Source organism: Leiobunum rupestre, chromosome 4, assembly GCF_980474605.1.
Source record: "Leiobunum rupestre chromosome 4, qqLeiRupe1.1.hap1, whole genome shotgun sequence".
NCBI classification, from domain to species: Eukaryota; Metazoa; Arthropoda; class Arachnida; order Opiliones; family Sclerosomatidae; genus Leiobunum; species Leiobunum rupestre.
In genome coordinates this window covers 25636310-25708398 of record NC_143387.1, presented here as the reverse complement: position 1 = coordinate 25708398, position 72089 = coordinate 25636310, and the positions used below count along the sequence as shown (strand labels likewise).

The following is a 72089-nucleotide window of genomic DNA, read 5'->3' as shown; positions in this document are numbered from 1 at the left end:
TGTTTGCCCAAAGAGGAGCACCTAAGGGCAAAGTGGTTGAGAAATATTCATCGTGATACTAAATATTGTAAAATAACGAAATCTTCGAAAGTTTGTTCACGACATTTTAAGCCTTCCGATTTCCTATCGTTAGAGTCTGACAGATCACGATTGAAAGCAAGTGCTATACCGACAGTTTTTGATTGGGATAGTTCGATTAATGTTTCGCATTTCAGTTTAGTGGCTAGTTTAGATTCCCAAGCCTCAGGTAGTAACTTGGTATCAGATTTTGAATCTGTTACCCACGTAAATTCTAAAACCTCAAATGATAGCGGAAATAATAATGATAACGAAACAGTGATATAATTTTTGATGAAGATAAAATTAATCCAAGTTTAAATACAACTTGTTGTGAAAGTGATACTAGCTTCAAATTAACCTCAACACCTATTACGTCGTTAAAGTGCAAATCTAGGGTTAACGGAAATAAGTTAAATTCCAGTGAGCGTAATCCCTCTGGTGAACGTAACCCCTCCGTTGATATCTCTACAACTGAAAAAGCCAACCCAGATACTGTAAAATGTGGTAAATGCCAATCACTCGAAGATAAAGTAAAGGCTCTTTCACTAGAAAACACTCTACTTAAAAAAGAAGTTAATTTAAAACAAGAGGAGATCAACGCTTTTATTAAAACAATTGAAAATGAAAAAGCCAAAAATCTACATCTCTCTGTGGAGTTGAACCATAAAGTTTTGAATGTAACTTCTATAAAAGACAGTGACAAGGATATCTATTTCTATACTGGTTTACCAAACTGGTCGATTTCAAAGCTTGTTAACATTCCTAAATCCTGGAGACGATGGAGAAAACATAAAGTTGTGGTATGCGAATAAGAGGAATAAACAAACTGAAAGTGGCTGCGGAAGACCGCGAAAATTATCCGCTGAAAATCAATTATTTTTAGTCCTGATGCGGTTAAGGCTCGGACTATTCACAAGAGATCTTGCTCATCGATTTGGCATTTCTGCCAACACTGTGTCCAGAATAACTATTACATGGGTTAGTTACATGTACCTACAGTTGGGCCAGTTATCTATTTGGACTCCTAGAGAAGTTATTCAACGTAATATGCCCTGTGATTTCAAAATCCATTATCCAAATACAAGGGTAATTCTAGACGCATCTGAAATCAAGTGTGAAGCATCAAAATCTTTGTACCTACAATCAGGGACCTATTCAAATTACAAGTCAACCACTACTTTCAAAGGGTTAATCGGAATCAGTCCCGATGGTTTGGTAACTTTTGTATCCGCACTATATACAGGTTGCATATCAGATAGGGAATTAACAGTGAGAAGTGGGCTGCTCAAGTTACCGTTCGACCCCACAGATGCCATAATGGCTGATAAAGGTAATGTAGTTTCAACTTAGATATTATTAAGTTAATTAATTCTTTAATTATTTTTTCAGGATTCACTATAAACGACATGTTGAAAGAAAAGGGAATATCTCTTATCATCCCAGCGTTCCTCCGCAATAAAGATCAGCTAGAAGAAAACGAAGTTGAAGAAACACAGAAGATTGCCTCCTTGCGGATCCATGTTGAGAGAAGGATTAAACGAGTAAAAGGTTTCCATATTTTTGACAGGGCCATACCGCATACATTATCCCCAGTTATTAACGAAATTTGGACTGTGTGCGCGATATTAACTAATTTTCAAGACCCTTTAGTGAAAAGCAGTGATAATGGTAGCAGCGACAATGATTTAGAGGAAATAAGTGTGCCTATTGATATGCCTGTGAATTCCGATGAAATGTCGCAGTCTATGGATGAAACCATGAGTGATAGCAGCTTAGAAGAGTGCGATTTTCTTTAATTTAAAAAGACTAATGTATCTTCTATATGTCATCAATTTATTTTTTTACAATGAAAGGTAGCATTTCTTCGAAATAAAATCTATCTAATTTAATTTTCATTTGTTTCCAATCTAATTCATTGAAACGGATCCTCTCTACTATTAAACCATTTGGAATATATACAACGAAGTCACACCACTGCAAATTTGCTGCTGCCATCTGTCCAAGCACTTGACAATAATATATATGTTTCTTTTTTAACTAAGGTTTTCCGCTTATTTCTTCCATATAAAAATCTTTATCTGATAAAGCTTCTTCAACAGTTTGCCCTCGAAAGGAATATGAACACTTGATCTCCATTAATCCTACATTTGGTGTTTCAGCTGGGTCGTAAACGATTCGATCGGGTGAAGCTCCCAAGTGTGAAAATTTTGGATTTATAATAAACCCACATGTTTCTACTACCACTCCATGACCAATGTTTCGCATGCATGTCACGTATTTCTCCGCAGCTATGGGCTCATTTGTCACTCCATATCGCACGCTAGCTATCCTACTTAGATCTTTAGAGACAACAATATTCACCACACTTTTGTCAGACCACGCTTGGATTCTCTTGAAAACTACTCCGAATCTTGAAGCGCTAAGCCTGTTACTTCTGTATTGGGACCATTGTGGACACGCACTTTGACTCCTGGTGTCTTTTTCAATAGTAACAGCTTTTAACCCATTAACTTCATTTGCCTGAAATTAAATCAAAGCTTTATGTCAGAAAGGTTACGTTCATTAACTAGGTTACTAGGTAAAGTCAACGCTGAGCATCAGCAACTTTGAACCCTCCAACGCTGACAATTGGCTCTGTTTCCTAGTTACGTGAACGTGCTCAAAATAAAAAATTATTTCAATTTACCATAATTATTTTGTACTGCTCTTCTGGGAGTGGAAAAAAATTACTTGTCAAATCCCAATCCGAGTTGTTGTTCTGACTAGGTATAGTGAAATGGATATTTGCCTTGTGAAAGTTATTCAGATTAATTTCCATTGAGTATTGAAACGCAAAGTCATATTCAACCAATGGCACTTGTAAATTTAACGTTGACGAGCTTGGAGCCCTACCAAACTGTGTTGAGTCCCATTGTATCGTAGTGTAATTTTGCTCTAAACTGCTAGCAAAAGAACTATTTCCACTAGCGCATAAATCAGCTTGGAGTTTTTTCACCGCATCGTTTAATTCAGATTCAGATCTCTCCCCATACCTGCGAGCTTCATAGAGTCTGCTAGTTACGTTGGGTGCCGAACCATGCTCTTTAGGAGCTACCCAGTTGATATCGTGTAATTTGAGTGGTTTTACGCTCTTTCCTCTCGGACGATTCCACTGCTGCGGTAACTCAGTACACGATAGCGCAGGTGGTGCAATGTTATACCCATTTTCTTTCAAATGAGACATCACCCTTAGCAAAGCTAAAACATGATTACACGTGCCCAGCTTTACACTCACAAGCTCCATCAGTTATGTTGAAAGGCTGAGTTTTTATTGCAACCATTGGAGTGTATGGCTCGAGTCGTTTCCTTTGGCTACGGAAGCACTTCGCTTTTACGTAGACTACCTTTGTCACACTAAAATTAAAGTTCAGAAACTATAATAAATTTTAGAAAAGAATATACATACCTGTTGAATGAGGTTTCAATTGATCCACTGCTTATATAGCTTTCGGTGGCGAACTTGTAGCTTCTTTCAAACTGGCGTTTGGCTTTCGATTTTTTTTTGGTAAAAAGCTAAAATGTTATCTAAACTAAATTTTGGTACATTTTCTACAGATTTAGTGTAGCCCAAAATAGGGAAAATTAACCTGTTTTCTATAGAGCCAGGAACTTGTTCATTTAAAATGCTAGTTAAGCCTTGGGTAGCCCTCGACGTTAAGCTCGCGTTTTCGTTCCCCGCCATCATTCTTTGAAACACCGGATGTGAAGTTTGCCAGGCAAATTTTGAAAGACGGAAGTCGTTCAAAACTTTAAGATGGCGGTCATAAATTTCGAGCCCCATTTTCTCATTCGTGTATTGTTTTAGATTCCTAGTCACAAAAATGCTGTAATTTATATCCAAAAAGATGATTTTTTGGAAAATCCCGTAAAAACTTACATAGTCTTCAGTGATTTCTTCCTCATCCTTATTAAAAGAATTTTCTACTTTATTTATGACATACTATGTATTCCAAATAGAATACCCGAAATGTTTAAATAAAACTTTGGAATTTATCCAAAAAATTGTTCTCGAAATTGGTCCTGGCCGGAGCAAAGTGCCAATAACCATAAAAAATGTAGTAAACAGATTGCTTGTCTAAAATAAAAATGCATTTACAATTGAGTAACTTGTTTATTTATAGCATAGTTATTTCTTGTTATGGTATACTATTTTGGTATTATAAGTTACCCATTTAAGTAGGGTAAAGAAACTTCAGCAAATGGTAAGTAGCAATGGGAACTGTTCTTGGTATTATAAGGTACCCATTTAAGTACTGTAAAGTACCTTCACTAAATTTTAAGTACCAATGGAAAACATTCTTGGTATAATCTAACACCCATGTAGGTACTATCTGTACCTTCATAAAATTTTAAGTACAAATGGGAACCATTCTTGGTATAATATACCACCCGTTTAGGTACTATTAAGTACCTTCATAAAAATATAAGTACGAATGGGAACCATTCTTGGTATAATCTAACACCCGTTTAGGTACTATTAAGTACCTTCATAAAAATATAAGTACAAATGGGAACCATTCTTGGTATAATCTAACACCCGTTTAGGTACTATTAAGTACCTTCATAAAAATATAAGTACAAATGGGAACCATTCTTGGTATAATCTAACACCCGTTTAGGTACTATTAAGTACCTTCACAAAATTATAAGTACCAATGGAAAACATTCTTGGTATAATCTAACACCCATGTAGGTACTATCTGTACCTTCATAAAATTTTAAGTACAAATGGGAACCATTCTTGGTATAATATAACACCCGTTTAGGTACTATTAAGTACCTTCATAAAAATATAAGTACAAATGGGAACCATTCTTGGTATAATATAACACCCGTTTAGGTACTATTACGTACCTTCATAAAATTATAAGTACAAATGGGAACCATTCTTGGTATAATCTAACACCCGTTTAGGTACTATTAAGTACCTTCATAAAATTTTAAGTACAAATTGGAACCATTCTTGGTATAATATAACACCCGTTTAGGTACTATTACGTACCTCCATAAAATTATAAGTACTAATGGGAACCATTCTTGGTATAATCTAACACCCGTTTAGGTACTATTAAGTAGGGATGCAACGGTTCCACTTTTTTGGACTATCTCGGTTCCGGGTCCGGTTCCGGTTCCTAAATTTTCGCTTTTAATGGTTCCGGTTACGGTTACGGTTCTTCGATTTTTACTTTATCGGTTCCGGTTTCGGTTCCGGTTATCAAAATTTAGAACCGATCGGTTCCGGTTCCTAAACGGTTCTTATACGGTTCCAGTGTGTTTAGTATTAATTAAATAAAGTTCAATACATAAGCAATTCAAATGCAATTTAGAGAAATCAAATTCAACACATTTATTTATTTAGAATATAAAATTTGTTTCTGGTAAATTATTTAAAAAATAATAGCTTTTTTCAGTGGCGTAGCTAAGGGTTCGGGGCCTTCCCGCGAAACTGCTTTCGGGGCCCCTTATAATCATTGTGGTTTTTCAAGGAGGGGGGGGGGGGAGGACTTCCCTTCATTGGTATCGGGTGACGCATGCCGCGTAGCTACTCTTGCGAGTTGCGACTATCGCCAGGTACAATTATTATAACAAAAAAAGTACTTCGAACTGAAAAAAAAGGTTAGAGCTCGTTATAGCTGCAGCCCTAAAGGGACTATTTATTTTGTTAAGGTTTGGAATTTTTTGTAATTGTTGTACCATTAAACTTTTAATATTTTTTCATTTTAATTGTTGATTAATATGTAAATTTCATGGAAATAGTATTAAAAAATAATCCTGTGAACAACAGAATGACGTCATTCAGCCTTTCAAATCACAGTCCACTGCTCCTCCAATTTTTAACACCAAATCTTTGATCAAATTTTGCCCACAAAGGTATCCATATTTATATTTATTTTCTTCCCTACACATTTAACATTAAAATTTTAAAATTTGTAATATAATTTTATTTTTTTGTTGCAGATTACTGCAATAAATAAATAAATAAATAAATAAAATAATTTTTAATTTCGGGCAGCGTTGAAAAGTATCCTATACAATTCAGAGGGTTTTAAGGCGGAGGGAAATATACTCCGCGGCTTATTCGGGTCAGCCTTGGAAATAAGGTTTCTTTCTTAACTGGTCCTTATGACCAGTGACCCCTAGATGATTATTAAACTGGTCCTTGTGACCAGTGACCCCCTGGCTTATGAATTATGAAACTGCTCTGATATAAAATGTTCTAATGTCATTTTATGGCCTAAAAAAACATATACTATGTTTAGAAGTTAGATTATGTTGGTAACATTATTTTTTAACGAGATGGGAAAATCAAAACTTTTAGAAACCTTGAATTAATAAACTGGTCATCTATTTTTTGTTATTATTTCAAATTAATTAACTGGACACGGTGACCAGTGATCCCACAAATTTTTAATAATTAAACTGGTCTGAGCAATTAATAACCTGGCCTTGACCACCTGACAACCGTTATTTCCAAGGCTAGTTCTGGTAGAATTTGGAAGACTGGAGTTCAGACTCCCAAGCTCGTTCAGAATCAAGATCTCGATGACTCATTGTAAAAAAAATTGATTTTTACTATTCTCTCGTAACGAACTCACGTTAGCGCATTTAGCTATTTCGATTGTTCAGTAAAGTGGGGTAGAAATGAAATCTACTGTTTGAAAATTACAGGGTTTCACCGTTTCAAGATGAGGCGGGTGTAGAAGTTATGTACTTTCAAGTTTGGAAAGATAATACCTTCCCTCCCGGTCCTCATTTCATTGAAGAAAAGACAAAGGCGGAATTTTAGTTGAGTATATCGTTCGAAATGGATTCTACATTATTTCGTTAAATAAGGGTTCGTTAATGTAAAAGTTTCAATTTTAGATTTTCTAAACTAAAACTTCCCAGGCCAGCGATTAAAGTATGTAAACAAATTAACCTTACCTTACAAACTTGAAATTTAAACTTTTAACAGCAAAGACAACTTTGTTATTAATTTACCGCGTTTAACGAATAACGATCTGCTATAAAACACGTGTCTCGATTCTTTTCAAAATTCAGTAAAGTAGGACTCCCAACTCTATGTTGTTGGGATATTTATGCGATGGTTATTTCTGTTGTATTTATAAAGTTTGGGCTCACCTGTTGCTAGTACCCGGCCTTTCGGCTTAGAAATTTAAATAAATATTTGAAGCAAGCAAAGCATTAACTTGAGCTGATAAGAGGATAAACAACGCGCGTTTGAGCTGCACACAGCCCCATAGGCAATTTGCCCCCACCCACTGTGCGGTTTGTGGGGGTGTTATCTACGCCACTGGCTTTCCCGCCGTTTCTCCTTTCAGTTGGTTCCGAAAGGGGTCGTGAATTTTTTCTGCCCCACACGGATGGCATCATGGCACACTAGTAGCACTACATTTGGGAAATTATGCCGAGCTGCCGACTGAAGAAAATAAAACTAAAACTATCGCGGATTGCCATTTTACAAAGCAAACATTTTGTGGATGAGTCACTAGCCCCTTTTCAATTGAGAATGCGTAAGACGGTGTCATTGACACTTACGTAGAAACGCACATAGCGGATAAAGATGGGCTTATATGAAAAACAAATAATAGTAAATTAGTAAGTTTAAGTACTAAATTTCAACATGAGCTAAATGGTGGTAAAAAAGTTATAGAACCGTTTAAAAACCGTTAATAATAATAAAAAACTCGGTTCCGGTTCCGGTTTCGGTTATCATTTTTTTAGAAATATCGGTTCCGGTTCCGGATACGGTTATCAAATTTTATTATTATCGGTTCCGGTTTTGGTTCCGTTTCCTAGAATTTACCCGGTTCTTCTCGGTTCCGGTTCCGGTTCTCCGTTGCATCCCTACTATTAAGTTCCTTCACAAAATTATAAGTACAAATGGGAACCATTCTTGGTATAATCAAATACCCATTAAGGTACTATTAAATACTTTCTCAAAATCGTTGGTATCAATGGAAACTGTTCTTGGTATTATAAAATACCCATTTAAGTATGGTACAGTACCTTTGAGATTAAGTAGGTTTTAATAAATACCTCCATCAAGACGTACCTTATAGCACCTCCTTAAAGGGGCATTATTTGATACCTTTAAAGGTTCGTCTGGGGATGCAACATAAAATACCTTAGTCGGTACCACAATGCACCTTATTTTTTAACAGTGTAGGTGTTTCTTTTAAAGTCTGACCAGAGGTGGATTGGGCCGGTTGGCTGGTGAGCGTTATCTCACGGGGCCGCGACCAAAATAACCCTTTAGTTCGACTGGGGACCGCTTGAAAAGTGATTTTTGGGAGGGGGGCCGCAAGCCTATAGTACCCACTTTTCGAAAAAGGTGCCTGTCCGCCCCTGAGTCTGACTCTTGCGCTACAAACGTTAATAATGCTCAGTGTTTCTCTCAGAAACATTTCCTCAGGAGAAGGCTCAGGGTGGTTTTTACCAGACAAACGTGTGTGTTGTAACAATTAAATACTTGAAATTTATTAATGCCCCATTAATTCTTGATATATATTTTGTAAGGTCATTTTATATTTTGCTAAGTTGTTAGTACGCTATTGTTAAAAGCGGAAATTGGCTGGTTTCCCCGAAATACGCTAGTTCCCACAAATTTCCTGCGGTTCTCCCAAATACGCTGGTACGCGAAAACTTTCCAATGGTGTCGAAATGCCCACCTGGACGCTCGAAAACGTTTTCGTGGGTTTTTTCCAAGAAGAGCATGTTTCTCTGTTTCCCGCCAACGGACGATAATTTTTGTCCGCTCTTGAGGTTGAGGATATACCAGCTTCTGGACTCTGTCCGAGTAGTTTTCCTTTTCTCGTGCCCTTTGAGGCTCAGTTTTTTAAAAGATAGAGTTTGTAAGTCACGAGTACCCGAAAAACTGTACGCGAAGTGCCGCAACCAAAATGGAGGCTAACGCCTAGAACAACGACGTTCGGGATTGTGACCGTTCGAGATCCACCGTGGAAGTGATCCGCTCTACCCTAAAGATAACGCGCGTCGCCCGCATCAAGTTCGATGTCGCCGACTGAAAATAGTTTTCGCCAATTCATCTTGTACGGTACCGCGTAAAACTTTTAAGTATGCCACTTTTGGTAGCGAACCAGCCACCGCGAAATGTTTTATTGTAATTAGTTTTTAAGTTAGCTTATGAGTGTGTTAGGTTATTTTGTAATGATAAATTTGTTAGTGAATTTTAAATATTAAATATATTACTGCCAAGACCAACTCGTATTCATTTTTAATTATTTTAAATGAAGACACTAATCACTTAAATGAACTTTTATTTTCCCCTAGACAACTGATTTATTATTTTTTAACTATTACGCTTCCTTAATTAACTACTCTTGTATAAAAAGTGTCTCAGTGTGATGTCCATTGGCAAGCTCTTAACGCCTGGGAGGTAGACATTCCCCCCCGGAGAGATGCCTGAAAGACACCCAGTTAATGCTTATTCAAACAATAAATATAACTACGTTCGTTTTCACTCTTTGTACCTGGTATATCTTTTTATCGACGTATTAAAATATAACTACCTAAACAAGAAAGATACAGATAAGGAACGTCGCGGATAAAGCCCCTCAAAGAAAGATAGATACCAAAGGGCAATAATTTAGATACGTAAGATACATTCTTTGCAAATATATACGGAAAAAAAGGTATGTGTAAGAGTTCTTTATTTATCTGGTTTTGCCTGAAAATAGGTAGTATCTTTAACCCACAATTGTATATTGTACCTAAAAACAAGTTGGCAAGCCAAAATATACCTCTCCTCGGAAGAATTGTCCCTAGTGGTATTAATTTCTCGAGATAACCCTTAAAGATATATCTCCGCAATTTAGAGTTATTTGTTAAAAATATTAACCCATTTCTATCCCGCCCGGTATAAAATTTTAATTATAATTAAAATAATTGAGACGAAACGACCAATTTTAATTTATTCAGAATATCATAAGTTAAGTAGTTACAACAGTAAGTTAGACGTACTATAACAATGCACAATTGAATTAAACCCTTTTACAGAACAAGTTTATCAGTTAAATATAATACGAAGCAAATTTTAATGAAAGAAATATCTACAGAGGCTTTTTGGAATTACTCGCTTACGAAATACTTGCCGCATCTTTAACGCTCATTTTATTTCAACACTCGCCCTTGATGAAGATACCGTAGATATCTGGTAGTGGACGACTCGTTCACTTCCTGTTGACGTTGTGACGCATACCACATGAAAAAGACCAATGCCGTCCAATTTCCAATATCATATAATGACTCGCACACCCAAGAAATCATTGACTGCGTTAGAAATCGTAGATATCCAAATATCCACACCAAATGTATTTACAAGAAGCAAAAACCTTACCATCAACAAAGCACAGAGAGCCACTTGACTAACCGCCAGCTCTCAAAGCAATTAACGTTAAATTATCTCCTTTGAATTAACAGAACTATATATAGGTCGTTAAGAAAGTGGACCACCCACAGGGTCTACCCTTTAACCCTCTAATCTCGGCTGACTGCGCTAAAACAAGATTTAACCTTTAAAAAATATCAGATTAGGCCTTCATAAATTCATTAATAAAAAAAAGACTTTATTACCTATTATGCTTACGATGCCTGTCTTAATTTCAGTGAATCTAAGCAGCTATGGGTGGTTCTGTGGTAGAGCGCTCGACTGCCAAGCCGAATGGTCTGGGTTCGAAACCTGGGTGGCGCATTTGTTTTTAATCAATAGAGAAACGCTAAATTAGAATTTCTTCGATGCAATAATTTCAATTTCAATTCTATTTCAATTAAACCAAAATTTCCTACTCTATTAAATACGCTTCCGATAAAGCTGAAGGTCTAATTTTCAATAAGGCGTAACAAGTGTCGGTGGTACTGTGGTAGAACGTCCGCCTGTCAATCAGGAGGTCTCGGGTTCAAATCCCGCCCGATGCGATCGCAAATTGATACTAAGACGAATACCGTGTACAACTGGTGGAAACCCTGACATTGGACGTTGAGAGGTAGCATTACACTCAGCACTCGGTCCGTCCCAAAGTCATTTAGAAGAAGTTGGAGAGAAAACGCCCATATAAACACAACAGACTCAACATGCACAACCATCAGAACACAAACACAACAAATTCAACACTCACAACCTACGCATAAACATTACAAAAACGTAATACACCAAACCGTCACGACGGTGAGCGAAAAAACACCATCCTAACCAAACCGCAAATGCATCCGTTAACGCTCACCGTCACACGGTGGTTTTGCCAACCCTTTGAGAAACTGCGTACGCAGTGATTACACTTTGCACCGAAAATGCGAACGCGTTCGCAGTCCTGACAGACAGACAGACCCACCCACAGACCCACCCACAGACCCACCCACAGACCTACCCACAGACCCACAGACAGACACGGTCGTTGTATAACCCCTCCTAGGGGACTTTGTCCCCTCGGAGAGGTAAACAGTACCTAAAAACGTAGCTAGAACCGTATCTCGATATCGCTGAACACTACTCAAAGATACCATCTACAGGAATGGTCTGCGAGACGGTTACGCTAATTCTCTGAGTCGTTCCCCAATGGAACAATCAAAATTCATTTTTAATCGATTCCGCAGCAGGTTCGTCTCGCGCGTTAAATTAGCCGTCACGTGGGCTCGTAAACACGACCAAATGAAAAAATTCAAAGAAACCTGGCATGTTAATTTGGTTGAACTTGAGAAAAATATTTAGGGCCTAAATCTTTAGGTTTTCATTCTTATTTGTATTCTACCAATGTTATTTATATATCATTTAAATTATTCGACATTTATACGGATTATTATCGCTAACCATCCAAAACTTTTACATTTGTATACATATTCATTTATTCTGTATAATCATTAATTAATTTACTTATGTCAGAAGTTCATAATAAACTCCTTCGGGGGAAATTTTCCACTTCGGTGTTTTCATGATAGATCATTCCGCGGCACTCACGGGCTCTACTTAAACGTGGCGGAATACAAACGCGTCCTACTCGCGGATGGTGATAATCCTACACCAGACGCGCGTTCGCCGCCCGTCGTCTGCGGTAGGCATACGTAAAGATCTTTAAAATAACGCGTCTTGGATGACGTTTAACCTTGCTGATAAAATTATGAAAGGTATACTTTTTAATAAGTTAAATGATCTTAGTAAATTAAACATTTAAATAGGAAAGAGTGTGAATGGAAAATGTATTTAAAATATGGTGGAGAAATAATTTGGTTGTTTTTGTAAAAATTTCACCTCATCATGAAATACAATTTATAGGCATTCTACAAAGAATCGTAAGTAATTAAGTGAAAGAATTGACAAGGTAAATAATTCAAGATTTCGAATGTGAATACGTAACATCCAGCATTGAAAATGCAGGTGAGAAAATTATATTAATTATGAGGTGAATTATATATTTATTTAAAACTTGGATGTGTTTATTATCCTACTAGAACAACTGTGATAAAGAGATAAATTTATTGGTTTATTTATTTAATACTAGTTTTAATACCCGGCTTCGCCCGGGGTCTTAGTTTTAATGAATTAGATCTGATTTGTACGTAAGAAAGGTAAACGCTGTAGCAAAAACGCAACACACGTAACACGCGTAGCAAAAAGTCCTGAACTACTTAGAAATACCAACTAACCTCCCCTTCTACGAAGTCCCTTTCTTTCACACTTCAGCCCAGTTCACACTATACAATTAATTGAAACCAACTAATTGTAAGCAAGTAAAATTGAATAGTGTGAACAGAAAAATTGTAACCATTGTTCCAACTTTTTCTGTTCACACTGTACAATTTTCTTGCTTACAATTAGTTGGTTTCAATTAAGTGGCCCAATTAATTGTATAGTGTGAACTGGGCTTAACTCTCCTTCTACGAATTTCACACTAACCCGTTAAAAGGTTTAAAGGTCGGGACGGGCGCAAGGAAAATAGATAAGGGAAGCAAAGGGGTGGAAGTAGAGAAAAAATTGAAAGCCGAGACCAGCCGGAAAACAGATAAGGGAAGCAACGAGGCGAAAGTCCAAAGTCAGGTTTGGAATCCGCACTTAGCACAAGAAGTTAAATTACTGGATGATGTACAGGCTAGGGCTTCACGTATCCCCCATTCTCTTCGTTGTTTACCCCGCAACCAACGTATTGCCAAACTAAAATAGTCTCCTCTGACCTTGCGCCGTACTTACCTAGACCTTTGAAATTATTAGGAAAACGAGATGATTTACAAGTTGCAGCAACAGGGCTACTTTGGAATATTACTAGAAGTTTTAATTAATAAGCGATATGGAAGAAAAATAACATTTTTCGTTATAATTTAAAGATATTTTAACTTTTTTAGCCCGCGACCTTTGACTTTTCGATAAAAACGACGTTTTTAGAGTTTATAAAGAAGGATAAGACAATTTGAAGAAGAATAACAACTCGTATGTTGAGTTTGGGTAAATTGTTTTGGAATTATAGGCGGATTTAAAATGGCGGCCATTTTCCAAGATGGTGGCGAAAGTCGGCACCGCAGACTTTAGGACTTTGGGGAGGTTCTATAAGACCACAACCTCTTTCGATTGCGAAATTTTTAGGTATGGCATTTTTTTCCCACAAATATGTGCTAAATTCACATACTACCATTCTTGTCAAGAACGTGCTCAGAATTATTTTTGTAATTGACAGTATAGCTGTAAAAGTAATAATAACGAAGATATTGGCGAAAAACCATTTTTGCCTGTCATTTTCCCACCAAAAAAAGTTCCATACACCCCAATGATGGGGACTTTTGACACAACGTTTATAGAGACTAAATAAAGGTGTATGCAAAATTTCAGCTCGCTGGCATTTTTTCCGAAGTTTGGTCTTTTTTTCCCTAATACACGTTTTTGAGCGAGAGAGAGAGATGTGATGGACGATTTTACCCGAGGGGTAAGACACTCTGCGAACTCGGTGTACACTGCCGTACCTTTGACAGTGCTAAATGGAACTCGCGAACTCTTGAAAATATGCACCTTTAACAGTTAGTGTAGGCAAATTAGAATTTTGCTGGCCAATAAATATGCACAAGCTGGAAATAATTTTAATTGACGTTAGGTATCCCAAATAAGAGTTATATGAGTTTGCGACGGTTTCTGGCTTGTGCCAAATTTTTTAGAGCCAAAAAACAACGTAATTTTTGGACTTTTTTAGTTTTTTGCTTATAATGCGACAGCAATGCATCCTACAGATAATGTTTCTCTTACTATAATGACAGAGCATACAATTGCACGTCGAATACACTACTTAACAGTTAAATTGGGTACAGCCGTTTAGCTACAATCGATGGTCAAAGATCGGCAATCTTTACCAACTTGGAGGAAAATTGAATTATGCTCATGTTCCAACGCCTGTAACTCCAAATGAAAAATGTCACGCATGAAGGTTGTAGAGCATCAAATTCTACGTAAAAGAGCTCCTAAATTTTAAAATTAGCTTACTTTTATGTAGAGATACCAATGAAAACATCATCTGGCGTATCCCTTCATCCTCGTTCCCTCTCCATCTTCCCTCGTCCTGTCTAGCTCACACATTGAGCCCTTCTAAATCTTTTACCCAGTTTATTGCCAGCTTCTAATTTGAAGTTCTTCAGTTTTTACGGTAATTAATTTGTTAATTTAGTTAACTAAGTTGTTGTTATTAAGTTAATATCTTTTGCCGTTTTCGGTGTTCTACAACGACTTGTATGTGTTGTGCCATAAGTGATTGGTAGGCAAGTTGCCTTGATATGGCGGGCACGACTTGTTTCATATGTGGTGATGCTGTTAAAAATGATGAAGATCAAGGTACAATAAAGGAAAAGTAACTGAAAACATTTATCAATGGCAGCAAGAGGAGAAAGGATGGCTATCATACTTGGTTAGAGCGTCAAACATCTGTTATCGTTCATGAAAAGTGTGGAAAAGGTGTCTACACAAGGGAGTCAAGTATTCTCAAGGCTGAAAGAGAAGAAAAACATCCAGAACGTGTGACCAGAGGTAAAGTGAACACGTTCAACTTAGAGAAACTATGTATTTATTGTAAGAAGGATGCCTCTAAATCCTTTAAGGCCCAACAAAAAAAGTTAAATAAACACAGGCGAGATAGTGTGCAGGAGGTAATGAACTTGGAGACCATAGGAAGTATAAGAAAAGCTGCTGTCGCTAGAGAGGATGAATGGGGTGAGGGTGTTTTACGGAGGCTTGGAACTGAAACAGATTTAGTAGCAGCAGAAGGAAGGTACCACAGTTCCTGTCGCATGCGTTTCTTTCTCCATGCACCTTCTTCAATAGATTCAAAACCTCGTGGCCGGCCTGAAAGTGCTGAAATTACGGAATGTATTGGCTTCATCGTCAAATGGATGGAAGAGAATGAGGAATTGTGTCAATTTACACTAGAAGATATGAAGGAATTGTTCCCAGAAAGGAATATATACTTGCAAAGTTGTCTGAAAGATTTAAAGATGATATAATTGTGGTACCCGGAACTAATCAATTCAAGCAATCAATAATATGCTTTCGAAACACCGGCCATAATATTCTGACCAATAATTGGTATGAGTCCAGGAAAACTGACGTGAACGAAGAACGTATGCGGGTGGTGAAAGCAGCCGCAGAGATCATACGTGAGGACATCAGGTCAAAAGTTTATTCATTGGATAAGTATCCCTCTCCTGACATGTTTTAAGTAGTGTGAATGATGACATCCCAGATTCTTTGAAGTTGATGTTGGACACTATAACCAGTCCAGCTAAAAAAAGAAAGGAAGATGGAGAGAGGAAGGACAAAACTCGGAAAAAAGTCCAAGCCATTGCCCATTCACTGATATCATCGACCCGACCAAGATCATTCACATCCCCAATCCTACTAGGAGTTGGAACTTTGTTGTACAGGAAGTATGGATCGAGGCACCTAGTGGACGTGCTTTCAGCCATGGGTTTCAGCAGTTCATATGGAGAAGTGAGGAAATTTGAAGTTTCAACTCTTCAGCAGCCTCTTGAAATCATAACCAAGAACTCATTCACACAATTCGTTTTTGACAACACAGACATAAACATGAATACAATGTAACGGTTTCCTGGTTAAGATCTATAACGCTACAAATAAATCTAATCAAAACTGTTTTATGATTAAGGACGATTCAGAACGCAAAGGTTTAAAGATTAAAAACACGTTTAATATTAACATAAAATACTTACAAGACAATTAAAACACTACTAAAAACCTAAAAGCTAAATGGCCAAAGTCCCTACGCTGAACGCTATCCTAAATTCTTATACTAAAATGTTATTAAAATATTAAACTCATTACAAATTCTTTAGATTATGCATTAAATGAAATGATTAAAACGGCACTGACATTAAGTGGAAGATAATAAACAGCAATCTTGGTTATTTTTCGGTTCGGTAGTGACGAGTATAGTTTTAGATTTCTAAATTAGGTTTTTGACGAACAAAAACGGGGTACCCCACTGACTACCTAATGCGCGACTAATTATCGAAAGTGGAGACGAACTCCTCAATACGGCGAACACGAAGTTCTTGATAATGCCAACGAATGGCCTACGCGTGCAATCTGGGTAACCCAGCGAGTCAAATGTTACTTATCTCTGCGTGGGCTCATTAGAGCGTCGGCTCCGGCGTCCTATGGCTGCTGGGGTCGATCCCGTCAACAGAGCGTAGTTGGTGGCTGGTCGAAGAGTCCCATCGGTGAACGAAAACTACATTTTCGGCAACTACTTGACGACTTCCCTAATTTAAACTGTTCACGACTGTGGAGCGTAGAGTTTCAGCTTCTGGTCGAAGTCGGATAGACGTGGTTAGTCGAACGTCCAAGTTCGTTCTGCCGTTTTGCGCTTCTCACTTATTTTACTTTCCCGTCCAGTATTTCACCACACGACACACACTTTCTAAACTTTCCCATCTACGTCACTACCGTCCGGGTATTTTCACAAATCGCGATATTTTGAACCGTATGGAATCTTCCCGAAACATACTTAAAAAACTATAACAAAACGTGTAAACCCTCGCGTTCTATTGTTAAGAAAGAGGGGACGTTCTAGGGTAAAAACCAGCTGGCCAGAAGCGGAAATTGACCATCTTTCCCAACACTCCCTTTCCTAACGTTTTGGAAATTATGTTTTAGGCCTATATTATAATATTTAAATTATTATGGCGATGTTAATTATTTATTTTAATTAACCCAAAACTATCGTTACAACAATTGATGGCCATGACACTTTTCATGCCATGGGGGGTATTCAGTGTTTTACTCCCAAAAACTCACTGATTCCAAGAACCCCTATTTACAAGGTTAAGTCACTTCCGAAATCAACCTCCTTGAAAGAGTACGGCAGTATTTCACTGGAGCACTTCGATAAACCTAGTGAAGGAGGTTTAGCCACAGTGACCGTTGAGGCTATATAGTTATTGGAGTTGAAAAAGAAGTACTGCCGAGGTTAGCAGAGCTGCTGTGGATGTACGGGAAATGGAAGGATGTTATCAACTTACCTGGGTGGAATGGGTTTATGGAGACGATAACATCTAACCAGCCTTTCCAGACCTCACGCATATTGTGCCTTCCATTTATCAGAGCTCCCCCCTCGGACGTTGACACCATCTATACAGCCCTCAAAACAGCTGCAAAAAATGTAAGGAGCAACATCAAAAGTTTTGTTTTGTCACCTTGGATCATCCACTCTACATAAAAGCAAGAAAAATTGTTGCTTCCTGTGGACTAGATAGTGAGCTGAGCTGTGTTATCGTGCGGCTTGGTGGCTTCCATTTATTAATGTCATTCATGGGTGCCATTGGATTCATAATGGATGGCAGTGGTTTGCAAGATTTATTCAATGTTTGTTTCGCACTAGCATCGACAAAAGCCATGATGTCTGGGCACTACTATTCAAAAGCCGTAAGAGCTCATATTTTGGCTCAGCTTGCTCTGGGTAAAATTATTCTGTCAACAATGGAACTATCACAAGAGGAGCACACTGCCCTATCTTCTCTTCTCGACAACTTTAGGACTGATGGATTCGACATGAATGACCCCAACGTGGAAGAACTGATGCGAAAATTCCAAGCACAGTTACGAAACTTGGAGGAAAAAAGCCCTACAGCTAAACTAAGGGTGCAATATTTCCGTATGGTTTCAATAATCAAACAGTTCATTGAAGCTGAGAGAAGTGGGGATTGGGAGTTGCACCTAGCAAGCATAAAGAATATGATACCCTATTTTCACGCAAGTGGACACTTTAACTATGCCAAAGCTAGCCAAATATACTTGCAGGATATGCAGAAAATTGATAAAAAACTCACTCCTACTGAATACGAGCAATTTGTAACCAAAGGGTTTTTTACCATCAGACGAACCCAAAAACACTGGTCAGGCATATGGTCAGACATGACCATTGAACAAGTCCCCATGAGGGCTATATCCTCATGCGGGGGCTTGTCACGAGGGCGGGGGATTACAGATGGAACTTTGGCTAGATGAATTGCTGGAATACCAACAGCAGTAGACGTTACACACCAAATTGAGGAATTCTGTGGTGTATCGTTTACCTCATCAGATCAACACGTTGATACCACAAGTTCTCGTATGAAGAGGGACAACATTGATGTGGAGATATTCAGTAAGTGGTTTGATTATCATGACCCATTCCCTCAAGGAACGTCCATCATGTGCATTAGTACTGGAGTGTTGGGGGGTGATGACATCAACTGCCAAGAGGCTTATGAAAAAGGGAAAAAAAGCATGTAAAATATTCAAGGGAAAAATTTTAAGGAAGTACAGTTCCTGAGGAAGAACCGAGTAGTGCCCCTACGAGCCGTGAAGTGTACAGTCAAGGTGAATAGTGAACCAGTTCCTGTTAGTCCTGATACAATTTTCCGTCGAATTCCTTTCCATATGAAGTCGCCACAACAGCTCGAGTCAAATTTCGCCTTCGAGTTAGCCCCATATCCATTAACTCTTTTTGATGTGGACGGATTAATGCGCAAGACAAGAAAATCAGACCTCTTTAAGCTGTTCAAACCAGTCAATGTTGAAATCACAAGCAACGCAGGCTTCGTTGTTGACGGTGGGTTCCTCTTACACCGAGTTGTGTGGAATTCTGGTGAAGTGTTTTCCTCCATCCTTAAAAAGTACGTGAACTACGTCAAAAAAACACTTTGGGTCTAATTGCACCATAGTATTTGATGGATACTCTGAGGAGGGAGCTGAGAAAAGCATAAAATCTGCTGAACGTGCCCGAAGAGCCCGCGCTATGTCATCCGCTTCTGTTTTATTTGATGAGACAATGTCAACAACTATGCCAAAAGAACGTTTCTTATTAAACGAACTTAATAAGAAACGTCTTATCTCAATGTTGACAGAAAAATTATGTGGTGAAGGGTATCAGGTCAAACAGGCCCTTGAAGACGCAGACCCCTTGATTGTTGGAACAGCCATAGAAAAGTCGAGACAGGGAGGCACCGTCTTCATTGTCGGGGAAGACACTGATTTGTTGGTCCTGCTGACAGACCACATAGCTGATAGAAGTGAGCAGGAAGAACCCGTCGCGAATATCTTCCTCATGAAACCTGGAAAGGGAAACCAAGACACATCCATTTACACCCCCAACAGTTCTAAGCTTTCCGAAGAAGCCAAAAAACATGTGTTATTTCCCAACGCCACTCCTGATAAGATTGCTGAGACAGGAGTAAAGTTCATTGTGTGTTTGTACGCGGGTGGTAGCTCCAAATCTTTGACTGCAACTGTTCCAGAGAGCTTTATCGAAAAATAATAACTTCAATTTGGCATGTTTGCCTCCCAGCGAAGCCGCCGCTCGCCAGCACTCCCTCAGAGTCTACTTGCAGGTTCAGATCTGGAGGAACAGTCAGCTGGATCCACTAAAATGGGGATGGAAGGACTCAAAAAACGGTCTGATCCCCATTGCAACCACCCAACAGCCAGCGCTCCAGGAACTGCTCAATACAATATCCTGCACGTGCAAGAAGGGATGCCAAGCCGCTTGTTCCTGCAGGAAAGCGGTAATAAAGTGCTCGGCTTTATGCAGCAATTGCAAGGGGCTTTCCTGCCTTAACTCTCTAACAGAAGAGGACATCTTCCTTGATTCGACGCAAATCGACGATGAGATTGACATCGTCGAGGAAGAAATCGATTTAGATCCAATGCCAGAAGAAGATGAAGAATTGGACAACGACGCTTCCTCCCAAGGACCATCTTCCCCGAAACGCAGAAAAACATTAAAAAATTAAATTGTAAATAAATGTAAATTCCAAACAAAAAGAATGTTCGTAAAACATTTATCTCTTTTCAATTTTATATTGCAATTGAAGTTTTTTCCCATTAATAAAACCTTTCAGTTGGTATGTTTTTTTTTCACTTTTAAACCCGTTTATTATCATTTTGAACTAGCATGCTAATTAATAATAATTAAACATAGATCTAACTACCTAGGTAGGTATGTACACTAACTGAATTGCCCTTAAATTAAAATAAATGGACGAAGGTGTATGATTTGTATTTAAAAATTAATTTGACTTCCCAAAACAGTCTTAGCAGGAAGTTAGAGCTACGAATACTTTCACGTTTTTATTGGTATCTCTAGATAGGAGTGAGCTAATTTTCTTTGACGATCGATTGTGGGTAAACGGCTTAACCAATTTTAACTGTATTTGACGTGATATTGTATGCTCTTTCGATTTAGTAAGAATAACATTTTCTGTATGAGGCATCGTTTTCGAGTTTTAAGCGAAAAACTGAAAAATGTTCAAATATTTCGTGGTTTTTGGCTCTAAAAAATTTGGCACAAGCCAGAAACCGTCGCAAACTCATATAACTCTTATTTGGGATGCCTACCGTCAAATAAAATTATTTCCAGCTTGTGTATATTTATTTGGCAGCGCGGCCTTTTTTCGGGCTTATTTTCCCGGTCTAAGTGCCAAATGCACGAACTCGGTGTACAGATTATCTGAGACTGTCTTACCCCTCGATTTAACCGTCCGACTAGGCAGGCTCCTTTTTGAAAGATCTATACACGCAACCGTTTCGGTAAGAGAGAGAGAGAGAGAGAGATCGCCGAGTCGTTAGTCAGAGGTGCCAGTTGGGCAATTTTGTATCATACTTGGCAACTCTTTCGTTAGTTCCTCCTATCATATGTTTCTATTTATAAGTTAGGCGATATCCCGGGAAACCTTTTTATTTTTTAATATTTGTGCGTGGTCTGCCGGACTACCCATAAATGATATTTTTCATAAAACCATAATTAACAAACCACCGTACAAAAATATCTTCTCATCTGTTTTAAATATTCCCATTAATGTTTTTTTTAAGTGTGTGTATACGTTGAAAGTGCGTGTTTGTTTCCTTCCTTGTTATCCCATTAAATTTATATCCGTTGTGTTATGTATCGTTATCATTGGCTCCCCTTTCATTGGAAAAGGTAAGATCACCTATAAATTTCACGTAATTAGGACTAACATGTATTAATGTTAAATAATACTTGAACACCTTCTAATATTTTAACCCTATTGATATTTAGTATCCCTAAAATCCCCTAAAAACCAGTGATAAAGGTAAAGTGAAAGCTATTAAGTAGACCTGGAATTTACATTAGAAATTCAACTTAAGTATTAATCCAGCTAAGGCTTAGTTAAAGAGACCTTTCCCATTGTCAATTCTTTTCACACCTCCCCCGGAACTCGCCAATCTGGCGCCAGCGAAATAAAGCGAAAATCGAAGAAAATAACTTGAAGGTCGATTGCCCCACAGAAATCCACCCCAGCTCGCCTAGAAACCTGGTCACAAAAGAAAGAAGCCCCAAACCCCCTTGGCAGAATTTATGCCGTTAATGCAGCCTTCCCTTTTAGGAGCCCAGATTCACTAGGCCCGGGAAAGCCTTCCGCTCGCCGTCCAAAGACAAGAAAGGAAAGAGAGACTACGATGCCCATTAGACAGTCTTTACCGACCCAAACGGACTGAGATCATCCCCAGCAAATCAGAAACTTGGTTAAACTTTCACGTCACCCCAGACCGAAACCACAAGTAACTACGTTTCCGACCCCAACATTTCCACCCTCCATAAATAGTAGGGTAATAAAACCACGAGACAGAGGAAAAATTAAGGAGAAGAACCAAATGTCCGCTTTAGTCTCTGGCTGAAGAAAAGTGACAGAGATACAAAGACCAAACCGAGAGATATCCTGGAAAAGCGGATAGAGTCCCCTTCGAAGAAACCCCAAGACAAGTAGTCAGAAGAAAACCTAGTTAGTGATTTTCCCCTAAAGGTATATGAGAAGATGCAAAGTGCACAAATAAATATCGCTAAAAGATGCATTTTGCACATCGTGTCATAATCTTCAGGTAAAGAACGTGTCTATGTTGCGAATAAATTTCATCAAGCTCAACCAGGGACGTACCTTTGGGGGGGGGGGGAGCCCTTGGGGGGGGGGCTCCCCCCCAAAGCTTTGTAGAGTTGGCAAATCGAGGTGGACTTGGCAAAATGGAAATTATGTATTCGTCAGGATGAAATGTATCTATTTTTTACTACAGCGGGATACACGACGAGAAAATAGTAAGAGGGTTTGATGGGATTTTAAAATTGCTGTAGCATCGTTCAATGCAAATGCTTCACTCACTATAACCACGGACATTCAATATACAGGACGAGTCACTGAATGGAGTCGCCCATGTTTTTTATTCTCGCCTTACTTGTCCCAAAATCTGGCAGTACTGAAACAAAATTATTCAGTTAAAAGGAGAGACGATGTAAACAAACAAAATGGCGGAGCCGAGTGTTATTTAGGCGAGCTTTAGCCTTTTACTATTGTCTTGAAAATGTTTCATTATTTTGTTGATAAGTTAATCCCAAATACGTTTAACAATGGGAAAAGCTAAAAGATGTGTTAATGGGAGCTGTAAAAATGTCCTCGCTTTTTATGAAGAGCAAGGAAAAAGTTTTTTTGTACCATTTTCAAAACCTACGAAATCATTTAGGTAAAGAATGGATCGCCAGGTAGAAACAGGTATGGTGGTGATACAATAAACCATTTATAAGAGATTGTTGTGCAATTTTTTTAAATTAGTTTGCGTATGAATGCTCCACAATAACACACATTTGGTTATAGTAGGAATGGTTTCTCCTTGATTTGTTAGAAAATGAGCCCTAGGCTTAGACTTTTTCGTTGCGATCTCTTTACTTTTTTTACACTCGTTCCTCTCCTTTCAAATTATTTGCTTCGCCGAGTAATAATCTTTTCTTTACTAATTTATTATTAGGATAATTTATTTTAAATTGTAAAATTAATATATCTTCATTTGTGTGCTTCCAAAGAGATAAGGCAAAGCGAGCAAAGTAGACGACTTTTACATGTGCTTTCAAAATCGTGACGTCACGGTTTGTTTACATCGACTCTCTTTGCGCGAAAAGTATCCGCTGAGACGTGGGACGTTTCGCTGCGAAGTTATCAATTCAGTGACTCGTCCTGTATATTGAATGTCCGTGCTATAACTAGACGCCGAACCGTTTTCGCCATTGAATAGGGAATGACATAGGCGCGTTCGGTAGTCGTCGATTCGCGAATCAAATTCTGAAATTTCGAGTCAGCGCACTCAGCCGTCAACTCTATCATTATACGGGTGGCGCCATCTATAACTTTCAAAGTACATTAGTACTATTAATTCAATTGTATAATATCTAATATAGTTCCCGCCGCTAACAGCGGATGGCACCACCGATTATAATTTAAATAAAACATTTAAATTGAAATCTACCGTAACAATCCAAACTTAAACGACTTGACAAACTTTGTTTTTTACTTGGCAAATTTCACTAACCTCCCCCCCAAACGTACTCTCTTCGGTACGCCCCTGAGCTCAACTCGACAAAAGTGTCTTAATCCTGGTTCCATCCCTTCTTTGCGGAGTCAAAGTCGTCTAAAGGTAACTTCTACCATCGAAGTATCCAGAAAGAATCCCAAGAACGCCAGAAATAAATCGTAATGTAGAAAGCCTTTCCTAAACCCTCCCTCGCCTGGATCAAAGCTAGCCGTAGCCAAAATAAACGAAATTCATATTGAATCTCTCCCCTATTTATTTTTAGAGGTCGCCCTTATGTTAAGAGCCACAAAAAGAAGATAAAACTAAACGTTATATTTTATATTTTGTGCCCATCATTGCCAATCTGGATATCAAAATAAGTGTTGCCAGTTTATTACATATTTTAGTGTTTTATATTTATGTGTCAAAAAAGAGTTGTTACATATCAAATTTCCATTGAGAGTCAATCAACCGTCTTTCTTTCTCCCTTATTGCCAAACGCATCTCGCCAACCTCAAGGTAATCGAGCGCTAATCAAATTTTCCATAGGGGATTTTTAAAATCCAAACCTGATTTCAGAAATCAGAAATTTAATGATATTGTGATGTTAACATCTGGTTTAAAGACTGATTTCGAGATTTTTACCCAGATTTCGTGATTTTCAAGTTAACTTTCATATTTCTAAAATAATACACCAATACGCATATTTGAAGGGAGAAGACCCTTTTACAGGGGTACCGCCATTATGTGTACATTTTAAACTAGGGCGTCACAAAACTCCAACGGGTATTTTTGACAAAGACCTGAGCGGAGCGAGCTAGCGACAATACAGGGTGTCTCAATTTGCTCGATCAGGCCATTTTTCTCAAAATGTATTTATGCTAGGGTTCTGAAACGTTCAGGGTTTATTTGTTAGGTATGGAAGGCTTTGGTTACTAAATTTCAGAAAAATCGAACGATTTTGTGCCGTTTTGGAAAATTAATTTTTTCACCGGTAGGTGTCACGCAAAATGTTTCAATAGAAAAGTTGTAGGGCATAGTCGAAAGTGTAAAAATAATTTTGTTCGGTTGAAAAAGAACTATTTTTCACTGAGTTTGGAGGTCGGGGGAAAAACAAGTCTTACTAGCAGGCAATAGCCTTTAACGAATTGTAGGTAACATGCATTTCAGTTATAATATTTCGAAAAATAAACAAATAATAATTAGCAAAAGTGACAAATGTTTTTTAATGACTTCTACAAAATGTTTTCAAAAATGCCACCTTCTGATGCAATGCACAAATATGCACGATGTTGCATATTGCGAAATGCTCCCCGAACCATTTCTGGAGTCACCCGGCGACATGCTTCGATGATTCTTGGTCGTAAATCTTCAACGTTCGTCACAGGTGTTTGGTAAACGTAGTCCTTTACGAATCCCCAAAGAAAAAAGTCGAGTGGTGTTAGATCAGGGGATCTTGCAGGCCAACGAACAGGACCAGTTCTTCCGATCCATCTTCCAGGAAACTCGTCGTTTAGATATGCAACCACGTCACGATATTGGCGAGGTGGCGCCCCATCTTGCTGGAACCAGATGCGTCTGTACTCGGCCAGAGGAATGTCGTCCAACACGTTGGATATTTCATTTTGAAGGAACTCCAAGTAGTTTTGACCATTCAGACGATTTGGCAGGAAGAACGGGCCAATAATTATGTCACCTAACAGACCAGCCCACACATTTAAGCGAAACTGTACTTGGTGGCGGTGAGTAAATCCCCAGAGTGGATTCTCGTAGTCCCACATATGTTGGTTTTGACGGTTGAAAGGCCCATCTCTTCCGAATGAACATTCGTCGGACATCAGTAGTTGATCGTGAAACTCCTGGTGTGCGTCAGCCTTGAGGCAAAACCAATTGCAGAAGTCGAGTCGGCACTGTCTATCACCGTCATGCAGTCCTTGGTGAAGTGTCGCTCGATAAGGATGAAAGTGGTGTCTCCAAACGTATTTTCGATCCAACCCTAAGTCAAAGCTGGCAGTCCTGACGCTCGCTCGAGGATAGGCGACGAAGTAGGCAAGTATGGTGTTTTCCATGTCGATGTCCTGGAGACCACGACCACGAAACCTCGGATTGATATTACCCCAGTTGTCGAAGTTGCGGACCACTCTAAGAACCGTCGTATGACTTGGTCTGCAATTTGGAAATCTTCGTCTAAATAACTGACTTACTAGAGTAGCATTACGACGACCTTCTCCGTAAAATAATTCTAGCAGATGAGCGCGCTGATCTCGAGTGTAAAGAGGCATACTGGACAACAATCGGCCAAGCTGAAATAATGTTTTAACTTTGAAATGTAAACGCTTTAAATACTAGTCGGACAATTGATAAATAACGTTAAAAAACAACAAAAGACAAGTTGGCAAGCCAAAATATACCTCTCCTCGGAAGAATTGTCCCTAGTGGTATTAATTTATCGAGATAACCCTTTAAGATATATCTCCGCAATTTAGAGTTATTTTTTAAAAATGTTATTCCAGTTCTATCCCGCCCGGTATAAAATTTAGATTATAATTAAAATAATTGAGACGAAACGACCAATTTTAATTTATTCAGAATATCATAAGTTAAGTAGTTACAACAGTGAGTTAGACGTACTATAACAATGCACAATTGAATTAAACCCTTTTTACAATACAAGTTTATCAGTTGAATATAATACAAAGCAAATTTTAATAAAAGAAATATCTACAGAGGGTATTATAACGACCGTTCGCTTTTTGGTTTATAATTTTAACGGAATCGGGCAGATTTTAATAGGTGATTATGAAAAAGAATTGCGCGCAGAGGCTCACGGGAGTTGGTTACTTTTTGACAAAGCGTCGGCTGCTTCAATTCGTCTGCACCTACCGAGGCCCGCGGTCGTCCGCGTTTAGTAAAAAGTACCAACCATGGATTGATTGTTTGAATAGTTGGCTGTAGTTTACATCTGCCCCAATACTAGTTTTGGGTGACGTAGGGTACGCGACTATTGTATTAATAGTTGTAGACTAAACTAAGATTTTAGTTTCTTATTATCTTATAAAATGTTTTCTATTTGTCATTGTTAAGTTAGGTAAGGTAAGGTTAGGTAAGGTAAGGTAAGGTTTATGTTAAGGTTAGGATAGGTTAGGATAGCAATTTCTGGTTCTTTTGTAGCTGATTCGTAATTAATTACCTTGTTATCCATTGAAACCAGTCATCTTTGGCTCTTTGTAGCTTCTCCGAATGTACATTCCCTGTTTTTCATTGAAATAAGAAATTTCTGTTTCTTTTGTAGTTATTCCGTATTTAATTACTCTGTTTTCTATTGAAACAAACATTAGTTTAGTCTACAACTATTAATACAATCGTCGCGTACCCTACGTCACCCAAAACTAGTATTGGGGCAGATGTAAACTACTTGCGAAAAGTTACTATTTTTCTAAAATTATTAAAAATACATAAAGTTAACAAATTTATTATATATTTTTTTATTTCTTATAGTTCTAGACCCAATTTCAATAGAAGACACAAGTTTATAGTTACATACATGTTTCCTTTATTCCTGAAAACGAATTAAAATCAATTTGGATAGAATTTAAAAATATTTCATTTAATAAATCAATTACCTTAATTTAACGACTTTGCAAACTTCTCTCAAAACGAAAAACGAAAAATCCTTTCGATTGAACAATGATATAATAGAAATCTCGCTAACCCTTGCCCAACTAGCCAGACGAATTTACAAAAAGGTCCAATTTATATACTTTCAACTTGGTAGTACTTAACCAAATCACGTGACCACCGATATTTTTCATAATCACCTATTAAACGATAGTTTATCGAAATTTTGTTAAAAGAATTTTCCCTAAGGCCGCGCGATAAATTTACGAGAATAATTTCCCGTCGCCGTTATATCGAAAATTTATTTGATTCGGGATTGCCAGAACTGTAATGTTGTGGGCGAGTGATTAGAAAATAAAATGGCAACAAGAATTATGCAAAATTATAAATGTTTATTTTTATTCAGAACAATCTATGGAACGTTCTAGATTTAACTTTCATCAATAACCCAACTGTAATTGTACAGAACTGGTACTCAAGTGTCTAAGACTAGATTTGTCTTACGAGGAGACTACCCGAGGTGATAATCACCGATTTTGTTGAAAATAGGTGGGTATGTAGACCTTATGGTAACATGAAATTTCACCAAGGTAAGAGTCTGTATATTGTCCCATTTAAAATAACAATTGATAAATTTTTACATATTTTGATCAAATTGACCAAAATTCATCAAAATATCATAAAATTAATTTCATTTGTCAATTTTGATCTATTTTGTTTTGGTTTTGAAATTTGAAATTTTTTAAAAAATTTCCCATGTTATTTTCAATGAGAAAATACACATACTTTGTTGTCAAAAACATTTTCGGTTGCCAGGGCAAAACTAATGCCCATTGCAATTTTTCCCTTGGTGAAATTTCATGTTACCATAAGGTCTACATACCCACCTAGTTTCAATAAAATCGGTGATTATCACCTCGGGTAGTCTCCTCGTTAGTTCATCGTGATTGAAAAATAAACAAAACACACTTACACTTAAGTAAATATCATAAATTATACTGAGTAATTTTAACTAAATTCAAACTACCTAACTATAAACTCGGTCTTAATTAACAGCGGAGAGCTGTTCGCTACTAATTACTTCCAATCTACTTAATTAGCCTCACAGGTTGAGTTGATAATTTCAAGGGTATAATTAGGTTATTCCAATTCAAAAAATAATAACAATCAATTTTATCTTACAGCTGACTTGAGTTAGTTCACAATTACTTTAACACTTTCAGTCTTAAACACGCACTGTTCATACACTTAAGTCCATTCACTCACGTTCCAAACGCGAAACACAATTTAACTCTTTTCTTGACCGAAGACCGAACATACTAATTAAAACCGGAAAGTTACCTCATAACTTTTGACCGACACCAGGACCCCGTCCTGTAGTAGTTCGTCTGACAGCCCAGAACTAAGAAAGACTAAATCTTCTATATTGACGGCAACGGCCTTATATACGTTTATTTTGTGTTTTTTTTTTTACCCGTCGAGATTTGACTAAAGTTCGAAAAATTGAAGAGATTATATTTTTTACCCGGTTTGATTGATAGTTCTCCACACGGTGGTGCTATAATATTACTTTGATATAGTTTCCGCGGGAGTTTTGAATAATTATCCTTCTTCTAAGCGTTATTAAAAGGTAACAATGAACTACTTTTTGTGTTTTAACGAAATTTTGTTAAGAATTTAACAAAAATTTAAAACAAAACTAAAAACCGTACCAAAGAATAAACAAAAAAAGTTCAATAAACAATATATACAGATATTGTATTATTCCGTTTAGTAAAAAACCCGCCTTATCATAATTGTTCCTTTACTTTAATATTTTCCCTAAGGAAGTCAATGGCTCGGCGGTGAACTATCCGCATTGTTACAATGCGACCCGAGTTCAATTCCTGATCTTGGTCAAATTTTACATTAAAATACTAAAATATTTAATTAAATATAAGATTAATATAATCTATAAATATAAGATTAATATAATTTATAAATATAAGATTAATATAATTTATAAATATAAGATTAATATAATTTATAAATATAAGATTAATATAATTTATAAATATAAGATTAATATAATTTATAAATATAAGATTAATATAATTTATAAATATAAGATTAATATAATTTATAAATATAAGATTAATATAATTTATAAATATAAGATTAATATAATTTATAAATATAAGATTAATATAATTTATAAATATAAGATTAATATAATTTATAAATATAAGATTAATATAATTTATAAATATAAGATTAATATAATTTATAAATATAAGATTAATATAATTTATAAATATAAGATTAATATAATTTATAAATATTTAATTAAATATAATAATAATATAATTTATAAATATTTCATTAAATATAAGATTAATATAATTTATAAATACAAGATTAATATAATTTATAAATATTTAAAATGATGTAGAATAAATTATAGTACCTAACGTTATAACTTTGTAAAGGACATTCGCCAAAGCTGTTTTTTACAAAAACACTGTTAATTAACAAGCGTTGGTGGCTGAGTGGTTAGAGTACATCTCTTGCACGAGGCAGACCCGGGTTCGATTCCCGGCTGGCGCCAAAAATCGCAAATTGATACAATTGGTGGAAACCCTGCCATTGGACGTTGAGAGGTTGCATAACACTCAGCACTCGGTCCGTCCCAAAGTCATTCAGAAGAAGTTGGAGAGAAAACGCGCATACAAACACAACAGACTCAACATCCACAACCATAATAACACCAACACCCACAACCGTCATAACACGAACTCAACATCCACAACCATCACAACACGAACTCAACATTCACAAACAATAACGAAATATCCAATCATACTGAATTAAAACTGTCGCGACGGTGAGCGTTGACGAAAAAAGACCAACCAAACCAAATCCAACCGCAAATCAATCCGTTAACGCTTAACGTCACACGGTGGTTTTGCCAACCATTCGAGAACGCAGTGAGCCAAGAAACTGCGTACGAAGTGATTACCCTTTGCCCCGAAAATGCGAACGCATTCGCAGGCCTGACAGACAGACACGATGATTGTATAACCCCTCCTCGCAGACTTTGTCCCCTCGGAGAGGTAAAAAATAAGCGTAATTTTTGGTCTACTAATCTTTGTTTGATGATCTTACTCGTAACCACGTCGAAATGGAAGACGCGGTCTTTGTCTACTTTGTCTAATTAGGTGTTGAACGTAATAACTTTCTTTAACATTACCTTTTTGCAGATCTGATTATTAACTACATAGCTGAAAGCATAAGTTCCCTAAAATAAATGTACATGTGAGTTGTGATTATGTACGATTGTTTACGTTAAAGGCTAGTACAACTTGTTTTTTCCCCCGACCTCCAAACTCGGTGAAAAATAGGTCTTTTTCAACCGAACCAAAATTATTTTTACACTTTCGACTATGCCCTACAACTTTTCTATTGAAACATTTTGCGTGACACCTACCGGTGAAAAAATAAATTTTCCAAAACGGCACAAAATCGTTCGATTTTTCTGAAATTTGGTAACCAAAGCCTTCCATACCTAACAAATAAACCCTTATATCATAGTAGTTTCAGCCTCTCCAGTTCTTTTTTTTGGAAGCTAGTCCGGTCTTACTATTGACTTTCAAAAGTCGTTCTAAATTTGGAGGGCGAAAGGTAATTGCACAATTTATTTTAAAATTTCCATTATAAAATTTCCGTTTGCCATTATAAAATTTCCATCACAAAATTACGTTTGTCATTATTGAGCGAAGCGAGCGTAGCTCCCTTAGCAACGACTGCTATGGGGAAAAATGCTGGTCCTGTGATTGTCCGAAGCCGTCAAAATAACCTATGCAAAGCGCGCGTAAAAGGCGAGAGAGTATAAACCGCCCGAAGCCTGGCGCCCGGTGAACACCCGGTGAACCTGGAAGCGCGCGCAAAAGGGGACCGCGTGTATAAAGGGAGAGAGTAGGGAGAGAGAGAAGCCAGATAGCGCGCGTATAGAGGGAACCTGGCAGCGCAGCGCGCGTAAAAGGCGAGAGAGTAGAAACCGTCCGAAGCCTGGGTCTACTAGTATCGCTAGATAGCATGTGTGTAAGGCGACTTTCGATAGAGAACCTGGCAGTGCACGTAAAGTGTGTGTAAGAGGGGAGGGGATTGAAAGGCTTTTTTATGCATTGCGGGAGAGAGGGAGATGAGATGAATGAAAGGCGGTTTTTTATGCATTTTTTATTTAATTCTGTCCAAAATGAAATTCATGGTTTCCACAACTTCAATTTCAATGACTCTACTGCCTAATTTTACAACTATTTCCCCAGACATTAAAGTAATTGGAATGAAATTGGCCATTTCGTTGAATTCATCGTCGCTGTCGAACGCTGGCTCCTCCAAAAGGTTTCTCCTTTGGAAATAATGAAATATTTGTAGCTCGTTACATTTGTAAATAAGTTATTTAATTATTTATTTTAGTTAGTTCTTCATATATTTTAATTAGGTATTTAATTAGTTCTTTATATATTTTAATTAGGCATTTAATTAGTTCTTTATATATTTTAATTAGGTATTTAATTAGTTTTTAGGTAATTAACTACTAATTTTAAATTGTTTATTTACATTATTTAAATTTAATTATAATACGTACTTTGCTGGTGGAGCAGCTGCTTTTTTGTTAGGGGTTGTTTGTGGCGATTGAGTAGCGAAGGTAGGATTTGTTTTTGGCAGCAACGTTTTGGGGCGAGGCACGATTTGTTTTTGCTCCAACGGTTTTAACAGGCGTTGCTCCTACGGTTTTAACAGGCGTTGCTCCTACGGTTTTAACATGCGTTATTCCTACGGTTTTAACAGGCGTTACTCCTACGGTATGCTCTTATTTCACGTCTCGCTCGCTCCGCTCAAGTCTGTGTCAAAAATACCCTTTGGGGTTTTGTGACGTCCTAGTATAAACATTCAACTTGAAATTTTTTTTTTTTAAATTTTGGGCCAAAATATCCACGCTGGTGTCATCTAGTGTAGAAATAAGAAATTAAAATTTTATAATCGAAGGCGGTTTCTAAAGGTTTGTTTCCCTGTATGTAATATGCGAATTGGTGTATTCTTAACCGGTGTACCTGATTTTTACAATTGTCGAACCCCTCGGTTCTATTTAAAGTTTTTGAAGCGCTTTTGATTCAAGTGTATTTGGTAGTTACTCATCTTCAAGGTTGATTTATCCAACGCAAAACTTAAAAAAAGCTCATAACACAAAAAACTTCAAAATCTAGGAGTCTACTATCCCTTTAGGGTCGCTCTTGAACATGAAATATCGTGTAAATTTTAGGCTTATGATTATATTGCCCTGTTTAAATGGTACACGGGCAACGAAATAATACTATCACCTTCTTTGCGAACTTGTTTTATTAAGATATCAGGGGTGAGCAGTCCTAGATTTCCCATTAGACACACCAGGCACGTGCCTAAGGCGGCATATTTTTAGGGGCAACAAATCTCTAGTCTAGGGGCGGCAAATTTCTGATATAGGGGTGAAACATTTTAAGGGTGCCATTTTCATTAGTGCCTAGGGCGACAAATTTGTAAATCCGGCCCTGGGGATGAGATCTTTGTCAAGGCCACGCCAACGGGCAAACTTGGGTATAGAGACGGGACACCCGTGGCGGAAGTATAATAACCACCCGTTGAGGAATTGGTGATGGTCCTCACATGGTACGCCGCATTCTCTGCCTCCAAGACGCATGGGATTACAAGAAACATTTTCCAGACGTTTCAAAACTAAAAAAAGTTACTACTAGCGACATCGTGAATATAGATCCTGAACTTCTCTTCAATGCCCGTATGGTCCAAAAACTGTGTATGAAATTTTTACAATACGGGAATAGGTAGGTTACACGAGGGGGGTCTTTTTTTCGTTGCCTTTCCCCAGTAGTTGAAGTGAGGTAGAATATTAAAAAAATCTGGCAGTCGAAAAATCGTCTTTTTACGTCGGCATTACGCTACCGCGGCGCTCGGAAGAGTATTTTTCGTTGAACAGTTACAGTTACATTGCTGCTAAAATTGCTAATTTCGCTTCAAAATGCCTCAAAACATTTGCAATTTAAGACGCCATCAGGGGATGCTCCTAAGTGCGGATAATTAGTGTTTTTGAAAAATCCACAATCAGTAACAGTTAAGCCAATGTGATCCCCCTTCCATACCTGAGAGTAGGCTTGGTTCCTGCAGGCTACATTCTCGTGGTCTTTTCCCCATTTAGTCGCGGCGTTTGAAAATTCAGACTGCTTGGGATAACAAATAGGATTTATCAAACTAATCGATGGGTTTGCGGGGTCAGAATGACATGCACTTTTAATTTTTGATGCAGTGATCCGGCCTTCCCTGTAACGAAACCAGTCAGCACTTTTGCTTTGATTTTTGGTAGCTCTTTCAATTTTGGTAGCGACATCTTCAGAAATTGACAGTTTTGTAAATTCTTCCTCGGCTTTCTTTAAAACGTCTGGCCATTTTAAATCCAAATTTTGAGAGTCGTACAACTTTAAAAGGGGGGGTGGAAAGGATGTTTAAGTTAGTAACGTACGAGGCGTTATATTCTGGTTGGATGATAAAAATGGCAGAACCCTCGTTGTTTTGGAAACACTGCGAATACAAAACGTCCAGCTCTCCGTCAGTTGACACATCTACTTGAAGACGTTTCCTCACATTTTTCTGAGACTGTTCTTTAGGACTAGATAAATACTCAATATTTTCTTCCAGCAACTTTTTCTTTCGTTTCGCTGAAGTAAAGTCCACATCTTTTAGTGGCAAGTAAGGAATCCCCTTGACATTGGCTGGTAACCATGAATTTTCTTTACTTGTGCAAGTGGTGCTGTCTCTAATGGAGACACCAGTTTCAATGCCAAACAGAATGACCCATTTCCCCAACTCCCCAGTTCTCAATTCTAGTAGGAAGTGGCAGAGGTAAAACGGCTACAGGGTTAATCGATATCGTATCATTTTCGCACGGTGTTTTCGAAAACATCTTATAGTAATAATAATAATAATAAATGAGTTTTCTTGGATATTCCTACTAACGAGGAGACTACCCGAGGTGATAATCACCGATTTTGTGGAAACTAGGTGCGTACGTATGGGTATGATCAGGAAACTAGGTGGGTACGTATGGGTATGATCAGGAAACTAGGTGGGTACGTATGGGTATGATCAGGAAACTAGGTGGGTACGTATGGGTATGATCAGGAAACTAGGTGGGTACGTATGGGTATGATCAGGAAACTAGGTGGGTACGTATGGGTATGATCGGGAAACTAGGTGGGTACGTATGGGTATGATTGGGAAACTAGGTGGGTACGTATGGGTATGATCGGGAAACTAGGTGGGTACGTATGGGTCTGATCGGGAAACTAGGTGGGTACGTATGGGTCTGATCAGGAAACTAGGTGGGTACGTATGGGTATGATCAGGAAACTAGGTGGGTACGTATGGGTATGATCAGGAAACTAGGTGGGTACGTATGGGTATGATCAGGAAACTAGGTGGGTACGTATAGGTATGATCAGGAAACTAGGTGGGTACGTATGGGTATGATCAGGAAACTAGGTGGGTACGTATGGGTATGATCAGGAAACTAGGTGGGTACGTATGGGTATGATCAGGAAACTAGGTGGGTACGTATGGGTATGATCAGGAAACTAGGTGGGTACGTATGGGTATGATCAGGAAACTAGGTGGGTACGTATGGGTATGATCAGGAAACTAGGTGGGTACGTATGGGTATGATCAGGAAACTAGGTGGGTACGTATGGGTATGATCAGGAAACTAGGTGGGTACGTATGGGTATGATCAGGAAACTAGGTGGGTACGTATGGGTATGATCAGGAAACTAGGTGGGTACGTATGGGTATGATCGGGAAACTAGGTGGGTACGTATGGGTATGATCGGGAAACTAGGTGGGTACGTATGGGTATGATCAGGAAACTAGGTGGGTACGTATGGGTATGATCAGGAAACTAGGTGGGTACGTATGGGTATGATCAGGAAACTAGGTGGGTACGTATGGGTATGATCAGGAAACTAGGTGGGTACGTATGGGTATGATCAGGAAACTAGGTGGGTACGTATGGGTATGATCAGGAAACTAGGTGGGTACGTATGGGTATGATCAGGAAACTAGGTGGGTACGTATGGGTATGATCAGGAAACTAGGTGGGTACGTAAGGGTATGATCAGGAAACTAGGTGGGTACGTATGGGTATGATCAGGAAACTAGGTGGGTACGTATGGGTATGATCAGGAAACTAGGTGGGTACGTATGGGTATGATCAGGAAACTAGGTGCGTACGTATGGGTATGATCAGGAAACTATATAGGTATATACTTGGAATGTCTAAGGTACCATCGGCATGGTGTTACGAAAGCGTGTCGAGAAAAAGGCGGCGTTTAAATGACGTCGAGTGTAAGACATAACACATTTTAAATTTATTGGCTCGAGATTTGCTTTGAAAAGAATGCGTGACCATGGTAACAAATAGGTGATCTTCCCGCGCAAAAAAAGGCTTATCAGAAAGTTGATTTAAAAACCCCAATTTGTTGTGATACCTAATTTCAGGTATTTATATGGTTCAAAAAGAGAAAACCATGTAAGATAACATATAATAATCGGGACTAGGCTTAATTAACTTGAAAATCTAGTGCGTCCATGGTAATTATTAAAAATGAAAACATTTACGAAAAGGTCTCATGGGTAAAAAACTTTTTATTAAAACCAAAAAGCCGTGGCAAGCTTTCGACGGTCCTCGCGGTCTTCGTCAGGCCAGTCCGGCACACTAATTACAAAATATAGGCTTAATGATAAGTTTTCGTCGAATTAGGATAGCGAAGCACGAGATTTTATCTCGTGAGTTCTCCGACTTTAAAGGGATACTGAAATCGGTAAATAACTTGCTTTCTATGGATTTCTACGTGAAAAATAAGTCCTTTTAAACTAAAAGCTTGTTCCAGAGCTCTAAGGTTACACTTTTTACTCCTCCTCGAAAGGTGTAGATGGAGTAATCTAGCTTTGTCATCTGCTTAAACGAATACATGACGGGCTTAGACCTCTTCACATGAGGCAAGCTTTTTGTAAATAACCTTTAACCTTTAATACTCACATATTACTCCAACTCGTTTTTTTTCGTTAAGACAGTTTTGAAGTAAAATGACGTCATATGGCTACACTTTTTAACCTGCTCAAAAAACCCAGAACAGGCGAAAAAAAAACCACCTATTATATTTTCCAAAGCACTACTCGAAGGCTGAGTGCACGCGCTTTGAAATGAAAAGGTCGAGACTCGAGAGGTTTGACTGGGGTTTGATTCTCGCTCATGAAATAACGTATATTTCATTTCAAAGCGCAGGCCCTCAGCCTTCGAGTAGTACGTGCTTTGGAAAATATAATTTCTGATTGGAAGTTAGAATTCTCACCTCCATGTTAAAACCCCCGACGTTTGCTAAACCCAGTTTTAAATTAATTAAACTTTTAGTTTAATCGGGAAACATTTTAGAAAATAATTTTCATGTAGAAATCGATAGAAAGCAAGTTATTTTCCAATTTCAATATACCTTTAAGCCACGCCGGTTTCTACGGTCATCATCACGGCCAGCAAAATCTTCCTTAGACATTCCTGGTATGATCATAGTATGACAAGTTGAGGAACATTTTTTCAAGTTTTTATTTCATGATTTATTTAAAAATTACAAAAATTATTATTTTATTTTACGTATCTAGCAAACTTTCAATTTGCTGCCTGCAAAACGGGCACCGGTTTTGTAGCTCCCTCCTTGTGAGACACTCACGGCAGGCGTTATGCAAACATGGTATTACAATAGTGGTTGGATTATTAACAGTGCAAATATGCATAGGGTTTGCGAGTTGGGGGAATGGGCAACTCATTTCCCCAACTGTTCATTACGCCAACTTCGCAAAAACATTGGTTGGTGAAATGCTCGGTTGGGGAAATGCATAGGGTTTGCGAGTTGGGGAAATGGGCGACTCATTTCCCCAACTGTTCATTTCGCCAACTTCGTAAAAAAATTAGTTGGCGAAATGCTCGGTTGGGGAAATGCTTAGTTGGGGAAATGAGTAGTTGGGGAAATGAAAAATTGGTGAAATGGACGGTTGGAGATATGAGAAGTTGGGGAAATGAACCCCACCCCTTTTACGAGCGTATCGACCCCCCCTTTATAATCTCCCATGTGGCGGCCGCCACCGCCGTACTACCTCTGCCTCCACTATTGAATTTTTTCCCCCTAACGGGTCCCCTCCCCATGTAGTCAAGCTATGGATTCCCCTACGAATATTCTCCATAAAAGAATCTATATGTTAGAAGGATAGGTAGCCCTCCGGCCAGCCCGTGTTTTCAAAACGCCGGCAGTGCCGTCGATATTAAGAGAGCCTCTAAACGTGGGACGTCTTGTTTCTATTCCCTCAATGACAAATTTTGGCGGTGCTTCCTCCATGTTTTTTCCTTGACGGAGTCTAAAGATGGATTCTCCATCGCGCATGACCCACTTACGGCGCTGCAATTTTCCGTCCCTCGCCTCATATCCTTCTAACATATGGGATCTTTGTATAAACCTCGTACCCTAGATTCGAAATAACTGCCTCGTGCGTAGTCAATAGCGGTTACCGTGTTAATGTCGGAACTCCACCTTCACACAAGAGCACGGCCAACTTTGATAGCACAATACAGTGACCGATGGAGATCACGGCAGAAATTAATTACAAATTCCGTGGATTTTCCAGATGAAATCAAATGTATTTTGGCCTAGATGACCCTCATACTACATTGCTTTTAGTGTCAGCTAACATTTAGGGGGTTAATCTCAACTTCTAAAGAGCCGTATTTCGAAATATTTTTTTTTTAAATATTAGATAATGGCACTACGTAATTTTAGCAATAGCTGCTTTTGGTATACTGTTGTTTATATATCATTGTTTAATTTTGCATTTAGATATAGATTATAAACTTTCACGTTAATAGTTAATATTTTCAGCAACTCGGCTCAGTTCAGTTTAGAGGCAATTCATATAGTTTAGTCAGGCTCTCAGTTTCAAAAAGGCATTGACTCAAAATTGCAATAAATTTTTTTAATCTCGATGGGAAGAATTCAATGTGACCCTCCGCGTTTACTAGTTTTCGAGCTACATGTATTTGACGTTACAAACATTCAAATTCAAATTAATTTTATTTTTATTCCTATTGTTACAATGATATGGTATTCGAGGGCCAAGTCATCGTGCGACTTATGACGTCATGATTAAGCGACCTTTTAAATAACCTTACTGTAGGACTTTAGAGTGACAATGTTCACTGCTTTGAGGCTCAGAGATTAAATAAAATATATACACTGAAACCATGGACACTGTATCTCTAACCGGACGGTCCGTTTGCGTCCTACTTCGAAATAGTCGGCCTTACTTGATTCGCAGAGCCGTCAAGGTCATTCGAAAGAATGTAAACCCCCATTTCAAACGGAACGTTTTGTTGGTCACGTGACGAATTATATGGCCTTGACAGCCCGAAACTTTCAAAATTCTTGAACCTCCCCCCCTTTACAGAGAGGCGGTGGCGGTGGCAGGTGATTTTGTATGGTGGAAGCTACAGCTTTTCCCGTCCGGTTAGAGATACAGTGTCCATGCTGAAATGAAATAGTTTATCCTTCAACGGAAATAAAAAATATCTAAATTACTCTTAAAAGTAGGTCAACCGTTCCATTGCACATAGGCCCATTTCCCGAATGCAGGTCAGATACCAATAAATAATCTAATAGTCTCAATAACTAGTAATATAGATTGGACAAATACGTATAAGACGTATTTGGCTCTCTTATCTTTATTACAACAGATATATTATTTAATTTGATCATTTTGTTTTTTATTAATGTTGATGTTTCCTCATCCGCGATTGATTTTTGATATTTCTAACCCATTACCTCAAGCTATTTCAATATGGACGCTCTAACTTTGAAAGCGCCTGAGAGGAAAGAGGCGCAAAATCGGAAATATATATTTATTTTCTTTCAGTAGGAAATCCGTAGGTTTATGGATTCTTGCTTTCAATTAATCAATTCTTTGGTAGAATAAATTGCAGCCATGTAGTAAACTAAATTCCACGTAGAAGTCGCGCGACAATAGACAGCTTAGAATTATGGAAGATCGATCCGCGACGAATCCAGCAGCACTCTCCGAGTGGAAATAATCTCCATGAGAAGGAAATTATAGCTACCGTCGCGCCCTCGACGCGAAAAGCATTTTTAAACCGATCCATAAAGTCATTATTGGCGTAACCGTTATACGTATATAAAGAAGTTAAAGTTAGCTGGACGCCGACGCGGACACACTTGGAGACTCTCGCGAGGTCTTCGACTTGTTGCCAGTCGCCCAGTTCCCGCTAAGATATTGGAGCTTTAATCGTCCGAGGAGCTCTTCAACTTTTGACCTTGTCATGATAAGTTTCTTCGCCCCATTTTGAAGACAGATAGCCATTTCTGACTTTAAAGGAACTTAAATCTCGCGGGTGAAATAACTGTTCAGGATGAAGTTCAAAATTCTTCTCACTTGCGTCTTCTTTGGCCACTTCTTATCCTCCGCAATATCGGCGGAATACAAAATAAGTAAGTAATTCTTTTTCTAGTTGAATTTCGTTTTGGTGAACCCGGGTTTTCAAAGAAAGAGAAGAAAACGTCAAGGACGAGGTGCAACGGCGGACCCCAAAATCACTGTGCTATTATGGTATGAACGCGCCTTTGAAGAAAGCCTGACCAATAGCAAATAAATTAATTTCTTTGAAGGGCGTTATAGCGGATAGACTTAAAAAGTTACATCATGGTAATGACTGCCTTGTTAAAAATGGGCGCGTAATGTACGGTTTACAGCATATCTCTTTTATTTCAAATCGATAGTAGTAGACTTTATAATTTTTAAATTGAGGTACAATTATACCTTGATCTAGTGTAACTGAACCTGTATTGTACCATTACATTATTAAGAGGGTTGAAAAGGTCAACGGTGATAATTTAGTACACTCAAGACTGATGGGCATAGGGGCGTAATTGGGGTAATTCCCTTCCCAAATATTTTATTTCCCTTTCCAACTTTTGGTCAGTTCAAAACTTAATATTGAATAATTAAAGGTATTGAAAGCTTACAGATTAAAAAATTAATATCATACAATAAAAATGAATGAATTAATTTGATGATGCTGTACGATTGCATTGGTTTTCTTTAGACCAAAAAATGTTGAGCTAACTCACAAAACAGCCCATATAAAGGTTTACCCGATGGGCCCCTACGGGTTCTGGGCTTGTTCCGGCTCTACCACCTTAGACCACCGTTCGTACGCTACTGGTCCACTGGATCTACGCAACGTACTTTAAATGTACTGGATTCTATAATATTTTTGTGTTAATTATCACCTTAAGTCAATCAAAAATTTAAAAAACCAAAAATTACTTAATTTCGAAAAAACCTAACGACTTCTTGATTTCATTGGTCTTGCCCCGCCTAACTTCTCTAACGTTGTTATGCTCCTGGCGACCAAGTAGATATCGTAAAATATTAAAAAAAAATTTCCATATTGCTGATCTTGCCCTTTATTAGCTTAGTGCTATTGTACTGAGGTCAAAATGGAGGCAGTGTTACTTTTTTTTTTATTAAAGAGCCACAGAATCGTTTGAGGGTTTGGCGCTATAATCACGTACGGGTTATAAAAAGCGGGAAAGTAAGCCTTTTTTTCGTGAGTAAAATGGATGAGCTAACTGAAATTCATCAAGGATTTTTCACAAGATTCTGAGAACCGGTTGATGGAATGTAAAATAAATTTTATTAATGAAGTTCACTGTTTGAGCGGTTATCTAAGGTAAAGTGGGCTCGGGGATCAGGGCAACTTTGTGTTTGAATAAACTCCTTCAAAAATTGCTTAGAGGGAAACAAACATAGGGAAGCCTTTAGAGGTTGTATTTTATTGCTTTTATTTATACTAGATGGCGCTAATTCAAATCTTTAAAGGTTTAAGAATCGGTCTCTAATCGCAACTGTCAGAATGGCCCTGATGAAGTGAATTGCATTAATTAAGAACTCAGCGTATGTTTATAGACCCCAGCTTCATCTTAGTAGATGATTATTTAAGCCTTTATTTCATAAATATCGTAATATTTTTGATATGGTAATAATGGCACCCCCTCGCAATCGTTCTTACACCGAAACAACCCGCGTCGCTGTAATAAATAATACGTTAAGTGACTCGAAATCATTTCCTTCCCAGTTACAAGTTACTTCCTTCCGGCGCCAGAGGTAAGAGTCCCTCCTCCTCGCTTTCGAAATCGTTTATTGATTGATTCTTAAACAGTTCTCCCAGATTCGCGTTACGCAAAATGTGTTTTTTAGGATGAAGTATGGTATAAGCCCTTTGAATGAAGCGTACAATATGACCCTTAAGCAGAACCGGGATAACGGTCGATTGATCGATGAAGACTAGCGCCGCCAAAGTCAAAGATTGTCTCGGAAATGTCGACTTCATTTTAGCATATGAGCTATATACGAAAAATTGTACTTTTTCGTCCGCTTCAAAAAAGCTCCACTCTATACCAATAACAAATAACCATATTGACTTTATCTAGTATGGACATAACCTATTGACCAATGTAGATCAATCCCACAAAAAATCGGGACTCTACGCGCAACCACTTGACAATTCGATGCTCATCATTTGAGAAGACACTACTTGACAAAAGGTTTCTGCTGGCTTTGTATGATTTTTCTAATTATAGTAACGCAATAAATAATTGCAAAGTGGGTTATTACTTTTGTTGAGTCTGGTGGTGATGTTTTTATTACTGTGCCCGTAAGTTCAACATTTATTTTCAAATTAGTTTATTAAACACTAAACTCCACTAGAGAGCGGAGCAAGAGTACAACGCTGATCATTGAGCTCATAAATAGTTATAGGGATTATAAAGACACAACACGCGTGATTTAACAACGAAAGCGTTAAAATAATTGGCCTTAAAGCTTACGGCATGAATTCAGAGCTGACTTATTTTCGAAAATTAACTTTTAGCTATCGTAACTTTCGTTTTTCCTGAATAGGAGTTTGGTTTTTCCCGAGAAAGAGGAATCCACAAGTTTCTTCGTCCATGGCCTAATATCACCAAGTGAATTAGCCCTATTTAGCAGATGGTCGTTTCGCAGTGCCATCTGTTGAAAGGTTGCTAACCATACGGAATAAAACAAGTCATAACGCTGAGGTTCTATAACGAAAAATATTCGACAAGTTCTAAATCATAAATCATTAATCGATATTTGCATTTAAACATTAGTGGTACCATATAGATTTTCATTTAACACCGAAATTTGATCGCCACAATTTAGAACAAACCGAAACCGCAATCTAGCAGAAACCTGTAGGAGCCTAAAGCACTGTCGGGTGAACTTTCTCTGCTAGGTTATGGATAATGGTGGCAATGGCGTCATTCCCGCCTTGGCGTGAAATAAAGTCTACTTCAACAGTCATCCTCCTCCCCAACAGGCCCGACCAGAGAGGCGGAAGCCGGTTCAAATTGCCTGGACCCGTGCAGCCTAGGGGCCCGGGTTTGAACCAACGAGGCATACTTCTCCCGGTTTTCTCTCCGAAAAGAATAGCTATTTCCAGTAACAACGGCTCTCTTGGGGCCAAAAATCTATATTTTACAGGGGCCTGGTCCCACTCTCGGTGGACCTGTTACCCAATACGTCTCGCAGTTGGTCCTTTAAAATGTAAGTAGGCCAACAAGTCGCTCGGTCAATTTGAAGTCCTTCAGCTATCTACTACTTAATGGTTTATCTAAATAATGTCTATAAAAGGTGCTTGTAGCTTTTCCCCGGCAGTATACTTTCATTACCCATGATGTAGACGTATCCCAGAAAGGGTTGAAATCTAAAACACAACCGGAATATTATGATTGGCACAAGTTTTAAAGAAAACGATTTGAAACCTGTAGAGCGTCAGTTTGGAATAAATAAACTTCGGGCCACACACGAGTCGTCACCATGACAACGGAAGCGATACAAAAGCTAGTCAATATTGCAGAAGTTATGGAAACAGAGAGAAGGCAGAAACAATGGCATGATGGTAATACAGGCCACGTTGACGTTATGTCAACTGGCAACTGCAAAATTTAGAAAGTGGGACGGCGGGTAATTTCTAATCTGAAAGTTCTAGAAACGAGAAGGGACGTATCTGCCCTATCTGGGTCAAGTTTCAAATCGATACGCGTGAAATCGAACAGGAAAACTTAGTGTAAATGAAACTACGTAAACGCTACCTTTTAACGAGGATTTAAGTTTTGAATCTGGGTTAATAAATTACCAATATTTATTGAATTTCATGAAAATAACGGTTTTGGTACTTTTAAATTTCCAACAAATCTTTTAGGAAACCGAATCGTACGATCTTATAGGTCCAAATTACTTTTCTGACAAATAAATTATATCTTCGAGGTTTCAAAAATCAAAACGCTAATAAAAGGCACCACATTCAACATCGAGTCTGTGGAATGCAAACTTTTCAACGAAAGAAAGGTTTTATGGTAATTTTCTTCGATATGGAAATTTATCGTATAAAAATAAAAATAATAATTTACGAATAAGCCACTAGCAGATAAATATAGATCTTGCTTTATAACGGTGGGGTTTTTCGCATAAAACTATAAGTCTATAATATGGTTCAATTTTTTTGTCCCAAATGTTTGCATTCAGAACACAGACTACAACGCCGTGTTGTGTGCACTAGGTTGCGTTGCCAAACCAACGATAACTATTGTACACGTCGATAGTTTTGAGCCAATTTACGATAATTTTAAAGGCTTATATAGAGTGCAAGCAGCTTAAAACCCTGCGACGTCACCAATGTTAAACGTCTATTGAGAAAAAACGCGAGTTTTCATGACAACCATTACGGAAGCTACGGCTGTGACGTCACTAACTTTTAAAAACGCATCCACTCTATAGTACGCTACTTTTCATAACACTATTTGATCATACATTAATGCACGATAAATTTAAAATTTAGAAATGCCCCCTTGCTCCACCCAAATTACCTTCCTTGCTGAAATTTTCAGAAAAACGTGCTTTAAATTAATTTTGGACTGTACGTTAATGATATGAATATTTCCGACTAATAATTTGAGATTAAACTGATTGGATAGAAATTTTAGGCTTCAATTAACTGGAGCCGGTGCACTTTTTAATTATTTTTGATCGCCATTTTTTATTAAAATTCTATGAGAGAAGACGGTAGTGTTCTAGTTCCATGTTGTAGCTAAGGAGAGCTCAGCTGAGGCGTATAGTCAGTGGCTAGGGCTTTTGTTTGAGGCTTTTTGCCGCCCATCTCGATAATTCTTTGTAAGCGGCACCGACAAAAAGTGTCGCGAGGTCGGCCGGCCTTGATAAGCCACTGTTTCAGACTACCGTTACTTTTTATTTAAAAAAATACTTTTTTGAAACCGAACTAAATAATTTTATGACTATACTACGCATGCCCAATTTTCTTCAAAACGCACTGGAAATCGGACAAGTGATCAGAGAGTATTCCAATTAACTATACGAACCGCTGCGAGAACGAAACGAGATGAAATGTTTCCGAGTGTACGTGTGAACGCGGCTATAGAGAAACTTAAGACGAAATGTATGGATGTGTCGAATTCTCAACTTGACACGACAGGCAAAATTTTTGATATTTCGAGTTAAAAATTAGGCGTTGCTCTTGTTTGTTTCAGCTGTTCTGGAGGACGCCACAGTGGACATTGTCGGCGCGGGGGCGGGAGAAAAGCTGGTGGCAGCTGAAGCCGAATTGGCAGAGGCGTCTGAAGGCATAAAAATTGAAAGCAAAGCGTACGATGATAAGGCAGCCGCAGAAGTTGTGACAGGTAAGTAAAAGGAAGATGCTTGATACTCTCCCGAATGGTGTGACAAAAAATGGTAAATACCTTAACAACAAATAATTTAGACGTATTAAAAAAATCAATTACAAAAATAGTATGTCATTACGTAAATACCAACTTCCTAGGATATTTACTGCAATTTAGTTAACTACTTCTTCAGTTGTTTTAGCTCAGAAATCAATATGAATGTTTTGTCCTTAATAACCACTTTTTCATAGTTTTTAACATATATTTAACTTTTGGTCACTGTCACATTCATTACAAAAAATGTGGCATTTGGATAACCCTATATAATGCCAACTAAGCTCTAATTTGTGAATATTTAAGGCTACGGTGCTCTGGCCATTCTGCCTTGCAAGGAGTTGATTAACTCCTATAAAACCTGGAACAGTAAAGATTTTCTCCAAATGGCCATCTACGACCACAATTGCTACCGACCGGATGCTATTAGAGGAATTGGATACCCCGTCTTGACCTCCTCGGACGACATCGTGCCACTGATCGTGGATCTCAGAAGGGATCAGCTCAAGAAATGGGACAACGTTGTCATTATTCACGACAACCAAATTGGTCAGTTTGAGACCCTATTTGGCTCTTTAGTTAGTCATTGGGACATTTCAGTGGAATTGGTGACTTAAATATTCTCTAAATTTGTAATTTCAACGATCCATTATAAATCGAGTGGGTAGTCACTTAATTAATCAGCTGTACAAATTGTAAGTAATAACGGGAATTAACTAACGAAAATTGTTGGAAATCACACAAAAATTGTGAGAAATCATTAGAAATATCAGGAAAAATCAGTAATAAGGTATACTTAATTTTTACGAGTGACTAGCCCTTTGTTATGAGCTTGAACCAGTAATTTCAGCAAAAACTTCCGATTAACCGTTATAAAAATTATTCAGTCTTTTATGACTAATAAAATGCGTTTATTTCTGACGTAAAAACATTGCTTGGTTCAATAGAAATTTCCGGAAATTCGGATATGCATACGCGGGTAAAAAGTCTCTATAGGAGAAAGTAGGCAGTTCCCTTGACGCCATCTCTTGACGTAAATTTAGATCATTGTCCAATGTGATGATACTGTTGAGAACAATAACTTGAAACTTGGGGGCAAAATTAAGATTATCTTAACGTAAAACAAATATACTTATCCAGAACCCAAGTCATATAACCATATCAGTTCGTTGTATGTTTATGTAAAATATTTGACTCCGCCACAAAAAGATGGTAAAAGCGAGTTGCGGAAAAATAAGAACACAAAAAATTAAAATTTTTTATTGAATCTAAGCCATAACGTTTTCTTTTTTTAATGGAATAAAACCTCCGATATTTGGTGTGGAACACCAACTATTCCAATATTGGCCTCTCCGAGGGGTCGGACATTCACAAAAAATGTGTACGGGATTTTGAAATCTGGGATTTCACGCGTGATTTCAAGATTTCTTGTTGGATTTAGGATTTCTTAACTTTATCCCAGATTGCAGGATTTCTCATCGGATTTCGCGATTTCTCGTCAAATTTCTTGGAAAGTGTACGGGATTTTATTGAATATCCGACCCCTCGGGCCTCTCCGTTATGTATAGATTTAGATATTTCAAGCCCTAGTTTGTGTGTTCTTGATCAAATTGTTAGGTTTTATTAATGTGTTTTTGCACGATTTCGGTCAGCGACCCAGTCCACTCGAAAATTACAACCAAGCCTTATTTCCGAAACAAGGCAAAACCTTATTACAAGAACGGATTTTATTATAGGAATTTTAAATTTAGAGAAATTAGAACACGCATTGTAGGAAAAAGTTGAAAGGGGAATTCCACATTTAACAATTAATTTGTTTGGTGGGATACTAAATCTAAAAAAAACATTCACTGTCACAGACATGAGTATCATAACGGGCGTTGTGGAGACCTTCATGTCGCCGATCTTCGTAGGCGAGCGTACAACCACAGCCACTACGTACAGTTCCTGCGGATCTTGCAACACTCCGGAACAAATGAATGTCAATGACGTCATTACTGAAATTGCTAAAGACGTTTTGCAGAGGTACTTCATCGTTTTCGGAAAACCAGAGTTCATCAACAGCGTCATTAATGTCGTAAGTAGACATGCACTGCTTTCCCGATCGACGGAAAATATGATGGAACCACGGTGTTAAAATCCATTTGAGAGAATGCTCTCCATTCTGTTTACCGCTAATGCCCGATTTCACTAGTATTTCCAACCGCGATAGGTTCTTGGTTTTTTTTTGTTAAATGTAACAAATCAAATGTAATATTGTTCGAATATCTATAGCGGGTATCTGTTTGATTGTTGATTTTTTTATTTATAAAGCATATCAGATAAGGCTAACAGATTTTATCTGAACAGATAAGAGAATGAGGTGTGAAAGTTGTTTTCACTGCTATGTTATCTGTATAAGACGAGAGTATGAAAGCGGATTCTGATACTCCAAACCGTTAGAAATGGGAATTTTAACGCAGCTAGAGAGACGACGCTAAAAATCACCGTTAGGCTAGGCGCCCACTGGCTCTCCGTTTCGTATCCGTCCTGCCTTCCACAAGGCATTGTCTCCGTTACGAAGCAAAGGCTTGTGAAAGCTTGGACGGAGACGTTACGAAGAGCAGTGGGCGCCTGGCCTTAGACGTTTTTCCCTTAGTGAAAACCCGTTTAAAAGTGTGAAATCAGCATTATGAAATCGCTCCATTTAATGCTTTAATATTTCTTTATAAAAACACAATAGGCCAAAGAGAAGAGTTTGATTTCAATTACGAAATTTTGGATCGTAATACCGACCGGTGCTGAGTCGGCGGAGTCAGTTCGAGAGACGGTCAGAGCGACTCCGACGGACGCCAACGTCGCCATCGCGTACAAGAAAAACAAGGATTGCCAGGTAAAGTCATTTCCTATTAAATATTGCCTTCAAAAGTATTACTTGAAGTACTGATTTTACACAACGTGTTTAGTTCGAACGTGGCTGCGAAGTTCCTACTTTCATCGAAGCCTTCAAAGCGGCCTGGAAAACGGGCAAAAAACCTAAAAAGGAGCTCGCGAGTGCATTTCGAGTGATTATACGATTTAGATTAAATATCAGTCTAATTAAATATCAGTTATATCTATTACGTAAATTTACCATTTTTAGGAGTCAGAATCCGGAATTGAAACTTGCAGCAACTGCATGAGATACGTTATAGAAAGTACGGTAATCGCCAATTCCGGAGATGTCGACAAGTTAGAAGTATCCGCTGCGTGGTCACCATTGGGTGGACTAGAAATTGTCACCTACTTGTTCCCAGTCACGTCCGGAGATTTCCGACAAAAGAAGCTGAGAATTGGGATTATGGACGTTAGTTGAAACGTGAAAGATAACGGTCAGTCGAATTACTAAAACTAATTACCTCGTTCGCGCGTAACAGAGCGCACCTGAATCTTCAAAGATGAGTCAAACGGATAAGGACAGAGGCGTTACCGGTCTTCACGGCTACAAAGGACTGATGATCGAGGTTATCAAAGAACTGCAAATAAAGATGAACTTCACTTGCGAGTTTATCGTGGCAACTGAATATGGTACAATAGAAAACGGTAATTGGCAATCGGATAGTCTGATAAAATTGCTAGTTGATAATGTAAGATATTTAGTGTATACGGTAAGCTTCGTGTCTGAGATGCTAATTAATTGTCATGGGTCTTAATTTTAAGAAAGTTGACTTTGTCGCCAATTCCATGTACAGGACCAAAGACAGAATGGAAGTTGTTAGTTACAGCACCGCCATCGACGAAGAACCATACATGATCCTCACGCAGAAACCCGACCAAGACTACACTTACTTGTTTCTAGCGCCCTTCACCTGGGACGTACGTTCATTTCATCAAGTCATTAGTCATCGCGTCGCTTCAGCTATACTTGGACCTACTTTTAGTAGCGTCCTACAATTTTCCAGCAGGGCAAATGAGCTACCCAAATGAAGCGATGGCGATAAAGAAATAGAATTACATATAATTTGAAATTGTAATTTAATTGAACAGACTTGGGTTTGCATCATCATATGTATCGTATTGATGGGACCCTTGCTCTACGTAGTTCACCGGGCAAGTCCGTACTACGAATACTACGGTCTCAATGACGGAAAAGGACTTTTCACCATGGCCAATTGCGCCTGGTACGTTTTCGGTGCCGTCGTCCAACAGGGTAATGTTTCTAGACAATTCTGAACTTATCATATCCTTATAGTTAAGTAACTTAGGATTTAACTTTGGAAATACTGCAACCGGACTGAATTTTTTATTACATATTTATACCATCATTTGGTTGTACGCGCAATTTATTATGGCGGGAAAACGGCTTTCAAAAATAGTTCTTCGGAAATATCTGCGTTCGTATATAATTAAGGGCTATAAAACCTATTTTGCGTCTTCATTGACTTAACCGTAAAAGTCCCTTACACTTCTTAGAAAATTATTTCAGAAATCTGGAAATCAATTTTTAAATAAAAACTCGAAATCAGCCCCAAAAACAGAAATAAAAATTTAAAAACCAGGGTCCGATTTCTGAAATAACTTTGAAATTCAAAATTGGCTACGCAAAATTTGCAAGTGATCGACCCCCCAGACTAAACATCAAGTATACACTAAAATTGAACTTTGGTATATAAGAATAATTTTAAAGCTATATTTATTATAACGAATTATATTATTTATTATATATTATATATTATTGATTATATATTATATATTATTGATTATATATTATATATTATATATTATATATTATATATTACATAATATATATTATATATTATATATTATACATTATATATTATACATTAAACATTATACATTATATATGATATATTAAATATTATATATTATATATTATATATTATACATTATGCATTATACATTATATATTAATAATTATATTATATATTATATATTATAATATTTTATTATTATATTATATTATACATTATATATTATACATAATATTATCTGTTTTTATGTTATAAAATACTTTTGACATCTATGTATTAAGACTAAATAAAGGTACGTATAGAAATTCACCCGGTGACCGGTTTTGTTTGGGCCAAGTTCTGACTAACGTTACTGGACATCAACGACCATAAAAGCTAAAAACCTTAGAGCTTTAATGACCGTTAACTAACGCTTAACAAATTTATATTCTTTATTATTTGTCAAGTTATGACCGCGCTAGAAAAAAACGAGTATGGAAATATGTAGGATTGTAGACGTGGTCCTATTTTGCTCATTTCCCTACACGTTCTCCCGGCGTTTTAATTTTACTATTTTCCCGCGTGAGCTCCGGATAGCAGGCGGGACAGGGCCGAAAACCATTCGTTTCTAGGAGTCACCATTGGACGTTACGATGTGGTAAGGATAAGACTAACAGACGATTGCTGGGCTTCTCTTTAAAGGCGGAATTCATTTGCCTTTGGCCATTTCCGGTCGAATCCTGGTCGGTTTCTGGTGGATTTTCGTCATCGTCACAGTCACTTCCTACAGTGGAAACTTAGTGGCCGTTTTGACTTTCCCCAAAATCCGAAACCCCATCGAGTCGGTGCAAGACCTGTTAGGAGCTTCCAGATACTTGAAATGGGGAACTTATCAAGGGGAAGCTTTGGTTGAATACCTCAAGGTAATGCAATTGCCTTCTTTTGACCGTGTGATTGTAATTTATAAGTAAACTATGACGAAAATGGAAATTTTATTGTCGCTCAGAACGAAAAAACTGGTCCACTGGTCCAATTGGCCTCCAAATTGGAAGTTTATAATCGCAACGAAAAAGAAAATTGTCTGAAGCGTGTTCAACGAAACCGAATGGTCATGTTGCTGGCCGAACGAGAGGTCCTGGAAATCATCGATACTCGTCTACCTTTGGAAAAAATGTGCAACTACGCCTACAGCGCCGAACCAGTTCTGCGAGAAGTGATGGCTTTACCCGTCCCCAAAAACTGGCCTTTCTTAGATCGGATGAACGAAGAGTGAGTTTTCTTCAATACCAGCATTGCCAAAAGTTAAGCACTCGTGACTGGGTGACATCTTACCATTTCTTCCAAACCAAAACTTTGCTTAGGCAATTAAAAATCTTAGCTCGACCTTGAAGTACCGTAAAAGTTAGGGTCGTGCTATGGCAAACATTTATCGTTCCCCTTTAAAACGAAATCTAATAATGACATATTGCGTTTCGTAAAAGAAATCGATTTGAATCGATAAAACGCACGCACTTATCACGAGCTGGTAACTTGTACATGATTCCGGCTCAAACAAAAAAAGGGCGCTATCATTGTTCTTGCAAAGAAGGTATTGTAGTAATTTCGGTATTGAAAGGTTAGTGGCACACGCCATCGCGACACACTATAGATTTCCATTACCCACTGCACGCACTCGACATTCGATACAGATACATATGCCGAGTCACAGCAACTTCGAAAGATAGCAACACCTAACTAATGGTCGATCCAAGGTTTAAAGAAGAAGGGGGGGGGGGATACTTTAGTTTTTGCTGTATTAAGGTGAAGGGCTTCTAGCTTTCACTGTTCAAAGGTTTCGACCTAAATTAAATTTTACGTAAAGTATAAGATGAATCCGAACCAAATGCCGATAATCCTAATGGAATTGAATAAAATAGCCGTTTACAGCGGCTCCTATAGCATTTCACAGGTTGATGAATTAAAAATCACCTCGTTATCAACCATCTTAATTGAGTATCCGTTATACATGAGTTGATGATAAATTCGTTATTTCTATACCGAACAGAATAAAGCAACTGGTGGAGTCGGGTTTGGTGATGAAATGGAAGCGGCAGTTCTGGCCCAAAGAGAACGAGTGTACCCAGACGACCAAACCGCAAGCCGGCGACACCAGGAAAATCTCTCTGCTGCACATGTGGGGCTCCTTCTTCGTGCTCTTCTTCGGATTCGCATTCTCGTTCATGGCTCTCGCCGGAGAAGTCCTCTACCGGAAATTCTACGTCAACCCCGAGGTAATTATCCAATTCCTCCCAATTCCTCATAATTTTCCAACAATGGTTGTCAACGATCGCTGTCTACCGTATACAGGCAACCCACATCACGGACCCGACCCTCAAACATATGCAGCAATACCCGCGGGCCAGGGCCCTCAAGAAAGAAGGACTCAGCTACGGCGGCTCCCCCATCCCTCCGCATCCCGGCGGCAGGACTTCCGTTTCTACGGTCTACCCGCAGCCTCAACGAGTTGGTCACTTCATGTACGACGGCGAGGACGAAGTCCCGGAGCAGTTCACCTACACGGCACCGAGAAACCCGAACAACCCAAAACTCAACCCAGACAGCGCTCGCAACAAGAAGAGACGATTCTAAGAGGATACTCGGACCAAGCAAAACGGTCACACAGCCCGCACCTTTCCACCGATTTCGACATTTTCTCGAAACACTGGGAGAACTGTGCACGTCCAAACACAGACTTTTCAAAGATTTTCACGCGTATTTTCACATAATGAGTTATATTTTGTGTAAATATGTAAATGATTATTGTATACTCAAGATAAGGTGCCCTTAGGAGCTCCATCATTTTTCATACGACTATTCTACAACGTACAATTTCAATATCAAACTACGAATATAAAATTTAAAATAATTTTGCACTTGGAAAAATAATACTGACAAATTAAATGATTTTTCGTGGTAATATTCAATATAAATTTGAAAATTATTGAAAATCGAAGCTCCTAAGCGGTACAAATTTAAGAAATGAACATTGAGAAATGGCGTAAGGAGGCCATTTTATTTAGAATGCCCCTTTTGAGATGTGTCACATTATTGTGTAAATCCTAAGTGCACTTGAAACGAGACACATGGTGTATGTTATAACGTAGACTCTTTAAGAAGTCACCTATTTCGTTTTTTAAAAGAGATAATATTGCATCCACCAACCTAGAGAGATACGCTCAAATTAAGTAGGAAAACGTACTGGTGATTTTAGAATAATTTCAACAACTACACTTAACACTTTAAACGTAGCTTTAGAAATAATTTATTTATGTACTCTTATCCTATAACGATTGTTCGTAGTTATAAAAGTTAATTATTTAGATTATATAAAGTAAATTGGGTTCCTTAAAATGCTAATATCAAAGCGACGTGTGATATTTAGGGTGGGGGTAAAAGAAGATTTCTAGAAAATAATGTGAGAAATATTTTACGCCGAGTTGAAAGTTGAGAAAGTTTAACAATGATAAATGTGTTACTTGTAAAATCGCACTTTTTAATATTTAAATTTGAGATAATGTACGATTATTTATTGTTAAATATTTATAAAATATATATTCAATTATTATTATCAGTAAATTGGTATTTTAAAAAAAAGAAGCTCCGTATTTAAGATTTTTGATTCAGGATCGAGCCGGGATTTTACCTTTGGCCCAAAATGTTAGGGCCGTTGAATTTCTATATACCAGAGCCCCGATCAAAATCCTCGCGGGCCCTGGAAGCTCAAGACCCCGTCCACCCAGCAAGAGCCTGATTTCGATCTTAAAAATCTTACCATCATTGAAAATGGACTTTCACCGTTCTTCAACTTATTGTCTTTGATGATAAGAAAAACTTTTAAATAAGCTCAAAAATAAATGGCGCGTATTCAAAACGTCTACTCACAACCGAACCGATCAAAAATGTTTGTTGAAAGTTTAAATATATTTACGTATAATTACGTGTTCCACAATGTTGTGAAAACATATTTTTACACGAGATATTGTAACGCATTTCATTGCACAAAATTAAAAATACGTTCAGTAAATCCACAGTGTATTTTAATTGATTAGGCTTGATTTACGCAGATCTCGTAATGTAAAGTATCGAACACTATATTTTTAGCTTTAGACGAATTGCAAGGTACTATTTATTTTCCGAGATCTGTCACCCGCAAATCCTGCCCAAACGGGTGGCACCCGGGACGAGCCAACCCGCCACCCGTCCCCCCCCCCCCCTAGCTATGCCACTGGACCAGTTTAAAACTTTTTGCCAATCTTTGGGGATGCTCTTTTTTTGGGGCCTGGGAAGTTAGAGCATCAAGTTAACACACAAACATTTTAACAATGGTTTGTATTATCATTGATTTGTTTGAAAAGTATTTTCTTTTCTTTTTAGAATACTGAATTAACAATAAAACAGTAATGAAATTTCGTAGTTTTCACTTTGCATACTTTGTCGAGTGCATAAATACCGTTTGTTCTAACATTATCCATTCAAATTACAACAATTGTCATTACTCGTTATGATCGCCGTAGAATACTTAATCCAAAAAAGTAACTCTTATGTGACTCAATTGTTTTTAGGTGTGTCACGTGTGTGTAGGGTTGCCACGTTTCAGGCAAAATATTTAAAACGCTTTTTAAACAATCAGTTTAAAAACGGACAATTTATTTTAAAGACTTTTACGTACGTTTAATTATATTAAGAATGTTTTTTTTCCTCGTAATTGACCGAGTGAGCGAGGCTTATGAGGGTAGAAAATATTTTCGCCAAATTATATTTTATATGGTTTTATTTTATTTTATTATACTATATTTTATTTTATATTATATTAATTTTTATTGGCTATCATACATTTTTGCACGATATGTAGTGCACAATTTGCGTGACGTAGCGCGTCTGCGTGGATTCGTCCACGACGAAACAGTAGTTGAATACCCCAACCTACCTTTATAAACTCCTGATATATATCAAATTGTTTGACAATGCATTAATAGAAAGCTCTTATAATAACTGTTTATTTTTGTGGCTGGACTACTCTAAATCTCTTTATAGTTCCCCACAGCTCGAAATAAAACGTTTCTAATTTCACAATAATTACACTGGTTTGAACAATGGAATCTTATAGTTTGAAAATTTTGCTATTGTAAAAAGTTTTTTTATTATGTTGATCGAATTTAGAACAGCGGGTATTATTTGGATAGGTCAGCGCAGATATGAAACGTGGTGGAGCCAGTATCGCTCTGGGACCACTTATTTCCACCGGAACTCGAAACGCCTTACTAAAAATATTAGTCACCTTATGACAGTGGGTACATTTGGCTAGCGCAATCAAAATGTACATTTTTCAGGTGCATTTTAAATATTACTATTTATAAAAATTCGTAAAATATTCAATATTTTAAATAAATAATAATTTAATAAGAAATTTCCAAGCTCTTATTCATAATAATTCATAAAATAAATACTATTTTAACTAAAAACTAATTTCCGAAGTCATCGTTAAAGCTTAAGAATCTGTCAACAGAAGGCGCCATACCCAACTTTCACAAACTATCCGGGTTTATAATTTATTAATTTATCTATGACGACATTTAAAAACATTACGATATACGCGTAATTGGTCTGAGCTTTGGATGAATTTAAGACACTAGGGAAAATAATCTTATTATTAAAGGCCCCCAAGTAGCAAAACAACGTTATTATTTGGATAATATTTCGTTTGGTCGTTGAAATAACGTTTTCTGGTTTTTTATACACCCTTTTTCAACGTTAATATTCAATTATTATATTTACAATTTTTCCCTAGGAGGGGTATTACAATCACCGTGTTTGTCGGTGTGTGTGTCTGTCTGTTTGGGCTGCGAACGCGTTCGCATTTTCGGAGCAAAGTGTAATCGCTGCGATCGAAGTTTCTTGGAAATAGGGAAAAGGTTTTTCCAAAAGCGCCCTCTTTTGTCATTGGGTGTATTACAATCGTACGTGAATAAGCTTCGACGTTTGGGCAGGACCGAGTGCTGAGTGTTACGGAACACGTCTCAAAGTTCAAATGGCAGGGTTTCCACCAATTGTTCACGGTATACGTCTTATTTTCAATTTGTGATAGTATCGGGCGGGAATTGAACCCGAACCCTCCTAGTTGACAGGCGAGTGTTCGACCACAGAACCACCGATACATGTTATGCTTCATTGAAAATTATAAACTCAGCTTAGCGGAAGAGTATATTAACACTTTTTAAAGTCTACATTTTGTACGTGAATGAAATTTTAAAGGTCAAATCTTGTTTTAGCGCAGTCAGCAGAGATAAGATGGTTAAAGGGTAAAACCCGTGGGTGGTCCACTTAGTTAGTTTTTACCTCTCCGAGGGGACAAATCACTGAAATTAAGACAGGCATCGTAAGCATAATAGGTAATAAAGTCTTTTTTTATTAATGAATTTATGAAGGCCTAATCTGGTTTTTTTTAAAGGTTAAATCTTGTTTTAGCGCAGTCAGCCGAGATTAGAGGGTTAAAGGGTAGACCCTGTGGGTGGTCCACTTTGTTAGTTTTTTTTTGTTATTTATTTACGGGTATTATTAACGACCTATATATAGTTGTGTTAATTCAAAGGAGATAATTTAACGTTAATTGCTTTAAGAGCTGGCGGTTAGTCAAGTGGCTCTCTGTGCTTTGTTGATGGTAAGGTTTTTGCTTCTTGTAAATATATTTGGTGTGGATATTTGGATATCTACGATTTCTAACGCAGTCAATGATTTCTTGGGTGTGCGAGTCATTATATGATATTGGAAATTGGACGGCATTGGTCTTTTTCATGCGGTATGTGTCACAACGTCAACTGGAAGTTGAAATAAAATGAGCGTTAAAGATGCGGCAAGTATTTCGTAAGCGAGAAAAATACAAATACCATCTGTAGATGTTTCTTTCATTAAAATTTGCTTAGTATTATATTATACTGATAAACATGTACTGTAAAAAGGGTTAAATTCAATTGTGCATTGTTTTAGTGAATCTAACTCGCTGTTGTAACTACTTAATTTATAATATTCTGAATAAATTAAACTCGATTGTTTCGTCTCAATTATTTAAATTAAAATTAAAATTTTATACCGGGCAGGATTTGAACCGAGAATACGTTTTTCGTAAATAACTCTGAATTGCGGAGATATCTTTGGGGGTCGTATCGAGAAATTAATACCACTAGGGACCATACTTCCGAGGAGAGGTATATTTTGGCTTGCCAACTTGTTGTAATTTATTTACCGGTTTTATTATCGACTTAGATATAGTTGTATTAATGTGGTGGCGTTGGTTTAACGTTTATTGATATACGAGCAGTCATTTAGTCAAGTGGCTTTCTGCGCTTTGTTAATGGTAAGGTTTTTAGTTCCTGTTAATACATTTGGTGTTGATATTTGGATATCTACGATTCCTAATGCAGTCATTGATTTCCTGGGTGTACGAGTCATTATATGATATTGGAAATTGGACGGCATTGGTCTTTTTTACGCAGTATGTGTCACAACGTCAACAGGAAGTCTACGAGTCGTCCACTACCAGATGTCGAATATAGCTATTCTACGGTATCTTCATCAAGGGCGAGCGTTGAAATAAAATGAGCGTTAAAGATGCGGCAAGTATGTCGTAAGCGAGAAAAATACAAATATCCTCAGTAGATATTTCTTTCATTAAAATTTGCTTCGTATTATATTTAACTGATAAACTTGTATTGTAAATAGGGGTAAATTAAATTGTGCATTGTTTTAGTACGTCTAAATCACTGTTGTAACTACTTAATTTACAACATTCTGAATAAAATAAACTCGGTTGTTAATAATAATCAGCTAGGCTAATACCAAGGCACCACCTTAGGCCTAAGTCATCAAGCGACTTTTGAAGCCATTAATTATAATTAAAATTTTATACCGGGCGGGATTGAACCAGGATTACGTTTTTAGTAAATATCTCTGAATTGCGGAGATATATCTTTAAGGATCATCTCGAGAAAATAAATCCACTAGGGACGATTCTTCCGAGGAGAGGTATATTTTGGCTTGCCAACTTGTTCATGTGTACAATTGAGTATCAATATTCACTTGAAATTAACGTAATTTTCACTAATTTTATCAACGGTTGATTTTAAGCTAGAAATCCACGTTTTAATTTTATTTCTTTAACTATTTTTAATCACCAGATTTCATGAGTAAAATGATTTAAAAGTCGGGAACTTAAAAAAAGTGAATTAAATTTATTTCTCTTGGTATGCAATGGGGTATAAATTATCTATATAATAAAAAGCTGTTGGTTGGGTGGTAGGTTCGTGAACCGATTTGGCGATTTATTTCTCGCTTTTCTGACGCTTTTCGCGCGCGTTACGGGCGCGAGAGTCGCGTGCCATTTTTTTACGTACGCTACGATTCGCGTTTTCGCATCTAGTCGGCTTCGATTTCCGATTTGGTTTTACTTTCTTTATTACAAACTAGCTGAGAAGCCCGCCTTACAGGCGGGCCCTCAGCTAGTTGTGTGTTTCGAGGCACCCTTTTCCCCATATTCGAACCACCGCAGTAAGGCCACCTCCAATTTTTCCCATGCGAGAATTACCGTGGCACCCTTTACCCCATAGTCGAACCACCGCAGTAAGGCCCCGACCCTTTTTTTCACGCGATAATTTCCGTGGTACCCTTTACCCCATAGTCGAACCTCCCCCCCCCTAGTAGAGCCTCCTCCCCCTTTTTCCCAGGGGATAATTTCCATGGTACTCCTTTCCCCATAGTAGAACCACCCCAGTAAGGCCCTTCCTCCCCTTTTCCCCATGTGATAATTACCGTGGTACTCACCTCTCCCTTCTTCCCAGGGGATAATGTCCATGGTTCTCTTTTCCCCATAGTAGAACCACCCCAGTAAGGCCCTTACTCCCCTCTTTTCCCATGTGATAATTTCCTTGGTATTCCCTCCCCCCTTTTCCCATGTGATAACTACCGTGGTACCCCTCCCCCCTTTTCAAATGTGATAATTTCCGTAGTACCCCCTCCCCCCTTTTCCCATGTGATAACTACCGTGGTACCCGCTCCCCTCTTTTCCCATGTGATAATTTCCTTGGTATTCCCTCCCCCCTTTTCCCATGTGATAACTACCGTGGTATCCGCTCCCCTCTTTTCCATGTGATAATTACCTTGGTACTCCCTCCCCCCTTTTCCCATGTGATAACTACCGTGGTACCTGCTCCCCTCTTTTCCCATGTGATAATTACCTTGGTACTCCCTCCCCCCTTTTCCCATGTGATAACTACCGTGGTACCCGCTCCCCTCTTTTCCCATGTGATAATTACCTTGGTACTCCTTCCCCCCTTTTCCCATATGATAACTACCGTGGTACCCGTTCCCCTCTTTTCCCATGTGATAATTACCTTGGTACCCCCTCCCCCCTTTTCCCATGTGATAGTTACCGTGTTACTCCCCTCCCCTTTTCCCATGCGAGAATTTCCGTTGTACCCTTTTTATCGGAAAAATAACTCAAAACCTCGCCGCCGTCCCAAACCCCTCTGTACTCCTTTAAACCCCCTGTGTCCAATGGCTGATTTACTCTTATGACGAACAAATAAAAATACGCCCGTCCTTGAGTCCCGATTTACAGTGCGAAATTCGAGCCAGTGCGAAATCCGATCCGAAATTCCAAAAACAAACTTAATGACTAAAATATACTTGACCTAGTATTAAGGCGAAGCGCAATGACCACGGGTTATACACAGAGAAATTACCTTCGGCGATGTCACGTTAGATCCGATTTCTGAAATATACTCAATGACCTAGTATTAAGGCGAAGCGCTAGGGAGACCTTTGGTGTGTACCTCCGTGTACCTTCGGCGACGCCACGTTAGAGGCGCGAATTAAAGTCAGAAAAAATAATGTAGATGACCTAGTATTAAGGCGAAGCGCTATAGGCTTACCTTCAGTGTGTACCTCCGTGTACCTGCGGCTATGCCACGTTAGAGTCGCGAATGAAAGTCAGAAAAAAATGCGACGAAAGGGGCTTAGAGTCTTATTATATAGATTGTCAAAAGTGACGCCAATGTCAGTTTCTAAAAATTCTCAAAATCTGTCACCCCTGAGAGTTGGGCCGTGTTTGTCCCAACCCGCAATACTCCCGAAATTTTTCTCTCTTTCCTCCCCGAATTTCGGAGGAGGGGTGGGGGGGGGGGGTGATACTGTGATTAATTTTAAGCTATTTGTACGGTACATACGATAGTGATAATCTTTCTTTCTTTGGCTGTTGATTAAGAGTAGTTACGATTATCGACGTTTCATCCAATATCTCGGGCATTACATACCGTTTTTCCAGGTATAGTAATGGTCAATGTCGCGTTTTATTGTACGTTCCTGTTGGCTTAAATTTCTGGGAAATTTGCTTACGGAGAGATTAAATTGGGTAAGTGTTCACTTAAGAAACAATGGTCTTAAGTCGTTGTCGAAAATCTAGAAATTTGTGTCCTTACGTCGTAGCTCATTTAGTAATGGTCTTCGAACCTTGTTGGTTAAAGATAAAATACCTAATAGGTTTCCTAAAATTGAGGTATAAGGCTTTGGGGTTTGGCAGAAAGTAATTGAAAAACCTTATCTCTGTTATATTAATTCAATTAATTTCAACGGTTATAAATAGAAAACGCTTCAATGAAAATCGTCGCAAAGTCTCTCGTGTAATGTATATTGATTAATTAACGCCATCGACGATAGAGCGTAATGAATCTATTAGTAGAAGATTAAGATTGGTATCATTTATTTAAAAGATTGATAGGTTTTATGTTTATGACCGTGTGAAAAGGGCTTCGGTAAAATCTTAATTCGAGACAGAAGGGTCCCAAAACCCGGGTCCTTGCTCAGACTGCACTAGCCCCGATAGTTTGTACCGGCTTCCAGCCTGGATAAATGAAAATCTGTCTCTTGACTTTGGCTGTTTCCGCTAACAAATCTATCGTTTGATATCACAATTAATAGAGGGTCATAAGTTCTTAAAGCGTGGTCAGCCTTCTATAGTCACATCCAACGATCCCCATTTGACCCCGAGGCAGACGCTTTAGGTAAATTGTTGAAGAAAAAGAGCAATGAAGATATTTTTTGTCAACGAAATATTATCTTTCCGTTATCTCCTTTAGAGATAAGATTTCGACCTATATAAAACCACCTGTCATTTGACTAAGGTGTGTCATCTAGCTTCTGCAGTTCTTGCAGTAATGCGGCTCTAGTACTAATCTAGTAATATTCGTTAATTGTATATAGTTTGTAAATATTCTTTTAATGCCATTATTAATAAATTACTAGTTCGTTATTTATAACGTCGTCGTTCAGTTTGTTTACTCCTAAACCCTCAAGCGGCTATGCATGTTGTAAACTTCAACATAAATATATAATTGTTCCACACAACCTCGGTACACGAACTGTGGCGACAGCTTTTGGGCTTAATTTCCAATACACTGTTAGAATTATCGTAAAGAAGGGCTGGCTAGCCGCACTAGTAAAGAAAATATCGAAACAAAATTAGAGCTTTATCCCCTTGAATGAGGACCTTGGCGTACCAACAGTGCATGAGCCCTGGGTTTAAGTTTTGAATATATTTTTGTTTGAGAAAATGTCGCAAGCACGTAGTTTTTGGCTTCCCCGTTTGAGAGGCGCCCTGTTCCACTACAGACGAGCAGACGAATGGAGCTTCCAGTTTTTCGAGGACAAAAAAGACCATTACGCTAGTTTTTATCAGTCCGTAGTCGTGAAGCATGTAATTTCTTTAGCTATTGCTGAAAAATGAACATTATACGTTTTAAAAATATGCTGAAAATTGAGTTAGATCCTCCCCCAGGAGGCGGTTTAATATACACTTTTGGTCATTATGATGTCATTTTACACAAATTTTACTACCGAGATAAGGTAATGATTTCCTTATCTTCTCTATTATTGCGCTATAGCACGTCGCCCAATCTAAGATTTTCCGCTAGGTACTGCATTTTCACACATTTTTACATTGGCTTCAACGGGAATTAGATTTTAAGTGCAGAAAAAGGTCTATCAACGATGGTTTTGTATTTTTTTCCACACAAAGGAAATATTTACAGTTTATGGAAGACGTAATTTAGGTTTTCAAACTTAATAAGAAGTTGCCCATTTGTGTGCGCTGGTTAAGTCGCTATCCAAGGTACAATTTTTGACCTGATCAGGTTCAGTTGAGTGAACTTGTCAGCCTCTGGCACCTTCTTGAAAGTAAAATAGCTGAGATCGTAGAGGATACACACAAATTTAATGTTTTTAAACTTTATAACTGGCAGTTTGCAAGAAATTGATCGAACTCTCTCTCTGATAAGAGAGAAATTGAAGTGTGGTTTCAAACCGTTTTAACACCATTTGTACACTTTTTGATGAGTCGAGATTTGACATTGTTACACTCTCAGAAAAAGGTGTCCAAAATTGGACAAAATAGAATCCAAAATGCTGACACTGAGAACGTACATATTTTGGTCCAATTTTGGATAATAAAGATAATATCCAAATTTGCACAGCGTTTTTTGAGTCCAAATTTGCTGTTTTCCATCCAAATTTGACAATATTGGTTTCCATTTTCGTTTAAAAAATGGTCCGAAAACGGATATTTGTTAGTACGAATTTGGATAAATTCGTGTCATTTTGGTCAGAAACGGGTCCCTTTTTGGATTCAAATTCGGATGGATTCAAGGCCCAATTTGGTGAGATTGGAAGCCAGATTCGGTCGGTTTCGGGGCCCACTTGGATCAAAATCCTAGCCCAATACGGACCGATTTCTGAGCCAATTCGGAAAGAATCCTGTGCCAATACGGACGGAATCCTGAGCCAATTCGGACCTAATCTTGAGCCAATTCGGACCGAATCCTGAGCCAATTCGGACCTAATCTTGAGCCAATTCGGACCGAATCCTGAGCCAATACGGACGGAATCCTGAGCCAATTCGGACAGAATCTTGAGCCAATACGGACCGAATCTTGAGCCTATACGGACGGAATCCTGAGCCAATTCGGACCGAATCTTGAGCCAATACGGACGGAATCCTGAGCCAATTCGGACCGAATCCTGAGCCAATACGGATTGAATCCTTAGCCAATTTGGACCGAATCCTGTGAGATTTGAGGCCAAATTCGGACCGAATCCTTACCCAATTCGGACGGCGTCGAGTACCATTTAGTTCGCCATCGAGTCTCGTTTTGAATAAATACTCTTTCTTATTCAATGTATAGGTTATTTATTTGACAATACTGGTAAGAAAAGAATATTACAGAAACGTATTGTAGCTCTGTATTTTTCAATTTTAAAACATTACACAGACATTTGATTTACGAAATTAATTATGGGTGAAGAAACTTTTTCTGTGCTAATTTTGAATATAATTTTTTGGATATACTCCAATGTTTTCCGAAGATTTTTGGGAAATTCCATTTGAAATGCGTAGTACCCTGCGAAAAGAGTCGCTATTCCATGTTCAATAGTCGAAACTTGAAATTTTTCTCCTTCAATTTCTACCTCAACTAAAGAAGTTGTAAAATCTTCGTTGTCTAAGCAAAGAGTAGGAGTATTGGTTTTAGGACTCTAGATTGAACGGAAAAAATTAATAACAATTAGTAAAGATAGTTCAAATTGAACGTTGAATAGAAATCTGTACATCCAAGAATACGCTCAATTAAAACTAATTCTTGACATGTATAAGATTCCCGTTTTTTATTCCAACTTTTACCTCTGTAGTAACAAATAAATCCATTGATTCCGTAAATGCACAAGGCAACAAGAGGATGCTGGCCCTCAATTGCATTTCTGTAAATAATATTTAAACTGATTATCAACATCATTGTATTGCCGAAATTAAATTGCAAGCAAATTACCTCTAAAAACATCCTCCGACGAAACCTTTTCTTTTTGCTCGAGAAGAGAAATTATGTTTTTGGCCCTTTTCCGGTTTTCAACTAATTTCAACAATTTCTTTGAAATAGGTTCGAAATGGTGTAATATTATCTTCTCTGCAGATGGTCTAATATTTTGCAGAAGATTAAATTCCTTTATTAGCTGAAAAATTAACAAATTATTCCTGGGCTGCAAAAAGTTTCCAGGTTTTGGTTAAAAAACCACTATACCATGTTTTTTTTAATTAATACACTTCCTTAACGGGTTTTGTAAAAGCCAAACTTTGGCGATACGTTGCTGTCCTTAACATCTTTTCCTCAACTAGGCGTTCATCGTAAGTGGTTTTCTCTAATTCCTTATTAAGTATTTTTAAATGAGCTTTCAAGCTATCTTCGTCCTCAGTCGTTGCAGTCATAAGCTAACAAAATAATGGTACTTCAAATTAGGTTTCGAAACTCAATTTTAAACTTTTAATTTAACTACAACAGGGTTCGTACAACATTTGGAAAATCAAATTCCCTGAATATTTCCAGGTTTCCCCACAAAAACCTTTCTGATATTTCCAGGTTTCCCCCCAGACGTTTCCCTGATATTTCCATGTCCCCCCCCAGTAGTTTCCCTATTTCCAGTTGCTGTAGCATCTTATGTTTTAGTTTAATAGAAATGAAAAATATTAATTATGCTCAGAATAAGTAAAAACAACACGAATCGGTGTTAGCGTAGTATTAACGGACCACTGTAGCACAAGGGAGTATAAGGGCTGACGCACTTGCAGATAACCCTGTGGTGGATACATACGGGGGCTTTGGCATGTGGCTTGATGATTTATTACAGATCTATTTAGCACCCCCTTTGGTATTTTTCTGTATCCACCACTGAGACGACCCCATTTCCCTGGTTTATTTTAAAGAATTTAATTCCCTGATATTTCCAGACCTACAACCTGTTTGTATGAACCCTGTACAAAAGTGTATTAAAAATCAATTATTACCATGGAACTAAACCTTTTCCTCTTGGTGGAATTTGTACTTTGGCTTTGGTCAGCTTGTTTTTCATTTTGTTCTGGGTGTTGTCTCTTGCTATTCTTAGCTTTTTCTTTCATTTCTTTCACCTCCAAACTATCATCATCGTTTGAGCTTACTTTCTTCTTTTGCGATTTCTGATGTCTGAATCTGGTTTTCAAAGCTACAATCCAAGACTCCTAAGATAAAAAAAGATCCCATTATATCATATTTCATTAATATGACATTAATATTTCTTACATATTAAACGTTTCCCGGAATTTTTAACCGGTCTTCAAGAAATGGAAATTTTGTTAAAAGTGCCTCACCAATTCTGTTATATTCAGAGGGACTTAGTTTCCTAATTAGGTATTTAGAAGATTAAATTGATTAATATATCAACATTTCAACCCAATCAACCTATTTAATTTTAGTGTTACTTGGTAAATCTTTCTGTATCCTCGGATAATATTCGAATGATTTTTGATCTGTTTACTCTGGGAAAAACGTCAGAACTTTTCGCAACGATCAATTTGTTTATATCCTCCGGAAATCTTGGGATTGAATACGGCCGAGGGAGACCAGTAAACTCAGAACTAGAGTCAGCAGAACAACTTTGTGCTTCAATTGTACCGTTATTTTCCAAACTAAAGTAATTTCTATTACTTTTATTTCCAACCAACACAAACCAAATATATGAATTGTACCCTTTTTGTACTTCTGTCTCTCTAATATCCTTAGACGGCTTAGGCTGGTCCAAAACAGTAACGATTAAGTTCAATTTTGACTTATTGGGGGGTAAACCATCTCCAAAATCATGATCAACCCAGTCATCAGAAAAAATTGCATCAAACACTTGAACTATTTCTATATTAGATATATTAAAATGTTTTTGAAGTTTGGTCACAAACTCCTCCGATGTAATATTTTCCGGACAAGTAAATATTTTTTTTGATCTTCAACAAGTTACGTGATAATTCATTTTTGTAAATATGAAACTGAAATAACAAATAGGTTAAGATAAAATTATTTATTAAAGGCGTTATAATGGAATATACAGCACGCATATTAGAAATATTTGAATTAGTACATATTACAGATTCTATGATTAAAAATCACGACATTCTTTTTATCTAGTGTATATGTTTGCATAGGAGAGCTATCAAATTGTTCACCTGGCCTTAAAAAATGCCATTCATTCAGTTCATCAATTTCATAGCAATTGAAATGACTTTTATAGCTATTACAACGTGTTATTCGTCCACAAATTAGCAACTGATTTTTTATCTCACAAATATAATATACTTTCATTAACAAAGGAACTTCGTTATCAGATACATAAATGCAAAAAAGGTAACCTCTTTTGTAGGTAACATAATCTTGTCTAAGGATCGAAACAAACTGAGTAATAATTGGATCCTTTTCAGAGTTCAAATAATTGCGTAAGGATTCTCTTAAAAAAATTGGGAGCTTTGAGTAATTGAGTTTTATAGACTTCGAATAATCGTCAACTTCAAATGCCTGGTCGCCAGTTCTTTCCCAACATTGAAGCATCAGATTCTGATGTCTTTTAGAAAGAGATGATGCAATATTTATAAAGTTATGACAACTGCTAGCTATGTTTTTAAAATATTGATGTTTTGCTTCGAAACGCATACACCAAAGATGTATAAGTGGACCATAAAACGAAATTAGCCTGGCGTAATGAGTTAAGTAATGAAACTTGGGCGTAAAGTGCGAATTCGGTATATCTTTAAATAGGTTATATAAGTCAATAATAATGTTATACAAGTGGGGCAGCCAAAATTTATCAATGACAGGAGCAGTATAATTTCTTTAACCTCTACCAAAGTTAAAATCAATTGCCAGTGTTTATCATTCGGTGACATTATGGACCCAAATAACAAAGGGAAAAAATTTAACAAACACCTTTTTTGAGCAGCGGTACCAACTAAACTCAGACCTTTTCCATTCAATATTCCTTTAGTAATTGGAACGCTTTTGTCCTTAATGTGCAGATCACCATACGGAAAGTTTTGAATAGTAGAATTTACATAATCAATAGAACATATCCCGTCATTTATCATATGTTTTAAAGTCAATTTTAGAATATTTGGGACCACTCCTTCAAAAAAATCGTGCATTATGTCTGGTGGTAAGATTTCTGTTATTTTAAACTGGGTAAATCAGAGAAAGCCGATGGACCTTTTACTCCATAAATTCGAGAGTTATCAGGATTATCTCTAACTGCAAGTGTGTGATATTCATGATTTTCTTGAGTTCTTAAATTCATGTTATTTTCGTCGAAACGCTCAGAAATATGTTCCTTTAATATCATGCAAAATCTGCATATCCTACCCGACGAAAAACACTGACCAAACCCCCCTACTACGTGCAATGATAAGTTATCCCCGGATATTGTTGCTAATACACATTTTACTATATTTTGCCTCACCTCGAAACCTTCAATTTGTAGAATTAAAAGATCATTTAGTAAAGGCTGGAAACATTTATCATATCCATATTTTAAAAGCGTGGGATATTTAACTACTAGAGCCAAGTTAATAGAGCTTAATTTGCTTCTGTATTTTGGATGAACATTTCCAACCATAAAATAAACTAGGGTTACTTTATGTTTACCTCTTTTTGCCCCCAAGGGATTGTTTAATTCAACTTCATCTAGATAAAAATGAAGACGCAAAGCTAAAGGGTCTGAACTAAAAATTGGGTGGTTTTTGTAAAGTAATCCATCATTGAAATCAGATAAATATCTTTCATTAGGCGCTTTAACTTTTTTGTACTCTTCCCAAACATCCTTACACGATAGCATGTGCTGAAGCACTTTAATAATAGGAATATAGCTCATAGTTTATTTAATAACTTTTTGGTTTACTGTTCTTGTTCCGAGCAAATAATCAACAGGTTCAATAAGGTTTAAATTTTCCCTACAATATTTTTTTAGACCATATTCTGTTTTCATTACACTTGTTAAATCTTTAGTGAGTTTCAGAATTTCAAAATCATTGCAATTATTTTCAACACCTCTAACTTGTTTTACTACTACTTCGATACAACCTTGCAGAAGTGTTGCAATATTTTCGGAAATATTGCTAGCGACACTGTTGGGAAGTTGACATTTCTCTCGAATTCCTAGTACAGTTATTGCTGCGCGCTTTTCAAGATTGGAAATGTCTTCATCCTTATTATCAATAGTGTAAATATTTAAATTATCCACAAATTCTACATCATCTGAAATATCCGAGATTAAATCGTTATTTTCGTTTACTATTTCGCAAACAAGATTTTTCGGGGCGCCTTTACACATATGATTACGGTAGACATGGGTTCTGAGCGATTCGAATTTTTTAAAAAATTATCGCATGAAAAAAATGCACATTTATATCTTTTACCGGGTTCATCGAAATGTAAAGTTCTTAAATGTTTAAGCCAAGAAAGGGGTGTGTATTTCTTTAAGCCACATATAGAACAAATGTAAACTTCCATGATGTGATATTATAGAAAGTTTGAAGTCTCAATATTCCAAAGATTTACCTTTAAAATAATTAAAATTTTTTTTTTAAATTTTAATTTTTTTAAAAATGGAATATAAATATGCCATTATATGTACACATGCTTCATTTAAAATTGCTAAAAAAACTATTCATAAACACTAATTGTCTGGTATAATTGGTCTGGTTTATATGTTATACAGTGGCATACTTATGTGATTGTTACTTTGATAGTTTGGATAGCCTACGAAAGACACCGTGGGCTCCGCAGTGAAATTTAGACTGAGCCTAATTAAATTAAAAGCAACTAGAATTAATTTTAATACAAAAAAAACTAAATTAATACTAACAAAAACTAAATTAATACTAACAAAAACTAAATTAATACTAACAAAAACTAAATTTATTCTAACAAAAACTAAATTTATTCTAACAAAAACTAAATTAATTCTAACCAAAACTAAATTAATTCTAACCAAAACTAAATTAATTCTAACCAAAACTAAATTAATTCTAACCAAAACTAAATTAATACTAACAAAAACTAAATTGATACTTAACAAAAACTAAATTAATACTAACAAAAACTAAATTTATTCTAACAAAACTAAATTTATTCTAACAAAAACTAAATTAATTCTAACCAAAACTAAATTAATTCTAACCAAAACTAAATTAATTCTAACCAAAACTAAATTAATTCTAACCAAAACTAAATTAATTCTAACCAAAACTAAATTAATACTAACAAAAACTAAATTGATACTTAACAAGAACTAAATTGATACTTAACAAGAACTAAATTGATACTAACAAAAAGTAAATTGATACTAACAAAAACTAAATTGATAGTTTAATTAATTAACTTATACTAATAAAAACAATTTTAATACTAATAAAACGAAGCAAAAAACGCCAGCTTGTATTAAGAATATGTTACATATTCTTAATCCAAGACGCCAGCCTGCCGATCTAGCGATTAACGTCGTCTGCAATACCTGGCAAGCACTTTACCAGAATCAGCGAGATAGGGGGAGGGGTTGCCAGATATTACCTAAGGTGAAAAACTGAAAACTGTTACTGTGCATTTAAGTATATATAACTAACAAGAGCTTTAGATTTAAAAATATTTCTAATTTACAAATAAAACTATGTACGTGCTGTATACCATTAATTACCATTTTTCCCCACATAATCTTATCGGAAAATGGCCTTTTGCTCTCTTATTTTTTTTTAATTATTGCACACTTGGAAATAACAAACATATTAATACCATTACTAGGTACGCTATACATTTATATAAATATATTTTAGCTTTAAAACAAGCGTTTATCAAATTCTGGTGAAAAAACTCTATACAAATATAACCGGCCTCCATGTTCTTAAGCGACTAACTTTCGACAAAGCCAAAAGGGATTATTGATTCAACTATTTTCCGATAAATTTCAAGATTACTAAATTAAAACAGCAAAAAAATTAAATATAAAACTTACCTAAATTTGAATAATTAAAATCCTCTCATCAGTTCTAAAATGGACTAGTTATTTAAATTCATTAAGATTTAATATTATAATATTTGCTAAGAATTAAACCATTCTCTTACAAAATGTTGCGGCAAAAATTTCCACTAGCCGCGCGGACACGTATTCCGAGATGTATAAATGTAGGGCAAGGTCGAAGCTTGGATTAAAAACGTTTTTAATTTTTAATCCAAGGTCGAAGAAACTATTCTGCTGTCGTACAACCCCCCCCCCCCCCTCAAAAAGAAACGAAAGCGTTCACCTCTTCCCTGCTGGCCGTCGAAAAGTCCGCTCTCTCCCAACCCTTTTTACTCCCCCTCTGGCCATTATCCAAATACGAACTGGTTTTTGACTAAAAATAGATAGTGGTTTGTGGTGAGCACGATTTTTATAGGCATTATCCATTATTGGACATAGAGGTGCAAATTTGGATTGGGAATTAGACTTTAGTCCAATTATGGAGTATTTGGTCCAATTTTGGACATAAATTGGATTCCTTTTTCTAAGAGTGTAGGGGTGTTTTATAACTTTTGGGTGCTATCAAACCTCGTATTAACACTTTTACAATATATTTCTTAAAAATACGGTGTAAGAAATGAGATTTAAAACTTCTTTTTCGCCCTTTTTACCCCTTTGTAAACATTCTTCCCAGTTTGTGACACACACATCTTTAAAGAGTCATTTTGCGCTTTGTAAGCGTTAAATCACACCTTTAAAAGTGTTAATACGCCCATTTAAAGAGTAAAATCACACCCGTGAAGGAGTTCCAAGCCCTTTTAAATGGTATAAAACCTTTAAATATTAAAATACAATTTTAAAGCTGTAAATGCACACTTTAAAAGTGAAATTGCACCCCGTAAGAGTTAAATCACACCTTAAAAGGTGTAGATGCGCACTTTAAAAGATTAAAATTGCAATTTATAACAGTTGAATAACACCGCCCTTTTAAAGAGTAAAATCACACTTTTAATGGTGTTAATGTGCACTTTAAATCAGTTTAGTTGTCCCTGGTTTTAAACATTTATGTCCCTGGTAAGACCTAAATTACACATTTAGATGTATAAATACGCCCTTTTAAGGAGTAAAATCACACCTTTAATAAATTGATTAACAAATAAAGAATTAAAATGCCCCTTTGAAAGGTACATTGCACCTATAAGAGCTCAATAACAATTTTAATGGTGTTACTATGTATGTCATTTTAAAGTGTTCAATAAAACCTTTTATTAGTTAAAAACATCCTTGAAAGTTTGTTAAAGGAATTGCGTTTCTAATAAATACTTTTATGCCAATAAAAGCAGTGAAAATACAAAAACTAGTCTAGTTGAATACAAATTATTTTCGTTTCTCAGAGCAACAATTTAAAAATTTATTTATTTTTTTAAATTAATATTTTTTTATTTTACATGGTTTTAAGTAAATAAATAAATTTCAATGAAGATAGTGTTGACGTTTACAGCACGGCAAAACCGGGCGAAACGGTAAAATGATCGAGACTATAGAAAATGTTAAGTATAAAGCAACACAACAACGAACCGGCTACAGCTAAGACTTAACTGCGACAAAGAACAAGAATGCCAGGGCGTTTTATACCGAAAACTAAGTAATATTTTATAGGTGTGATTTAACGCTTAAAAGATGCGTCATAATGTGATTAAAAGTGCGTTTACACACTGTTGAAGGTGTACTATTACATTTTATTGGATATATTTGTTTTCACAAACTGTGGAGAGTGCTTAAAAGTGATTTAATTGTTTCGTAAAGGTGTTGAATTGGGGTTCAATTTATCGAATTGTGTTTAAATGGTGTTTGAACGGTGTGAAATGAACGCTAATTTCTTGGAATGTTCTTATTTAAACATTTGTTTAGTGTTAAGTCACACTATTTTTACACCTTTTAAAAAGTAACTCCCTTTTGGAAGTG

General features: G+C 37.2%; 2 protein-coding genes across 2 annotated transcripts in view; both read left to right on the top strand.

Annotated features, from left to right (window-relative positions):
* LOC149947266 (uncharacterized) overlaps positions 1-1856 on the top strand; it is a 2004-nt gene extending 148 nt beyond the window's left edge. The window contains exons 2-5 of the mRNA XM_090170868.1: positions 1-285; positions 444-737; positions 874-1390; positions 1450-1856. The exon at positions 1-285 is cut by the window's left edge and continues 12 nt beyond it. Coding sequence (XP_090026994.1) covers positions 1-285; positions 444-737; positions 874-1390; positions 1450-1856 — 1503 coding nt within the window. The remainder of the gene's footprint in view (positions 286-443; positions 738-873; positions 1391-1449) is intronic.
* Positions 1857-45173: 43317 nt separating this feature from the next.
* LOC149947265 (ionotropic receptor 93a-like) lies at positions 45174-52841 on the top strand. The gene is made up of 14 exons (XM_090170867.1): positions 45174-45227; positions 45319-45468; positions 45811-46053; positions 47364-47581; positions 48227-48376; positions 48450-48548; positions 48626-48829; positions 48900-49121; positions 49183-49338; positions 49510-49672; positions 50916-51136; positions 51220-51482; positions 52258-52483; positions 52560-52841. The coding sequence occupies exons 1-14, from the start codon at positions 45176-45178 to the stop codon at positions 52839-52841; spliced, it is 2649 nt and encodes an 882-aa protein (XP_090026993.1). The 5' UTR covers positions 45174-45175.
* Positions 52842-72089: the final 19248 nt, after the last annotated feature.

Coding starts and splice junctions, on each gene's coding strand:
- LOC149947265 (XM_090170867.1), top strand. CDS start 45,176: ATGTTTCCGAGTGTACGTGTGAACGCGGCTATAGAGAAACTTAAGACG. Junction 48,549..48,625: donor AGCTCGCGAGTGCATTTCGA/GTGATTATACGA, acceptor TACCATTTTTAG/GAGTCAGAATCCGGAATTGA. Junction 48,830..48,899: donor TGAGAATTGGGATTATGGAC/GTTAGTTGAAAC, acceptor CGCGCGTAACAG/AGCGCACCTGAATCTTCAAA.